Source organism: Apodemus sylvaticus, chromosome 11, assembly GCF_947179515.1.
Source record: "Apodemus sylvaticus chromosome 11, mApoSyl1.1, whole genome shotgun sequence".
In the NCBI taxonomy this organism is placed as follows: Eukaryota; Metazoa; Chordata; class Mammalia; order Rodentia; family Muridae; genus Apodemus; species Apodemus sylvaticus.
In genome coordinates this window covers 8,978,438-9,039,385 of record NC_067482.1, presented here as the reverse complement: position 1 = coordinate 9,039,385, position 60,948 = coordinate 8,978,438, and the positions used below count along the sequence as shown (strand labels likewise).

The 60,948-nt window shown below is 44.8% G+C and overlaps 1 protein-coding gene and 1 non-coding gene across 3 annotated transcripts; both read left to right on the top strand.

Annotated features, from left to right (window-relative positions):
- The first annotated feature begins 975 nt into the window (after nucleotides 1-975).
- Nucleotides 976-56,730, top strand: Gpat3 (glycerol-3-phosphate acyltransferase 3). Of its 2 annotated transcripts, XM_052199365.1 has the most exons (13): nucleotides 976-1,096; nucleotides 1,390-1,682; nucleotides 14,643-14,709; nucleotides 41,619-41,889; nucleotides 42,852-42,926; nucleotides 43,505-43,594; nucleotides 44,237-44,330; nucleotides 48,370-48,485; nucleotides 49,218-49,273; nucleotides 49,876-49,961; nucleotides 50,602-50,730; nucleotides 50,963-51,042; nucleotides 55,295-56,730. In XM_052199365.1, the coding sequence occupies exons 2-13, from the start codon at nucleotides 1,542-1,544 to the stop codon at nucleotides 55,404-55,406; spliced, it is 1,317 nt and encodes a 438-aa protein (XP_052055325.1). In that variant the 5' UTR covers nucleotides 976-1,096; nucleotides 1,390-1,541; the 3' UTR covers nucleotides 55,407-56,730. The 2 variants fall into 2 exon arrangements, with proteins under 2 accessions (XP_052055325.1, XP_052055326.1); XM_052199366.1 differs by lacking the exons at nucleotides 976-1,096; nucleotides 1,390-1,682 and having other exon boundaries at nucleotides 14,506-14,709; nucleotides 41,717-41,889.
- LOC127696938 (small nucleolar RNA U13) lies at nucleotides 12,019-12,120 on the top strand. Its single transcript, XR_007980372.1, has one exon. It is a non-coding gene; the product is annotated as a small nucleolar RNA U13 (small nucleolar RNA).
- Nucleotides 56,731-60,948: the final 4,218 nt, after the last annotated feature.

Sequence of the window (60,948 nt, the reverse complement as noted above, 5' to 3'; positions counted from 1 at the left end):
AAGAGTTTGGTCCTTCTAAGAATTAAGAGCCGATCCGATCCGATCCGGTGACGGTTTGGCTCCTCGCCAGTCGCTTTGCATCGTGCTGCTCTTGCTATCTTTTCTCACGCTTATTAAAGTTAAAACTGGTTGACCTGCAGTGGAATACACGCGCAGGATTTTCTCTTCTTTGTATTCGGAAGGGCTAGCACCGCAGCGGCGTGGGACGTGGACCCCTGAGAAACTCGTGCCAGTTGGGTGAAGGTTAGCATTTGCGCAGCCTTTCCTGCAGTCTGTGCTTTGTGCAGGCGGATGCAAGAGGCGCTTAGACTGGAATCTCCTCTGGGGAGGGGAGTGACAAGCAGCCTCTAGGGTGTCCCGCCCTCCTCTCCCCCCCCACCGCCCGCTCACCGGTCCGCCTGCCCTTATAAAGAAAGGACTTTAAAGGATCTACCTAGGGCTAGGATCTAGCCCTAGTCTGACTGTTGGGACTCAAAACAGCCCAGACCCATCTCTTAATTCTCCAGTCTCAGATTCCCGAGTGTAAGTGCTGGAATCCCAGTCTTCTGCCACACCACAGCTTCGGTTTTCTGGGTCTATTCTGTGCCAGGGAGGTGGTGGCAGAGTAGCTAAGGAGACTTGTGGAGAGAGGGAGTGGGCAAGCTTTCTCTTTCCTTGACTGCAGCTGGCTAGGGTAAGGAAGGAGGTGAGGGAGAGCCAGGAGCGGCGGTGACTGCTCACTCCTGTTCTGTAGTTTCCGCCTCCCGAAAGCCCTTCCCAGGAGGTCGTGTAGCGCGCTCACAAACAAGATCTTCCGCAGCGTCTTGGAGACGTCAGCGGTCCGTTTCGTGGGTGAAGATGGAAAGTCTGCTACCGAAGGAACCTTTGCTGGCAGTGCGGAGGGCGGGGCGGGGCAGAGGGCGGCGGCGCCCGCGGGACACGGTCGTGTCGTGCCAGGGAGCTCCCTGTTGGGTGGCGAGGGGGGTGGGGCAAGGGCAGAGTGCAGAATAAGGGACCCGGGGGCCCGGCGCCCGAAAGCCACTGGCTACCCGCATAGCCCGCAGCCCACGCCGTGGTGCAGGGAGCCTGCAGGAATCCTCGCTGCCCGAGGGCCTCGGTGAGTCACCGCGGGGTTGTCGCAATCGCTACCCGGAGGAAATCATGCCCGGGGTGGGGCGCGTTCCTGGCTGCCTTCGTGCGCTCTGACTGCACTAGGGTGTCCCCTAGGTCACCCAGCTGGGTCTTCTCGCCAGAGACAACTCCGGTCTGCGCCTGCTGGCGTGGCTACAGCTCGGCTGGGCCTCCAGTAGAGAGTGAGCTTGTGGGGGCGACGGGGACCCAAGAGGGAGAAGCAAGGAGATCGCAGTAGTTCTGAGAGTTCTCGCCTCCCCTTTCCTCCTCGCTTCGCAGAGGGAAGGGAGCGAGGCGGGCGGCGCAGACTCCCCGGAGCCCGGCTCCGGGCTGGACGCTGTGTTTTCCGAGCTGCGGCTGGACTGCCTGGGAGTCCGACACCTAGCGCGCTCGGCTTTCCTGGGGACCTTTCCCAGAGGGCGTGCCGAGACATGGAGGGCGCAGACCTGGCGGTGAAGCTCCTGTCCACCTGGCTGACGCTGGTGGGCGGCCTCATCCTTTTGCCCTCAGCCTTCGGATTATCCTTGGGCATCTCGGAGCTCTACATGAAGATCCTGGTGAAAACCTTGGAGGTGAGTGTAATGGAAGGATGTGGAACCCTGGCTGCTCTGAGGACTTAGGGAGCTTGGAGTGGCAGGGATGAGCTTAGAACTGGGAAAACAATTTGGGCAAGGGGTCAGGGGCGGGGGTTGGGGACGGGAGACCCGAGAGAACATTTCAGCTTCTGGTCTGCTGTAGCTAGAAAGACAGCCTCTCTATTTGCCGGCAGAGCCAGGCTGATCTCAGCCTAGAACAGTAAGTCCACCTCACAAGAATCCCTCTACCTGGGTTTCGTCTTCACTACTATTTTTTACTTACTAGAATAAGTCTATGACAGCCGTTTGCTGTATCAGCAGGTTTATTACCCACTATGCCTCGCGGGCTGTCACTTCACTCTGAGTTTTTACAGCCCTAGTTTCAGAGGTCCATTTGTGACTCCGGAGGCATCCTGTTCCACTTGGTGCCCAAGATAAGAAACCAATGACCAGGTGGCAGAGAAGAATCTGATTTTATTTTAGTCACAGGGAATTTTATCTAGTTAAGTGCACTGGAGTACCATCACAAAGGTTTCTTATTGGCCTCAGCTTGATCCGGAGTTTGTTTGCAGAGTCCATGGGCGAAGGCTTTAGATCCAACTGAGAGGGGACTTCAGCTTAAGCGTATGCAGGTCTTTAGTAAAATTTAGAAGGCTTCCAGGTCAGGTGGCAAGTGGTGTGAGAATCAGAGTTCAAAGGTTTGCTTTAATTAAACGTGACAAACAGTGGTCCCAATGCAGAGGACCTGTAGGTTGCACAGGTTTGTATAGATTTGGTACCTAAATCTTATCCCTGTTTCTCAGTGTCTGATCTAGCAAGGTCATCCAATCTCTGTACCTTACTGTATTCGTCCTCAACACTCAACATAGGAGTAACAATGCCTATTTGCATATAGATTTTGTTTAGGTTTTGAGACAGGATCTCGGAGCCCTAGCTGGCTATGATGTTATTGACCATCCACCTCCTGAGTTCTGGTGTTTTAGAGTGGGTGGGACCGTCAGACTTAGCTTTCAACACAGGTTTTAGGAGTGAAAACACATCAGTGCATTGAGCCCATAGAAGGGCGCTCATGTGTGGTGGATGCTCTGAGACTTTCAATTAAATGAATAGTACGATTGCTCAGAGTCTGCCGCCTTCGGTTTCTCCAGCTTCTCTTTCACCATCTGCAGCTGGGCATCTGGGCATTCTTCTTCTTCTTCTTCTTCTTCTTCTTCTTCTTCTTCTTCTTCTTCTTCTTCTTCTTCTTCTTCTTCTTCGGTTTTTTGGATTTAGTTTTTTTTTTTTTTTCTTCTTTGAGACAGGGTTTCTCTGTGTAGCCCTGGCTGTCCTAGAACTCACTCTGTAGACCAGGCTGGGCTTGAACTCAGAGATCCTCCTGCCTCTGCCTCCCAAGTGCTGGGATTACAGGCATGCGCCACCACCGCCTGGCTTTTTTTTTTTTTTTTTTTTCTGTCCCCTCTTAGCACAGGAGTGAGTGGCTCCTAGATGCAGAACTCTACCCCTGCTGCTTGCTGTCGCTCTCCGCTAGGTTCTTGCTAGACTCTCGCTTTGCTGGCCACCTCTTTGCTGAGTCCTCGAAACTGTGAGATTCTTTATCTCCAGTCTGCCCCACTCTTTTCCAAACGACATCTCACAAATTTGGCTCAGACTGGCCGTGAACTTTGGCCCTTGCTACCTCAGGCTCCCCAAGGCCTGAGTGGCGGGTGCCACTGTGCCAGCTGGCCCTCAAGGCTTTAAGGTTCGTATTCGTTGTTGTTGTTGTTGTTGCCATTACACAGTGTAGTCACACTATGCTGTGGATTTTAGTTTCTTCCCTAGGTTGGACGTTCCTCAGAATGCTAACCCCACATACAGCAGATGGCCCTCCTCAGCCCTCCCTCCTGAAATGACTGAGCAGGTTTCCTGGGCAGCAGTGTCCTTTGGATACCCAGATAAGGGGAATCACAGGCGCACACTGGCTTCCAGGTGCTTATTACTGCCTCTGGCTTTAATCTCCAAAGGAGGGCGTCACCACCCAGCTGTTCTCAGCTGTCAGATTACTGTGTTTGATGAGATGATTACGGGTCCAGGTTCTGACTTTTGAGTTTGTTTGTCAGGGCCCTAAGAGTTTTCCATCCAGGGCAGAAAGCAACTTCAGAGAGGTTCTCTATTTCTTTCCACATGTGCACTGAGTTTAAACCCAAGTAACACACACGACACCCTCATACCACACCTTGCCACAACAATCACACCATAACCCCCCACCACAGGCCAAACACACACACACACACACACCCCACAACCTGCCACCACATGCCAAACCACAATACACACATACATATACACCACCACACTCACACCACAATCTGCCAACACATGCCAAACACACACACACATACATACATACATACATACATATACACCATTGTCCATTGTGTTTACTTTTAAAATTTTTATTGTTAGCAGGTGGTGTTTTAAATGACTATACTCAAATTCTGAAGGTTGACTTTGGTTTGGGTGCCTGTTGAATAGCTCACTGTGGTGCTTCTTAGACTGCCTGGTGGCTCACTGACACCATCACAAGTGTAATCCTAGCACACCAGGGAAGCTGAGACAGGAGGACTGCTTCCAACTTGAGCATGTCCTAGGCTATAGAGTGAGACCTTGTCTTCCTCTCTCTTTTGGTTTTTTTTGAGACAGGGTTTCTCTGTGTAGCCCTGGCTGTCCTGGAACTCACTCTGTAGACCAGGCTGGCCTCGAACTCAGAAATCCACCTGCCTCTGCTTCCCAAATGCTGGGATTAAAAGTCGTGTGCCACCACTGCCCAGCAAGACCTCGTCTTAAAAAAAAAATTATAAAGCTTGTGAAGGGCCGGAGAGATGGCTCAGTGGTTAAGAGCACTGGCTGCTCTTCCAGAGGACCTGAGTTCAATTCCCAGGAACCACATGGTGGCTCACAACCATCTGTGATGGGATCCGATGTCCTCTTCTGGTGTGTCTCAAGACAGCTACAATATCTAAATCTATATATCTTAAAAATCTTGTAAGCCATCTTGATGACTCATAAGAATTCATAAAAATTGTCACTGTTGGGGCTGGAGAGATGGGCCAGTGGCAAAGGACATTGGCTGCTCTCCCAGAGGACCTGGGTTCCATTCCCAGCACCCATGTGTCTGCCACTCCAGTTTACGGGGATTCCAGTGCTCTCTTCTGGTCTCCTCAGGCACTGTACCTATGTGGCAAACAGACGGACATGCAGGCATAAGTAAATAAACTTAAAACAATTAAAATGAAAGTATTATTATTATTATTGTTATTATTATTATTTGGAAAATTATTTGTTATGTATTCTATTTAATAACATGGATTTTATGTTGATACATATAGATATATATGCCATCAAAGTAGAAAGGAGTATCTGGGGAAGGGAAGGAACTAGTAGTGGGGGGGGATGGGGAGGGGCAGGCATGTGGTAATGATGGTCAAAGTGCATGATACATGTGGAGGAAAATAGCCTTGTGAAAACCATCGCTGTACAATGAATAAATGCTGACAAGTTTTAAGTAAGTTATTAACAGGCAAGAACAGAACAAATTCTTCTGATCTGCTAAAGCATATATGCTAAACCCTTTAAACACCTACATGGAGTTAGAGATATTTCTAGTTCCTTTTGTCTGACATAGTGATCACGCCTATAATCTCAGCACCTAAAAGGCCAAAACAAGGCCAGGTTGAGCTACAGAGTAAGTTCCAATTTCAACGTGGGGAAAGAAATCAGGAGACTGGTGAAATGGCAGTTGTCACCAAACCTGATAGCCTGAGTTTCACCCCTGGCACCCACATGGGGGCCGTGGTGGGTGCTGAGAAGGGGAAGACACGATTTACCATGGCAAGTTGTCTGCTGACCTCCACACGCCTGGTGAAGTGTAGATTAAGTGGGGCAAAATCTTGTTGTGTGATATTACGACAGTGACAAGTAGCATCCAGTTCACTTTAAGGATTCCTAATTTGAAACATTGTTACTTTCATTTATCGTGTGTGTCTTTGCATATGTGCTTGCACAGTTATTTTTTTGAGCATCTACTACATGCTGCCTTCTCTGTTGCTGGGTGTCCCTCCATGTGAATACATGTCTACATGGCTCTGGTATGACGAACTATTTGAAGACAATGCTTAGAGTATTGGATAGAGTAAGTTCTGGGAGTCTTTAAATCGGTAATTTCTAAGGAGTAGATAAGAACCTGCTCAGTAGTAGGTATGCCAGAGACTAGTTAGTCTTAGGGGGATAATTTGTTTGGGATACAAACTGAAAAGTAAACCTTCAGACTGAGGATGTATATGATAAATGTGTGTGTTAGAATCTCTAGCTTGTGTGTGTGTGTGTGTGTGTGTGTGTGTGTGTCTGTGTGTGCGTGCTCATGGTTTTCATGTTTATCCAACAGGAGCAGAGATAGGTTAAATACTGTAAGGTGCCCTCTGCTTTCAACCCTCCAAGTTGCAAGGTTCCAGATTGAGTTGAGAGGAGGGAGGGGGAGGGATTGCTTTCCTAAGATCTGAGGTTTAGGATTAGAAAGCAACAAGGAACAGAAGGAGAATATCAAATTACTGACAGGAAAAAGGTGAGAGGGCTGTGGACACAGCTCAGCAGAATTCCAGTGGGGCCCAGCCCTGGGTTCTTTTACCAACCCTGGAAGAAAAGGATTTGTGAGATGCGAATTGTTTCTGATAATGTGGGCACTGCAAGGATTAACTCCCTCCCTCCTCTCTGGTGTTTCTGGCTCTGCGGGCCCTGGGTGGTCACTTCATCACAGCCTTGGGTTCTGTGTGTGTCATAGACTGGGGTGTGGTCTATTGGATCATTCTGAGGCTTGCATTAGGACAGAAAATGAAGGCGCTTGACACACAGCTGGTGCTGAGGTTTGGTAGTTTAAGTTGGGACCAAGATTTACCTTGTTCACTTCATCGGGCGAGCGCACACTCAGCGGATTCTCTCCTCTCTTTACTCTCTTCCATCCACCAAAGAGTTCTCCATCTTTTGAAAGAGACATGCCCATAATTCCCAGGAGGCTCTTTCCAAGTGTGTCTAACTCTCTGATGGAAATAGAGTCAGTGTGCTAGAAGGCCCGGGCTGTTTATAATGAGCAATGACTATAAAGAAAAGCTGGCTTTTCATTTAGCCTAATTCCCCAGGGGCCGCCATTATTATTGATTTAGAGTTAGTAGCACGCAGCTGTCGCAAGTAGAATCGGGCTTTCTTTTCTTTTCTTTTCTTTTCTCTTTTCTCTTCTTTTCTCTTCTTTTGTCTTCTTTTGTCTTCTTTTCTCTTTTCTCTTCTTTTGTCTTCTTTTGTCTTCTTTTGTCTTTTCTCTTTTCTCTTCTGTTCTCTTCTCTTCTCTTTTTCTTTTCTCTTCTCTTCTCTTTTCTTTTTCTTTTTCTTTTCCTTCTCCTTTTTCTTTTCTTTTCCTTTTTTCCTTTCCTTTTCTTTTTCTTTTCTTTTTCTTTTTCTTTTTCTTTTTCTTTTCCTTTTCCTTTTTCTTTTCCTTTTCCTTTTCCTTTTCTTTTCTTTTTCTTTTCCTTTTCCTTTTCCTTTTCCTCCTTCTTCTTTTTCTTTTTCTTTTTCTTTTTCTTTCTTTTTCTTTTTCTTTTTCTTTTTCTTTTTCTTGCCCTGGCTGTCCTGGAACTCACTCTGTAGACCAGGCTGGCCCCGAACTCAAAAAATCCACCTGCCTCTGCCTCCCAGAGTACTGGGTTACAGGCGTGTGCCACCACGCCCGGCCGAATTGGGTTTTCAGTTTGAATCTGGGGCCAGGATTTTCAGTCTGTCAAAGTGATACACTCTGCTAAGATGCTCTCATTTGGCTACAGATAATCCTTGTCATTTGAATTTTTAGCTGATTTTATTCATTTTTCTGTTATCTCTTTCCCTGTCTTTAGTCAGTCCTTGAGTCTTTATGGCATAAAATTTAGAAGTTATAATTGTCTAGGGTGGAAACCTTATAATTTAAAATCAGACTTGAGGGCTGGAGATGTAACCCAGTTGGTACAATGTTCTCTAGGACTTTGGGTTTGGTTCCCAACGAACAGGTTATGAATTGGAGAGGGAGTAGTGGGGACATGGAAAGTGGGAAATGATAGGGGTAAAAATAATATTAAAATGGTAATGTATGAAATTATCCAAAAAAAAAAAAAAGGAAAAAAAGAAAAATGTAAAACCTTACATCTACGTAACCTGGAAACCACGAGCTCTTCGCTGCTCTGAATGTGGCTTGAGACAGACTTTAGCTCGTTTGCTCCTTTCAGGCTTTGGAAAGCAAGTGTGGAGAAGTGTGGCAGGTCTGTGCTTTTTAGCTCCCCCTGGGGCTCGATGCCAGGTATGGGTGTAGCAATGGCATCGGTTGTTTAAGCTGCTTCTGCTCTTCAGGGTCCTTTTGTCTGCAGAGTCTTGAGGCAGAAGCATTCGGAGATCATCCTAAGGAGACGCAGAGGCCCTAGAAGAACTACACTGTCTCTGTTCTGGGGTCACCCACGGGGGTGGAGAAGGTGCATGGCCACAGACAAATATCGACCTGTTGGGCGATGCACTGATGGTCCGGGAAACTGTTTCTTCTTGGTACCTAAGCCAAGTGTGAGGTGTGTGGAGGAAGGAATGATCTCTCAGAAATACTTTGTATCCCACCATCTGGTGGGCACCCACACTTCCTCTCCTTTAATGCCTCCCGAACCTCATGCTCCACATCCCTACACTGGGCTTGAATCTTAAGAACTTGCACAAGCCAGGCTCTACCGCGTGAGCTGTCTCCCCAGTCCTCAGCTTACTTTGTATTTTGAGATATGGTCTCAGTACATTGTACAGGCTGGCCTTTGGATCACTACAGTTAGTGATTACAGTTAGTGCAGAGAGGCCTTGAATTATGACCCTCCTGCTGCTGCCTCCCAAGCAGCTGGACTTACCTGCGTCATGGGCCTTGCCTGGCTCCCTAATCTTTACTGTCACCTTTGGTATTGACCCTCCTTAGAGAGGTGATGAAGTAGATTCCCCGAGAACTTAAAGTCTCAGCTGGAAGTAGGAAGGCAAATTCTCCAACACTAGGCTGGCTGCAATGCTCCTCTGCTCTGAGTGCTCAATAAGCACTGGAAAGCAGGTGTCCACGCAGAGTCCCAAGCAGGTATCTATACAGAGTCCCAAGCAAGGTGTCTATACAGAGTCCCAAGCAGGTATCTATACAGAGTCCCAAGCAGGTATCTATACACAGTCCCAAGCAAGGTGTCTATACACAGTCCCAAGCAAGGTGTCTATACACAGTCCCAAGCAAGGTGTCTGTCTATACACAGTCCCAAGCAGGTGTCCACACAGAGTCCCAAGCAGGTATCTATACACAGTCCCAAGCAAGGTGTCTATACAGAGTCCCAAGCAGGTGTCTATATACAGTCTCAAGCAGGTGTCTATACACAGTCCCAAGCAGGTATCTATACACAGTCCCAAGCAAGGTGTCTATACAGAGTCCCAAGCAGGTGTCTATATACAGTCTCAAGCAGGTGTCTATACACAGTCCCAAGCAGGTGTGTCTACACAGAGTCCCAAGCAGGTGTCTACACAGAGTCCCATGCTGTTTTCTACTACAGATTGCCACTGGTATTGAAGCTTCTTCAACCCTGAGACTTGCTTATCTTGAGCAGTCTTTGTGGGCCAGACCCTGGGCACTCTAAAATGGGGAAATCTCATGCATTTTCAAATGTTCTTTGTGATCGGTCTTGCTGTTTGAGGGATGTGATTTCTATTTGAAGAATGTCACTGTGTATGACAAAATATCACAGGCCGAGCAGGCTAAAGAGCAGAGACTTGCTTTTTCAAGTTCTGGAGTTTGGAAATCTCAGGCCAGGGAGTCCGTGGATCTGGTTTCGATTCTCACTGTGTCGTCACAATCTTCACACACGTCCCTGATAATTTCTTTCTTTTTCTTTCTTGTGTGCACACACTTGTGTGCACACACATCCTTGTGTGTGAATGTGGGTACCTTTGTGACATGCATGTAGAGGACAGTCTTGGATGTCAGTCCATTTCTTATGTTTGAAACCGTGGCTTTTCTGATGTATGCGTGAAGGTGGCCAGCCAGTGAACCTCTGTGGATTCTCCTGTTTCTGCATCCCATCTGTCCTATAGGAGAGCTGGGATTACAGATGTTACAACACATCTGGCTTTGTGTGGGTTCTTGGGATTTGAAATCAGACCTTGCCATGCTTGCACAGCAAATGCTTTTACCCACTGAACCATCCTCCCAGCACCATTCTTTGGTATTTCTTTGAGTGTCCACGTTTCTTAGAAGACCACTTATCAGATACGATTAGGGCTCACTTTAAATGCCTCATTTTAAAAGATCTTACCTCCAGATATAAATTTTCCATTCTCAACATGTGAATTCTGGAGCACATGTACATACCAAACTCTTACTTGCTCAAACTGTTGATGTCTTCCGTCAAGTGTACGGAATGATTGTTTTAGTCTAAGTTGCCTTTGTATGAACTATGAGATTAGTGGTGAGTTCTAAGGATAATAATGATTGACTGTTTAGCACAAATTTATTTTATTCCATCTCTGGTTTCCTTACACATGATAACAGGTGCAGAGCTTTAGGGGAAAACTATGGAAACTAACCTTTGCCTCAGCTGAGAAAAGATGGCGGTTCAACACCTCCTCCCTCGAGCAAGAGTAGAGAGGATGCAGCCAGATGAAGAGTGAGTCTCCTGTCAGAGACGGCTGCTGCAGGACAGGACTCCATTCTTAGGTGCTCTAAGTTAGGTGCAGGCCCCTGCTTGGTTTGACTCTTGCATACATTCCTGATGGAGTCACTCCCTGACCTTGATGGTGTAATATAGACTATTTGTCTCTCTGTCCATTGTTCTCTTATTTATTTGAAAAAATAAAGTGTTCGGTTTCTCTGTTAAACACACACATCTGAGCCTTTCAGGTCTTTTTTTGTAGATTAATAAATGTGCCTTTTTGTCCCTTCCTGGTGCTTATGTCTAATTATATCTAATTATAAATATCACAGTGCATTTATCTCTTATTTTCCCTTCTCCCTTTCCTTTCAGATCAGTCAGTGTAGACATTAGTATCTAGGCCGGTTGGTGGTGACCGAGCACACCTTTACTCTCAGTGCCAGGGAGGCAGAAGTGGCTCAAGGCCAGTCCTGTAGTTCCAGGACAGTCAGAGTTACACAGAGAAACTATCTGGAAAAAAAAAAAAGACATTAATACCTGAATTGTGATCTTAGATGCCATTTTAATTGCTTTTAATGATAAATTCATATATGCATGTATTTGCATTCTTTATCATTTATATGTATGTATATATAACTATACCTACCAGTTCTATCATCTATGCTTATATTTATGTATATGTGAATGCATGTATTATCTATGTATCTATCATCTATCTTACCATCTATTATCTATTTATATCTATCTGCATGCATGTATGTATACTTGTATCTATCTATCATCTATCTGTCTATCTATCTATTATCCATTTGTCTATCATCTATGTGTTGCTAAGGATTGAACTCGGGGCCTTGAATGTGCTAGGCAAGCATCCTATCACCAAGCTGTATTTCCAACCCTTAATTGCTACATTTAGAACTCAACTTGACCAACTTAAAGGGGCAGGGTGCAATATCTATAGATTCTTTAATGCTGTGCTGAAAAATATTCCACTTGCACCTTTTAAGGCCTGATGTCAAATGGTAAACAATATTAGAAGTGCATAAGAAATGTGTGAAGAGTGTGGGCTGTAGCTCAGGTGACAGTGCTTGCCTTGAGTTCATGAAGCACTGGATTCAGTCACCAGGATTTCATAAACCAGGTGTTTGTAATCCTAGTAGTGTGGGGCTGGGAGGGTGGGGGAACCGTTGGGGGATGGGGTAGGAAGGTCTGGTGTCCAATGCTGAGGGTCTGGGGCAGTCAGCAGTCAGTGCTTGCCTGGAAGGCTGCAGGCTCTGAGTTCAGTTCCTGTTTTGTTTTGTTGTTTTAAAGTTCAAGGTTGGGGCTGGAGAGATGGCTCAGTGGTTAAGAGCACTGACTGCTCTTCTGAAGGTCCTGAGTTCAATTTCCAGCAACCACATGGTGGCTCACAACCATCTGTAGTGCGATCTGATGCCCTCTTCTAGTGTGTCTGAAGACAGCTACAGTGTACTTACATATAATAAATAAATAAATTAAATAAATTAAAGTTTAAGGTTATCCTTGGTACTTACAGTCGAGACCAGCCTTGGGCTGTAGTAGACCCTGCCTTAAAAGCAAGCAAACACCAAACTCTAAACCAAAAACCAAACAAATGCATGGGAAACCTATGAGGATTAATTTTTTTTTGACGTTTCTAGTGTGATGACTGGTATTCCTGTCACTGTGTGGCATGTGCCCCACACACCTTGTAATCACACCGGCACAGGACCCATCTGATAGGAACTTGGTGGATTCTGTGACTTTTGTGAAATAAATGAGATTGAGAGGTCATCAAAACAATCTTCAGCACAGAGGTCAGCATGCAGAAGAATGCCAATTGATCCATTCTTATCTCCAAGTACTAAGCTCAACTCCAAGTGGATCAAGGACCTCCACATAAAGCCAAACACACTGAGACTAATAGAAAAGAAACTGGGGAAGACCCTTGAGGACATGGGCACAGGGGGAAAGTTCCTGAACAGAACACCAATAGCTTATGCTCTAAGATCAATAATTGACAAATGGGACCTCATAAAATTACAAAGTTTTTGTAAGGCAAAGGCTACTGTCAAAAGGACAAAATGGCAACCAACAAATTGGGAAAAGATCTTCACCAACCCTATATCCGGCAGAGAGCTAATATCCAATATATAAAAAGAACTCAAGAAGGTAGACTCCAGAAAACCAAAGAACCCTATTAAAAAATGGGATACAGAGCTAAACAAAGACTTTTCACCTGAAGAACTTCTGGGTGGCTGAGAAGCACCTTAAGAAATGTTCAACATCATTAGTCATTGGGGAAATGCAAATCAAAACAACCCTAAGATTTCACCTCACACCAGTCAGAATAGTTAAGATTAAAAACTCAGGAGACAGCAGGCGTTGGCGAGGATGTGGAGAAAGAGGAACACTCCTCCACTGCTGGTGAGGTTGCAAGCTAGTACAGCCACTCTGGAAATCAGTCTAGCGGTTCCTCAAAATTGGGCATGACACTTTCAGAGGACCCTGTTATACCACTCCTGGGCATATACCCAGAGGATTCTCCAGCATGTAATAAGGATACATGCTCCACTATGTTCATAGCAGCCCTATTTATAATAGCCAGAAGCTGGAAAGAACCCAGATGTCCCTCAACGGAGGAATGGATACAAAAAATGTGGTATATATACACAATGGAGTACTATTCAACCATTAGAAACAACGGATTCATGAAATTCTTAGACAAATATCCTAAGTGAGGTAACCCAGTCTCAAAAGAACACTCATGGTATGCACTCACTGATAAGTGGATATTAGCCTAGAAACATGGAATACCCAAGACACAATCCACATATCAAATGATGTCCAAGAAGAAGGAAGGAGAGGCCCCTGGTTCTGGAAAGGCTCAGTGCAGCAGTATAGGGGAATACCAGGACAGGGAAGTGAGAAGGGGTGGATGGGGGAACAGGGGAAGGGAAGAGGGCTTATGGGACTTTCGGGGAGGGGGATCCAGGAAAGGGGAAATCATTTGAAATGTAAATAAAGAATATATGGGGGGGGGGGAGGAGAAGAAGTGCATTCGGAGCAGGTAGGCACCTGTCCTTCCTGGCCCTTCCCTTCCCCGATGCCCTCCCCTCACATTTTCTCTACATTTTAATAGGTGAAAGACAAAGCACAAAGGTTTTGTGTGTGTGATTCTTAACTGATTTTTTTTGCAGTGCTGGGAAACCCAGCACTTTAGCAGTTGAACCCAGGTCTTTATAAGTGCAAAGCAAGCATTGTTACTTGAGCTACAACTCACCCTCCTCACACATTTCTTATGCATTTCTAGTATTATCTACCATTTGTCATCACACCATAAAAGGTGCAAGTAGATTTTCTTTATTATTGTTGCTTCTGTCGTCGTCGTCGTCGTATTTTTCTTTTTGGTCATCATCATATTTTTGGTTTTTCAAGTCAGGGTTTCTCCGTGTAGCCCCAGCTCCCCAGGTACTTACTCTTTGACCAGGCAGGCCTCCAACTCACAGAGATCTGCTTGTCTCTGCCTCCAAGTACTAAGATTATAGGCGTGTGACACCACTACTGACTTCAAGTAGATCTATTTCAATGCAGCATTTAAGGAATCTATGGCGTTCCCCTGTTCCCCTTTATGTGGTTTGGTTGGTTGGGTTTGGTTTCAGTTTGATTGGCCTTTCCCACCCTAGACATTGTTGAAGCCATAATCTAATCTGCAGTTCTCTTGCGTGGCATGATTCACAGCTCTCCTGAGAAGTAAGTTTTACTGAGCATACAACGTCAGTGTGACAGCTGGAGGGGCATACAAAGGACCAGTGTTAGTCTCACTGGGCAAGAGTAAGACGACCACAAATTTTGAGTTTGATCATGTGACCTAGCCTACATGTGATCGAGCACATCCCGTTCAGTTGGTGCAACCAAGCTTGTTTACGGAAGGAACACCGGGCTCCGTATTTTACTTGACAGTAGCCCCCAGCTTTTCAGGGAGTCCTCTGTCCCTGGGGGGGGGGGGTTGCAGGATTTTATCTATGCTTAAGTGGGGCTTACAGGTTAGAGATGTGTTTGTTTTATAGATCTCTTAAGCACAGTAATTAAAACTTAAAACCCAGCTTTAGCTCTCCACCAGCAATAGTTAGTATACACCCGAGATTTCCTGACGTCTCTTCTTAAGTCAGACAGTGCCCCAAGTTCACGGCTGCCTAAGTATGTTTCAGGGTTTACACGTATCTGGAAGAGCTTTAATGAGTGCTTCTTTTGTTTTGAACAGTGGGCCACATTACGAATTGAGAAAGGAGCCCCTAAGGAGTCTGTCCTTAAAAACTCGGCGTCTGTGGGTAAGTCTTCCCTTCCTTACTAGTTATTGTTCATACACTCAGACTTTACCATTTAGAGCAGCTCAATTTGAAGTTGGTATATGCAGAGAGCGATGTCTTCTGTAGGCCTCTGGTTATTCATAATTTTGTCTATAATATAGCAGCTGCCTGGGTTCAGATAGGGTTATTTATTATCAGGAGGGTTGGGCAGTACGTGTTAGCTCCTGTGTGTTCTCCCACGTATTATTTTATTTCCAAGGACTGCATTTCAAGAGGGTATTCAACAGGTTTAAAGGTGTCAGGGATTAAAAGGGTTACAGGCAGTTAGTGTGTACTTTGCTAAGAGTACTCCTGCCAGATAACATGCGACTCTGCTCACTTACATATGTCTACTCTGATGGTGCTGTTCAATCTCCCACAGTGCCAATGAACTCACTGCTTGCTTCTTTGGTTTTGTATATGCTTGTTTTGTGGGGGGTGCAGTTTTGTTGTCTCTGTTACATTTTCCAGTTGCTGTAGATTATATAGCTATCTTAATTAGTCACAGTTAGAATGGGATGTTTTATACATACATTATTATTGTTTGATCTTTCTAAGCTTTACATTGGAAATTTTGTTAACTTGAAAATGGCAGTTATTACTTTAATAATAATAACATATTATTATTATTATTATTATTTTATTATTATTTTGGTGTTTCTGGGACAGTGTTTCTCTGTGTAGTCCTGGCTGTCCTAGAACTCTCTTTGTAGACCAGGCTGGCCTTGAACTCAGTGACTGGCCTGCCTCTACCTCCCAAATGCTAGGATTAAAGGTATGTGCCACCACCTGGCATGATAATTATTTTTTCATTTTAGTTTTTTGACCTGTCCTGTGGATTTTTTTTGCATGTATGTTTTGATGGTATCAGTGAAGCAAAACTCTTTGTTTTACTTTGATCATTTACATCTTAATTTTGAGACTGAATAATTTGATCAGAAGGATCAGGTAGGAGTGGTTTGTCAATAAGGCAGGGTGGTAGGGGTGGGGTTGAGGGGGCAGGGCTTCTGTTCTTTCTATTCAGGTACAATATCAGGGTGTAACACTCAGCTCTGGGAAGGTCCCTGCTTGGATGATGGAGCCCAAGTGGTAGGTGAGGAAGAGGAAACCTTTGTGAGACAAAAGCCTTGACTCAGGGGTACTGTCACAGGGCTGTCTTGTCTTAATCTCTTCCCAGGGCAGCACCCCGATGACCCAGGGACTCATAAAAGTCCACTGTACTTCAGTGCTGCCACACCGAGGAGGACCAGCCCTCTAACATGTGAACCATGTTTAATGTTTACACTTAAACCATAGCAGAGACTTACCCACGTCCTGGAAGTTAGAAATTAGAAGTTGACATTCTGTCAGGTTTCGTTTTAACTTCTAACCAGGGGTTCCTGGAGTATGTTCTTTTGATATGTTTTACTGTGGAACTCTAATTGATAATACTGCACAAGAAACAAAAAGACAGGCTGGAGAGATGGTTCAGTGAGTCAGACCAAATAGGTGACCGGAATTCAGTTCCTAGTACTCAGGTTGGATGGTTTACCACCACCTGTAACTCCAGCTCAAGGACAAGCTGATGCCTCTGGCCTCACTTGTGTGCACTTACCACATACTGACACAGAATGAAAAATAATTCAGAGAAATAATAAGGGAGTTAAACTGTGCGGTGGTGGTGGATGGCCAGGGCTACACAGAGAAACCTGGTCTTGAAAAACCAAAAACCAACCAACCAACCAACCAACCAAAAACCCTACAACTCTTGGCTGGGAAAGAAATGTATCTTACTGGTAGAGTATAGACTTCATGTCTATGAAACTCCAAGTCAAATCTCCCGCACCCCAAATTCCCAATAGCAACAAAAGCAGATTCTCCAGGGAAAAACATATGGAGGCATTATATACTGTCCCTTCCTCTGGAAGGGTACCGTTGTATGGTGACAAAGGTCTGGGAAAGTCCCACAATAAAGAAATATGTTAGCTGGGCATGGCGGATGTCTGTAATCTCAGACTCTGGAGGCGGAGGTGGGGAATGACATGTCTGGTGGCAACCTGGGCTACATAGCAGACCCAAGGCTAGCTTGAACTATGTTAGTAAGACCTTGTTTAAAAATGTTAGAAAAATAGAGGGAGGGAGGGAGGTAAGGAGGGAAGAAAGGGGAGAGAGACAGAGAGACAGAGAGAGTCAGAGAGACAGAGAGAGACAGAGACTGTCTTTAATTAAATGCTTTTCTGAGGTTACTTGATGCAGTCTTCCCTTTACCCATGTAACACAGGACACTGCTTAATTCCCTGTAGAAGTGAGTTAAAAACCAGTCCTTGATTATTTATGTCTCTAAAGAAACGATTTTAGTTGGAGTGAGGATTCTGATAATCATTTCAGACACTAGATTCACAGCAAGTCAAATTTTATAGCCGTGACCAAGCAATAAGGAAGAAAGAAATAGATCACTAGATCAATCAAAAGGCTAAACTTCTCAGTGTTTTCAAAAAGTCCGGTGGTGGTCCTGCACCTGTCCTCTGTCCTCTCCGATGGAGCGTTTGATCCAGCCGTGCTGTCTGTAACTGGGGGTGAGGCGGGTTCCCAGGGCTGAGATGGCTGTCTCTAAGGTACAGAGTTCTGTGTTCCCCTCCACTGTGCTGCCCACCTGTGACGGCCTTCAGCTCACCACCAAGGTTAACAAGGAGAAGTTTAAAGGACACTTTATCATGTGTAGCACACCCTCCCACTGCACTTAGTAAGCCTTCCTGAGCACAATGGAAGTGTCTCCTTCTTTCCTTCCTTCTTTCCTTCCTTTGTTCCTTCCCTCCCTCCCTCTCTTGCTTCCTTGCTTTCTTCCCTTTCCTTCCATCCTTCCTTCGTTCCTTCCCTCCTACTTTGTATGTTCCTGCCTGTTTCCCTCCTCCCTCCCTTCCTCCCTCCCTCCCTCCCTCCCTCCCTCCCTTCCTTCCTTCCTTCCTTCCTTCCTTCCTTCCTTCCTTCCTTCCTTCCTTCCTTCCTTCCCCTCCCTCCTTCCCTCCCTTCCTCCCTTCCTCCCTCCCTTCCTTCCTTCCTTCCTTCCTTCCTTCCTTCCTTCCTTCCTTCCCCTCCCTCCTTCCCTCCCTTCCTCCCTCCCTCCCTTCCTTCCTTCCTTCCTTCCTTCCTTCCTTCCTTCCTTCCTTCCTTCCTTCCTTCCCCTCCCTCCTTCCCTCCCTTCCTCCCTCCCTCCCTCCTTCCCTCCCTCCCTCCCTCCTTCCTTCCTTCCTTCCTTCCTTCCTTCCTTCCTTCCTTCCTTCCTTCCTTCCCTCCTTCCTGTTTTGCCCCCCTAGCTGTTGGAGGTATTTACCATCCATGTATAGTTTCTGATTTGGGCCTGGCTGGTGTTGGGCCAGTTATACATACACAGGAGATGGGAACAAGTGGTATGGAAGGTCTGCTGGGTCTCCCCCCTCTCTTTGTCTTGATGAGTACAACTATATCCTTCACATTTCAGCATCATAGAGTATAAAAATTAAGTTTATTCACCAGATGTACTTGTTATCTCCAAGGCTTACTGGTGACTAAGTCGATCCTTTCTGGTCTTTCTGAATGCTGGCTAACTGGCTCAGCTCTGCTGTTCTGGTTTCAGTTCCCCTCCAAGCTGACTGAACCAATCCAGCCTCTCTTGGCTTCTCCCTGACTTGCTCTCTGTGGCCTCAAGCTAACTCTGACAATCTGTTCTAATCGCATGGCTCCTTCTCATTCTCTGGCTTGTTTTGTCTTCACATGTAACCTGTTTTTGTATAACTATGCTTTTAAATCTGTCACCATCTCCACCTCCTCCTCCTCCTCCCCCCTTAAGTCTCCTCTATGCTGTTTGTTCTCCAGAGAGTTGGGCTATCCTATCTCTAACTCATTCTGTCAAATCTTTCTCTGATTTATCAGTTTGTCTGCCCCTCAATTAGATGTCACTGTTTGGGAGTAAAAGTGTGTACTAAAGGTGAGTCTGTATTCCAGCCAGAGGGATTACAGTTGAGTCTATTCTGGCTGGATCACACAGACCTAGAAGGCCTTTGGATGTTGTTGGTCCCTTGCCAGAACAGTCCCGTTGCCGGATTAAAATTCCTCTTCAATAGAATGACTTAGAATTGGCCTGGGCAGTGGTTCCAGACGCCACACCTACTTTATACAGGAGCCTAAGCTGTCACTCATTTTGAATATCTTACTTTTGTTTCCCGTTAGAGTTTTTTTCTAAATATAATAAAAATGTAGAAAAATCGAGGCCCTCTGATGTAGTATTAAAACTGGCTGAGTGGTCAGGTACTGTGTTAGAAGAAATGTATCATCTGAAGGGTTGAATTTGAGGATTGTGGAAACCGGCTGCTGTTGGGAGCTGTGGCTCTTACTTGGTAGAGGACTTGCCTGGCACCCATGAAGCCCAGACTTTGATCCCCAGCACCACACTAAAGGAAGTGGGGTACTACAGTGTACTCCAATTGTTAACAATTGTTAACAATTGAGCCCAAGCACTCAGAATGGTAGAGGCAGAAGGAAGAGATGTTCAAGGTAATCCTTGACTAGAGTTTGAGGCCAGCCTGGGCTACATTAGACCCCCAAAGAAAAGAGTGGGAGAAAATGTGTTCCAATGTAGGGTAAGGAGAGCACCTATGAAATTTGTGATATTTAAATCAGAATGGGGGCTGGAGAGATGGCTCAGCAGTTAAGAGGCTCTGCTTTTCCAGAGGTCCTGAGGTCAATTCCCAGCACCCACATGGTGGCTCACGACCATCTGTAATGGAGTCTGATGTCCTCTTCTGGTGTGTCTGAGAAGAATGACAGTGGACTCACATAAAATAAGTAAATAAATAAATCTTAAAAACATTTTTAATCAGAATGGCTGTCCTTTAGCTTGTGGGATCAGAATAAACCCTTCAAAGGTATCGAACATCTGTGATAGCTTGGCATGCCATCCTAAGTTCACTAAAATGTGGTGTCTGTCTGGAGCTGTCATCCACTAGGCCACTGTGACAGGTGTTAAGACAGGTGAATAAGCCAAAGACTTCGGAAGAGCAGCCTTGTCTGCATGAATCCGCATTAATCCTTGGCTGCGGGTTGTGTACCTCTGTCCCACTTCTGACTCTGCTTAGGAAACCTGCACTTATGGGGGTGTGTCCCTGTTGATCCATCCTGGGTTGGAGTCATTGGGGAAATGGTGTCACAATCCGAGACAGACAGTAGAAGGTGACGAAACACTCAGGGCTCCCGTATGCTTCGCTGGCGCAATCTTCCGTCTGTGGAGCATCAGGTCTGTACTAAAGCCAACAGAAGCGCAAGGCAATGTGTAGCCAGCCAGCTCAGGCAAGGGTCACGGGCAGTGCCACAGGCTGGCCTGGGTGGCTTGACATTTGACAGGCCTCTGAGTTACACAGAGGTGCTGATCAGCTAGGCAGGGAGGATAGCCGTCTTCTGTGCACTCACAGATTCTCTCTGTGTTTGTTTACTTCATGAAACACACATTTCATAACACTTCAGGTCTCCACACTGGCAAAGCGCCTTTCATATTATATTTCTTCTCTGCTGTTGTTATATAAGCCATCTGCAAGTGAACCTAGGAAAATATTATCTTCATGGAGAAGTGATTCTTTTTCCATCTTTAGCCATATTTGTTCTCTTAGGCTAACCATAGAAGATGGTGTCCTTGATTGGGCTCAGAAATGCTCACAGGATCTTCCTCAGTCCTTTGTTTCTTCCTTGTTAACTTGTAGGTGAGGGTTAACCCCTTCAGGTCCTGTTACACTGGCATTCAGTTGCTGGGAATGTATGGATCACATGTATTCCACAACACGCTGAGGAGGAAGGGCAAGACAGAAGAATGCCCACAGCTCCTGTTGTCCTTCATCACTGTGGCCACAGGCCTCTGGGATGTGCTCTGACTGAGATCTTAGGAACTTTCATTTTAACTTGTTTTAAATAGTACAAGACTTTTAAGACATTGGCAATCTTCTTTTTCTTTGTCGTCTTCTTCTTCTTCTTCTTCTTGTTCTTCTTCTTCTTCTTCTTCTTCTTATTATTATTATTATTATTATTATTCTTATTATTATTATTATTATTATATAAAGATGGGGTCTCTCTGTATATCCCTGAATGACTGGACCTCTCTATGTAGACCAGGCTGGCTCCAGAGATCCACTTGTCTCTGCCTTCTGAGTTTTGGGGTTAAAGGTGTGCGCCACCTCACCTGGCAGCCCAGAAAAGCAGCAGGCTTCACTCTGGGGACTTGATTGGCTCCAGTACAGGTTAGGCTTGAATTGGCCATTTTGCATAAGTGTAAATTCTTGTGAAGATTTTAGTGGCAGCAGGTGAGTTATATTAAGTGTCTTGTGCACTAGGACACTAGAATGGTTCCCAGCCCAGAGTCAGCTGGTGTGAGGGAAGGGCAGTGATCTGAGAGTGAGTCACATGGGCAAGTGCTGTGCTGAGCTGGGCAGTCATCTGGCCCCGCCCCTGAACCTGCTTCTCGCCTTCCTTGACTCTGTTCACTTCAAGGAATGCATGTGACCTCACAGCTCCACCTGGCACGCCACAGGAAGATTTGGGGTTACCTAGCCTGTTCTTAGCTTAGCTCGCACCTTAAATACACAGCCTCCACTGATCTAAGCCCTCAGCGAGAACAAAGTTCTCAGGTGAATCTAATGTGGTACAGAGAGTGGTTCAGAGAACGCAGGTTGGCTAGCAGTTCCTTCTTATTTGCCTTCTGGAATTCTTTCCTTTTTTTTCTTTTAAAGATTTATTTTATTTATTTTATGTATATGAGTACACTGTAGCTGTACAAATGGTTGTGAGCCTTCATGTGGTTGCTGGGAATTGAATTTAGGATCTCTGCTCGCTCTGGTCAGCCCTGCTCACTCTGGTTAACCTTGCTCTCTCAGTCCCTGTTTGCTCCAGCCAAAGATTTATCACACACACACACACACACACACACACACACACACACACACACACACACACACACACATGTAAGTACACTGTAGCTGTCTTCAGACACACCAGAAGAGGGTGTCAGAGCCTATTACAGATGGTTGTGAGCCACTATGTGCTTGCTGGAATTTGAACCCAGGACCTCCTGAAGAGCAGTCAGTGCTCTTAACCACTGAGCCATCTCTTCAGTTTCTGGAATTCTTTCTAGGACATATTTGACTGACCATCTTGACTGTAAACATTGGTTATGTTACATTAATAGTCTATTAAGTTCACAGAGAATGTGGGATAATATTTTGGCAACAGAATATTAACAAATTTAAACAAGTTTCATTTGGGGAAAGTTATTAAGTCATTTTTAATAGTCTGTTCTTTTCTTTCCCCGCCGCTGCCGAGGTCCTAATGATCATGTTTCATGTTGTTTCAGGTTGTTAGACTAGTGCTGAACCATTGTGTTGTACCTTAGCTCAATAGCCTGTGGAGTATAATGTATTTAATGGAGTTATATTATTGATAGACTACTGACATTGTGTAGCTGTTGTATAGAACAAACCAACGCAGTCAGGTTTTGGAAGATGTGTTTGTCACATCTTGCAAATGTGACAAAAATAGTTGAGATAATCAACTTAAAGGACAAAGTTTGTTCTGCCTAACGGTGTCAGATCGTGTTGTTTGAGATCATGGTTGCACAGCCTTTTGCTTTAGATCTGCAGTACACAGTATGTTATTGCGGGAACCATGTAATAAGGGGCCTGGGGGAGGTTTGTTCCTGTTGCACAGGAAGCAAAGAGGGGAGAGATGGGGAGGGGCTAGTATTTCAGTGTTTCTTCCTAGGGCTTAACTCTAGTGGTCAAATTTCTGTCTATTAGGCCCTGTCTCCTAAAGATTCCACCAACTCCCAATAATATGGTAAGCTGATGACCAAGACAATAAGAAATGATCCTTTGGGGTCTTAGTCAATCATAGCAGGAGATAGGTTGACGGTTTTATTGTTTTAATCATGGCCACATGTCTACTTGTTTTTGTTCATGTTTTCCTCTTGGGCAGGTGTTGCTTATGGTAATGACTGGTCCCTAGCCACACAAAAGTAATAAAATACCATTGTGGCCTTCTGTTTGTTTCCTTGTTTTGGGTTTCTGGTTTATTGAGATAAGGTCTCACTGTATAGCCTTGGTTGGCCTGGAACTCGATACGGAGACCACTCGGATCTTAAACTCACAGACATCCATCTGCCTCTGCGGGTCCCCCCACCCTCCACAGGGCATTAAATCGCAGCACTTGGGAGGCAGAGACAGGAGGATCTCTCTGAGTTTCAGGCCAGCCTGGGCTACAGAGTGAGCTTCAGGTCGGCAAGGGATCCACAGTGGGACCTGTCTCTGGCTCATATATTCTTTCTACCCCTCCTTTCTCAGTCTAGAGGCAGGAACTGGAGCAGTAGACTGCGCGTGGCTAGGACGTTAGGATGGCTACTGCCTGCTTGCTCTTCTATTAAAAACTCAGGACTACTTGCCCAGAGATGGTGCTTCTCACGGCAGGCAGGGCCCTCTCACATCAACCATTAATCCGTGGTAGAATGTTTGCTTAGCATGTGAGAAAACTTGAGGGATTCTTTTTTTCCCCTGAGACAGAACTTTTTTTGTGTTCCCTGGCCCGGGATTAAAGTTGTACGCTACCATGCCCAGCATGATAAACCTTGAGTTTAAATATAAGCAATTTACACACACACACACACACACACACACACACACACACGAATCCTACTGTTCTTGTTCCTCTGGTCAGCACCTACTTCTCACCCACCTGGTTGAGGTGACTCTAAACATCTTCTGCCTTTGTCGCTGTCACCTAACAAGAAATGTTCATTCCCTCCCCCACCTCTAGGTTTTTAAACCCTTTTAACCTGCTGTGTGTGTGGGGGGCCCTTAGCCATGTTGTCAGCCCTCCTGGCTCCTCTTTGTTCTGCCTGGCTTAGCTCAGGACCGGCTGCAGCCAGCCCTAACCCGGGGACCTTTTCTACCCACCTCTGCTGGGGGGTGGGGAGGTCGCATTACCAGCCCACTCCTGAGACCCTTGGATCCCCTCCCCGGGTAAAAGATGCATACAGCTTTTTTTTTTTTAAATATTTTTATTTTCTATATTCTTTGTTTACATTCCAAATGATTTCCCCTTTCTCGGATCCCCCCCTCCCCATATGTCCCATAAACCTTCTTCTCTCCATTTATTCTCCAATCACCTCCCTCCTTTTTCTCTGTCCTTATATTTCCTTCCAATGCTAGATCAATCCTTTCCAGGATCAGGACCCTCTCCATACTTCTTCATGGGAGTCATTTGTTATGCGATTTGTGCCTTGGGTATTCAGGGCTTCTGGGCTAATTAATATCCACTTATCAGAGACTGCATTCCATGTGTATTCTTTTGTGATTGGGTTACCTCACTTAGGATGATATTTTCCAGATCAAACCATTTGCCTAAAAATTTTGTGAATTCATTGTTTCTAATTGCTGAGTAGTATTCCATTGTGTAAATATACCACATTTTCTGTATCCATTCCTCCTTTGAGGGGCATCTGGGTTCTTTCCAGCTTCTGGTTATTATAAATAAGGCTGCTATGAACATAATGGAGCATGTGTCTTTATTGCATGCCGGGGAATCCTTTGGGTATATGCCCAGGAGGGGTATAGCAGGGTCCTCTGGAAGTCTCATGTCCAGTTTTCTGAGGAACCGTCAGACTGATTTCCAAAGTGGTTGTACCATCTTACAGCCCCACCAGCAGTGGAGGAGTGTTCCTCTTTCTCCACATCCTTGCCAACACCTGCTGTCTCCTGAGTTTTTGACCTTAGCCATTCTGACTGGCATACAGCTTTTAACTCGCCTATTAAGCACACTTGCTGGGCACAGATCCCTCCCTCCTGGAAAGGCGTGCCCTTAACCATTTGTTATCTCCGCTTCTCCTCCTGCCCTCATCTTAGTGGTTTGTCCCACCTAGTCCATGCCAGACATCTTTGGCAACCTGCCTTTAGCGGAGGCTGAAGGCCCTAGCTCTCCCGAGGCCTAGCATGATTGCAGTGTCCTTCCTCCTCCAAAACATGGCAGAAGAAAGCCTCTTCTTTCCTTCCCTGTGACTCCTTTTCCTCTTAGGACCCAGAAGTCCCACCTGTACCTTCTGCCCAGCAATTGGCTCCTGATTTTTTTTTAATCTACAAATCAAGAACCAATTAGGGAACTAGACCTTAGTATCAGAACCTCCCCTTACACCCCACCTCCACCCTTCTCTGATGTTAGTATCCAATCTTGAGAACCCCTGACAATCGCATCCAACGGAATGGATGGTGGCATAGCTTCAGGGTGGGGCTGATGACCTTTGACCCAACTTTAGGGGATAGGGACTGTGATAGTTAAACCGAGACCAGGGCAACTTAGAGAAAGAAGATTCTATTTGGGCCTTACTGTTTCAGAGCGATAAGAATCTGTCAAGGCAGGGAGGCACGGCAGAACGTGTCAGGCACGCAGGAGCCTGAGATCATGTCTGGAACAGCAAGCGTGAAGCAGAGAGTGAACTGGAATCAGGGTATAAAGCTTTAAACGCTCAGCCCAGCCCCAGGGACATGTGTCTTCCATCAGAGTGCTGCGTTATAAGCTTTCCTGAACAGTGCCGCCAACTGGGAACTGACGGTTCAGATGCCTGAGTTTATGGGGGACCGTTCTCATTCAAACTCCTACCAAAACTAATGGCTACAGTTATCACGCATAGCTAATATCTAATTAATTATGCCTATCTAATGAGGCCTCCACAAATCTCCAACGAACAGGGTTTACAGGACTCCCTGGAGGCATATCCTATTCCAGACTTGCCCATGCTTGAGGCCCTTCTGAACCTTGCCCTATGTGTTTCTTCCTCTGGCCGTTCATGTGCATCCTTTAAACTGTACCTCTAGTAACAGGCACTCACAGGTAGGGCATTATCTTGGTTCCCTGGTCATTCCTGCAGATGGCTGAACCCTGAGAAGGGATTGATTTTGGCTATCCCTAGTATAGCCTCTTCGTTAGAAGTGTCAGAGGCTTCAGAATTGATGTGGTCACCTGAAGTGGTTTTGTGAGACTCAACTCATAACCACTTATATCTGATTTGACTCCATACCTTCAATTCCAGCACTTGGGAGGTAGAGGCAGACAGATTTCTGAGTTCCAAGCCAGCTTGGTCTACACCGAATTCCAGGACAGTCAGGGCTACAGAAAGAGCCTGTTTCAAAAAGACATTTAGCGTTAGGCTCTCAGGTGAGTTTGAGGCCATCTTGGTCAACACAGTGAGGTCCAGGCTAGCCAGAACTCAGACCCTGTTTCTCTCTCTCTCTCAAAAAAATGTTTTGTTTTTTTTTTTTTCATTTGGCAGTTGAGGAATGCTACAGATGTGCTAGACCATAAAGTCCATTTTTTTTTTTTTTATTGATTTGCTGGGTCATTCTGCAAGGGACCTTTACAGATGTTTCCATGTTGTGGAATTTCTTGTCTAATTGAGTTAATGTATCAATCAACACATTTGGTGTGGGCTGTCAGCCAGCGTTATTGAATGAGTTGTTAAATTGGAATTTAATCCAAATGCTTTTTGGTTTCGCTGTGGTGTTGACAACTGATTATAACCCACCCCTTTCTTTCATGCTTCAAAACACGGGGCTAATTCCATAAATAATGCTCATATTTGGGTTAAAGAACTCCTCCTTTTATGGTCACCATTGGTGGTTTTATAAATATCCTTCATAGAACATATGATGACTAAAACGGAAAGAGACTTTTCTCGGCTACTGTTTTCAATAAGAGTAGATTTCTACTACTTCTATCTTAGCATAAGTTTTAGTATATTTTGGCTTATATAATAGAATGTGATAGTTTGAATGGTTTAGAAGCAATAGACATTTATTTTTCTTATTTCCAGAGGTATTTCAGTTCATGGGTCATAGACAAGAACTTTATTGCTATGCCCTTAAGCGGCAGAAGGGGTAAGGGAGTTTTCTGAGGTCTTTAATTATTTTTATATTACTATTAGTGTGTGCGTGTGTTGTGTGCGTTGCATGCGTGTGTGTGCGTGCATGTGCCCGCACGTGTGGCTACATGTGAAGATAGAGGTCAATGTTAAGCAACTTCCTCAGTTGTCTCCAACCTAGTTTTTGAGACAGGGCCACTCACTGAAGCAGCCACCATCCAGTGTGACTAGCTAGTGGGCCCAGGAATCTTTGCTGGGATCGGAGTCCTTGACTGTCCAGCTCTGGGATCTGAACTGAGTCTCAGGCTTGCCATCCCCCAGATCCCTGAGGGACATTCCCAAGGATGTCTCATGACTTAATCAACTCCCAAATGACCCATCTTTTCATACTTTCATAGTGGGGATTAGAGTCCAATGTGTGGAGTTTATGTGTACATAACCATTTATTCTATAACAGTAGTTTTATATTGGTCTTGAAAACCAAAGGACACCAACAGAAAATGGCTATCATAAAAAATGTGTGTATGTGTGACCTGTGTGTGTGTGTGTGATATGATATGTGTATGATGTGTGTGTAAGATATATGTATATGATGTGTATGGTGTGTGTGTGATACATGTGTGTGGTGTGTGATGTGATATATGTATGTGATGTGTGTGTACATGGTATCTGTATGATGTGTGTGATATGTGTGTGCGTGATATGTTTGTTTGATATATGTGTATGTGGTTGGTTGTTCTTGACAGATGTACAGACTGTGTTAAAATTGGCCTATAGAAGCTACATTATTGGAATTAAGCATTTGAGTCTTTTCATCTCAAGGGACAAAGCCAACATACACCCCCATTCACCATCACCCTGGAGACACCCTAGTTGATGAGATTGGTCACTACACCACAATGTCCTCAGCACTTATAGTCTAGCAGACAGGTTCTGTTAGCTAATGTGGAGCTGGCTCTCCTGGTGGAGTCCTTGTTCTACCTTGTAGATGATGTCACCAACTCGTAGCTTACCTGGGTTTTGGCACATACTTGGTTTCATTGCTGGAGGTTATATTGATGAGCTTGACATAGTTGAAAGTACAATGTAGTTTATTGCATGCTCTTAAAATTAACCACGTTTTTAAACAATACAGGGAACCACAGAATTTGAAGTCATCTTGGGACCTGGGAGTGCAGCTACGTGGTAAAACACGTGCTTAACATGCAAAGACCCTGGGTTCCTTACTTACTATAGCATGTGCTTAACATGCAAAGGCACTGGGTTTCTCACTATAAAAGGCCCTGGATTCTAAACTTACTAAAAATAGTTAAAATAAATCTGGATGATTTTGATAAGTGAGCCATTGGACTGGGGACATCATTTTACCTACTTTACTCAAGGATGATCATACAGGGGACACTGGAGTCCCCTCTCCAGGTTTTTAGTCTTATTGATAAATTAATTTAAGAATGGACTCAAGGGCTGGAGAGATGGCAGTTAATAGCACTGGTTGTTCTTGCAGAAGACCTTGGTTCTATTCCGAGCACCCACAAGGTGGCTCTCAATCATGGTAATTTTAGGTCTGTGGGATCTTCTGGTCTCCAAGGGCACCATTTGATTCTCTTCCCTAAAGCATTAGGGCTCTCTAGTCACCTGTGTGTGTGTGTGTGTGTGTGTGTGTGTGTGTGTGTGTGTATGTGTGTGTGTGTGTGTGTATTGGGGGGGGAGAAGAGTAGATTTAAATGGGAACTGGACAACAATTTTAGAGTTGAAAAGAAAAACACCACAGAGCAGCAGGCAGACAAGCTGTTAAGTCTCAGTAGTTGCTTAGAGGAGGAGAATGGAGACAAAAGGAAAAATAGCCAGGCTGTTCAAGCCATGATGCACGTCAGACAAGCAGCCACAGAGCAGGGAGGCACAGGCAACTTTATAAAAAGAGAAAGGAAGACAAAGTCTCATAAAGAAAACATACTTGGGTTCTGGTCAGCATCTGGAAGAAAGATGGAAAAAAAGAAGTGGAGGAGGAAGAGGAAGAGGAGGCTGAAGAAGGAAGAGGAGGAAGAGGAGGAGGAAAAGAAAAAGAAGAAGGAAGAAGAAGAAGAAAAAGAAGAGGAAGAAAGAAGAAGAAAAAAAGGAAGAAAAAGAAGAGGAAGAAAGAAGAAGAAAAAAAGGAGAAAAAGAAGAGGAGGAAGGAAGAAGAGGAAAAAAGAAGAAAAAGAAGAAGAAGAAAGAAGAAGAAGAAGAGGAAGGAAGAAGAAGGTGGAGGAGGAGGAAGAAGGAGGAGGAGGAAGAAGGAGGAGGAGGAAGAAGAAGTAGAAGAAGTAGAAGTAGTAGAAGTAGAAGTAGTAGTTGTCTCTGTCCGAGTCAAGACTCAGAAGCAGCTTATGGCTGTGTGATTTGTAGGGATTGGATTTCAGGGAAGAAAAAGATAGGATCTCACTCATTAAATGGGGAATTTATCCCACCTGTCTCTTTAGCATGGTTTAAGATAAGCCTGCCTTCCTAGGTATGATTCCCTTGCCCAGGTGACTGAGCTGGCTCAGCTGCAATGTTAGGTGAGCATCCAGGACAGGCATTCTAGTCTCTTGACCTCCCAACCGCCAATGAGTTTACTGATGCTCTAGCAATGACGCTTGATTACATAATAAAGGCTTGCTACAAAATGTCAGAGGAAGAAAAATAGCTACTGGTGAAAAACAAGGCAAAGCTAGAACCTAGAAACATGCAGATGGCATGCAATGACAGGCTACTTGAGCCTCCAGAGCCTGGAGGTTCAGATGTGCAGTAATAGGCTGCTTCAGCCATCCCTACTGAGAAGCATTGCTGCCACGTGTCAGTCTCCTCGTACCTAGTAATCGTTGGCTGCACTGTGGGTGTGTGTGTTTACATAACTTAGCTTCTATGTGGGGTGGTGTTTACCTAAGTATTAATGAGAACCAGGCAATGTGTCATTAAATTCCAGAAATGTATACATAAAATTAATTTGAGAATAATAGTTCTTAAGTACTTCATTTCACACACACACACACACACACACACACACACACAGCAAAACAGAAATGAACAGGACCTGAGATGGCTGTTTATCAAATCCAGGAGAAAAGGAGAGATCCACTAGTGGGCGGAGCTTAGTGGAACTTTGTTTTAGAGTAGGTGGGACTTAGTCACTAATGGGTGCGGATTACACCTTAAAGTTGTATAACTATTTAGCTATTAGGGGAAGCAAACTTTACATTTCTTCAAGATGAAATGGTGGCTTAAGTCAAAATCAAATCATTAAATTGTATGTAGGGAAATCTCCTTATTGGTTAAAAATGATCAGAACACCAGACCAGGTTAGTACATTAGACAGCTGAGAATTGTGACCTTTGCTAAATAAAGAAACTTTGTATTTTAAAAAAGAATCTGGGCTGGGGAGATGGCTCACTACTCGTCGAGTGTGTATTGCTTTCAAAGAGGAACTGTTTGGTTCTTAGCACTCACATCCGGCACTGCACAACCACCTGCTCCTTCCTCCAGCCTCAAGGAATCAATCTGATGACTTGGCCCTACAAGCACTTGGACTCCTGTGCATATGCCTACCTACATCACAATTATGTTAAACTTTGTTTTGAAATTGTGTGTGGATATGTGCACACGAGTGCAGGTGCTCTCATAGGCCAGAAGAGGGCAGCAGAGTCCCCAGAGCTGGAGTTAAGCAGTTGTGAGTTACACCTGCATGGGCACTGGGGTCTGAACTCTGATCTTCTAGAAGCACAGCAAGCACCCTTTACCACTGAGCCATCTTTCCAGTCCAGGAACATTTATAGTTCCTGGTTGACTTGGTTGGAATAAATTCTCTATGAAAAATTTAAGATTCTCCCCCCCCCCCCCTCACTTTTCCTGAGACAGGGTTTCTCTGTGTAGCCTTGGCTGTCCTGGAAGTCACTCTGTAGACCAGGCTGGCCTTGAACTCAGAAATCTGCCTGCCTCTGCCTCCCAAGTGCTGGGATTAAAGTCTTGTACCACCACTGCATGGCAAAATTTAAGATTCTTGTGTGGGCTGTGTTTATCTCTGCAATGATTGGGTTTCGTGAAGGAGGTGGGTCACTTGTTCCTTAAGTCTAGGAAGCCACAAAGATATTCAGTTCTTTTTCCTTTTCTCTAAGAGACTTGTGGCATTTCACACCTCTCTTTTTCTCTCTGAAGCTCTTGGTTAAACTCACTCCATCCCCCCTCCCCCAACAAATAAAGCAAGAAGAGGAGTCAGTGTCAAAGCAGGTGTGCCCAGAGAAGGTAGGGCACCTGAGGTGTGCTTCTGTGATCAGAGAGGTGCTCTTCAGCTCAGGAAAGGAGTGCCCAATGGTTTGGGGCCTAAAGAGAAACCTTTGCTTGCGTTACAGTGGGAAGAAGCCCGCGATGTGTGGATGGTCTGGTGAAGGGTGAACCTCAGTCTGGGTCCTTCCCGTTTGTTTGTGTGGAAATCTCAGAGCAGTGGGAGAGAGGGCCACTCGCTCTCCTAGGTCAGATGCAGGGTTCCCCAGCATGTCTCCCTCAAAGTTCTGTTTACTCCAGAACTTAGAATAGCTATGGGGAATATTGACCACCTGGACTATTCCATTTTCAAAAGACAGCCCCTCTAGGAGCAGAGTGAACACACCCCTTACATCTGTGATTCCTCAGAGACAGTAGTGACCAATATCAGGAGGAGAGAGTAGGGTGTAAGGCCTCTGGGACGAGGTGACTGCTCCTGAGCTCCTGAGCTCCTGGTGCCCGCAGCATGGACCGGCTCGCTTCACCTGGGGAAGGAGGCAGCCTGCAGCATCAGGATGCAGGGGGTGACAGTGACACCCTCTGGCCCTTCCATATTTCAGTCTATTGAACAACATACTGTGTAGTGATGACATCACAGAGGAACGGGACTATGGCTTTTATAAAAAAGTTAACTTACTTTGGGGACAATGCAATATGTGTAGTAAATGAAATTACTTTCAAGTCATGGCGATGACGGTACCCCTGTTACAGCCCGTGATGCTCTCTTGGGTTTGGAGGAACACATGGAACTTAAGACCTTGCATAGGCTGCACTCACATACCTCTGAGGTACAGTTTCAGTTTTCTCTTGGATTGTAGAGTTGTGGAGAGAGAGAGAGGAGAGAGAGAGAGATGCTAAGAGATAAGTTGAGGGCTGGAGAGATGGCTCAACAGTTAAGACCACCCACTGCTCTTCTGAGGGTCCTGAGTTCAAATCCCAGCAACCACATGGTGGCTCACAACCATCTGTAATGGGATCTGATGCCGTCTTCTGGAGTGTCTGAAGACAGCTACAGTGTACTCACATATAATAAATAAATTTAAAAAAATAAAAGAAATGAGGTGAGAATAGGTAAAGCAGACATGTTTTGGTTACTTGCTTGAATACATAAAGCAATTCAAGTTATGAATTATGGTGGTGTATGCCTTTCATCCCAGTAACTGGGAGGCAGAGGCAGGCAGATCTCTGCGAGTTCAAAGCCAGCCTAACCTACACAGGAAACCTGGTTTCAACAAACCCAGCGCAAGATTAAAGCTTTTGCAAGGCATTCCAATGGAATGCGGTGTGACTTCCGTCATGTCTTTAGGGCCCTTCCTCTCTCTGCATCTGCCTTGACATTGGCATGGTTGGTTCTGCTTGATTGAGCTCACTTCCTCATTTCTGCCGACTAACGCGTTGTCATCAGCCTGTGTGATGGAGTTTGTATATCTAAATCAGTGTGTGCTTTTGTAATCTTGCTTACGCTGACCAAGCCCACGGGATCTTAGTGTCATGGTGTGGTGCTGGCAGGCGGTCGGATCATAGATTACCCAGCTTTCCATGCAACAAACTCACATCTGTTACCTCCTTCAATCCAGCTCAATATAAGGTTTGAAGTTTTGAAATCATATTTCGATTAATAAGATTTTTTAAAAAAGATTTATTTATTTTATGTGAGTACACTGTCGCTGTCTTCAGACACACCAGAAGAGGGAGTCTGATCTCATCACAGATGGTTGTGAGCCACCATGTGGCTACTGAGAACTGAACTCAGGACCTCTGGAAGAGCAGTCAGTGCTCTTAATCACTGAGCCATCTCGCCAGCCCCTGGCATTTTTTTTTTTTTTTTTTTAGACAGGGTCTTACTCTATAGTGTGGGCTCACTTGTAATTCCCAATGTAGACTATATTGGCCTTGGAGTCACAGAGACCCACCTGCCTCTGCCTCCCTACGACTTGGTCTTTTGTTGTTGTTGTTGTTGCTTATATAATTGGTTAAGACCACATCCTGTCCCATAATAATAAGGGCAGTTCCTGACCTCAGAGTGAACACAGATTTGGTGGTGTGCTGGTGTGATAACTCTTACTGGCCTGAGGGAAAGGGAATCAGGTAGGAGAGGCTGAGCAAAGGCAGGAGAGGAGCAGCCCGGGGACGGGAAGGTGCTCAGGAACTGACCCTATTTGGATGGTGCAGGACGGGGGGCCAGAGTTGGGGAAGAAGGAGTTTGGAGTTGGGTGTTCTGGTTTGTGTTGTTTCCTGGATGGATTTGAATTGATGCTCAGGCATCAGTTCCTCAGATCTCGTGACTGAAAGTGTCATAGAAGCAGGATCAGATGAGGAGAGCGTGGGGCAGGTAGAGGTACGGTCGGGCTGGAGCCATTCCTGAAGGTGTAGGGACTTGAATCTGAGCGGTGAGAAGCCTTGGGCAGGAAGGCAGCACGGCAGATCCACCTCTGGGAGCACCACAGGGGAAGTTGAAGGGGGGAGTCCCCCTTCCTCTCCCCTCTTCCACTCTTTCTCTCTTCCTCTCCTCCTTCCTTTCCTTCCTCCTCTCCTTCCCTCTTCCTTCCTTCTCTCTTCCCTCCCTCTTTCCTTCCCTCCTCCCTCCCTCCTTCCTTTCCTCCTTTCTCCCATCTTCCCTCCTCCCCTTCTTCCTCCTTCCTTCCCTTCTTCCTCTCCTCCTTCCTCCCTTGTTCCCTCGCTCTTCCCTCCCTTCCTCCCTCCTCCTCCCCCTTGCCTTCTTCCTTTCCTTTTTCCCTTCCTTCCTCCTGCCCTCTCCCTCATTTTCCACATCTCCCTCCTGTTGGAAACTGAACCTTTGCCTCCTTCCTGCCGGCTGGACCAGCACTCAGTTACTGGAGAGGCGCACAGGGCTGGGCAGTGCTCTGGGAATCAGTGGATGAAGCCCAGTCAGGACAGGAGATGAACAGGCTGTGCGCTTCTCTCCCACTCGCTCTCCTGCCCGCGGATTCTCTTTTGCGTATGTTTTTTCCTCTCAAGAATAATAGATGCTTATCGGCTTGCCTAGACGTGAAGATACTGAGGTGTCCGTTTGTTTGTGTTTATATCTGAAACCAGCTATTGCTAGTGGCTTTTACAGCTCCCACACTGATCGGGCATTCGTGGTTAAGATTTAAGATTTGGGTAATTTAAGATTTGAGAAGTTGTGCCTTTACTGCATTCTTCCCAGCCCGGGCTCCGGGTGTGCTCTCCCTCCATCCAGCCAGTGCTCCAGCCCGTGCTCCAGCCTGGGCCCAGGGTGTGCTCTCCTGTCCTGTCTTGGAGCCTAGTTACAGGTTTCCTTTTATCATATGAAGCAGTTTTTTTAAAAAAAACATTTTTTTTGTGTGTGTGTGGTATATTCCTTTACACAAACACTGATAGTTTGTTTATTTGTGGTTCTAGTGATTGGCATTTGAGTTATTTTTAGTTTTTCACCATTAGGAACAGAGCCGCTGAGAACATTGTTGTACAGAAATTCTGGCAAATCTTTAGGCCATAGGATAATCAACTACCTGCTCAGCTTTATGAGAAAGTGCCTTTCTCAGTGATTCTGAGATGCTCGCACAGACTCACTAGCGCACTTATCACGAAGTTGGTGCATGTGTTTCCTATGTCTTTTTTTTCTAGGGCTTCCATGTGGAAGTATTTGTGTTTTGATTTGAGACAGAATCTCAATCTTTCTGCCTGAGCCTCCACTGTGGAGATTTTAGGTGCCAGCCACCCACAGTACTTGGAGTGTGAAACTACTTTTAAAACTCAAATTAATTGTAAATTAAGCATATAAACTTTATGCTTTATGGAAGTTTAGAATTTACACATAGGTATAATCAAGTCCCCGACTGGAGAGATGACTCAGCAGTTCCGGGGAGTACTTAACTGCTTGGTCAGAGGACAGAGTTCAGTTCCCAGCACCCACATCACCCAGCTCACAACTGTGATCCCAGCTTTAGGGGTCTGGGCATCTTTTGGCCACCACAGTCTCCCATATTCTCATGGCCTAGCATGCACAGAACACTGGGTTCAGTTCCCAGCACTGCATAAGCCAGCAAAGGTGGCCCATGTCTGTGATCTCAGGTGTGAGGCTGGAGGTCAGAGGATCCGGAGGAGGTCATCCTCAGATGAATAGAGACTTCATTCAAGGTCAGCCTGGGATACGAGATGCTCTCACAAACAAAAATCAAATGACCACAATCAGAGCACTAATTCCATTATTATACTTAACTAAATTTATAACATTAAACATTAAAACAGATTTTAAAAAAGGATTTATTTATTTATTATATGTAAGTACACTGTAGCTGTCTTCAGACACCGCAGAAGAGGACATCAGCTCTCATTACGGATGGTTGTGAGTCACCATGTGGTTGTTGGGATTTGAACTCGGGACCTTTCAGAAGAGCAGTCGGTGCTCTTAGCTGCTAAAAAATACCTAGGAAAGAGTGAAGTGATTACTAGGAACTCTAAGAGGCACCGTGAAGCATGCAGAGCCAGGTGCCTAACTAACCAAGCCCTGAGGGTGAGACTTGACTGGTGGCCCTGGGGACACTTTGGGTGTGGTGAGTGATGGGAAAAGGTGGACCTGGGGCCTGCTGTGTGCCTGTGTAGCTGGTGCAGTGAGTCACACAGCAAGGTCCACGAGAGTTGACTTCGAGGAGAATGATAAGATCAATGTGTCTCCACAGATAAGTCGCTGGATATCGATTGAGCCACTCCCTCTGCGTTCAGTATTTCTGTTCTTTAATCCCAGCGGGACTTCCTCCCCCCTTCAACTCTAACATACAGCTGTGCATTGTAATTGTTTTCTCTCTGTGTGTTTGAAATCAGGCGGAGAGCATATCCGTGGGTCAGAAGGAAGGTGGGTTTTTGAAGGGAGGGACCTGTCCTCACACCACAAGCAGGAGGATCCCTTCATACCAGGAAAAGGGCTTTGGGATTGGTAGTTGGTTTCGGGGTTGGTAAACTCCTCTCTGCCCCACTTGCTCAATAACGGAGGCTGAAATAGAAGAACAGCATATGTAGGAAAGGTCTGGAATTACAAACACACAGTATATTGTATTTCCAAAGATATTTACTTTTCATCTAGATCAGCGGTTCTCAACCTTCCAAATACTACAACCTTTAATACAGTTCTTCATGCCGGTTGGTGGTGGTGCACACCTATAATCCCAGCACTCTGGGAGGCAGAGGCAGGCGGATTTGTGAGTTCGAGGCCAGCCTGGTCTACAGAGTGAGTTCCAGGACAACCAGGGCTACACAGAGAAACCCTGTCTCGAAAAACCAAAGGGGAAAAAAAAAAAAAAAACAGTTCTTCATGTGGTGACTCCAACTGTAAAATTATTTTCATTGCTACTTCATAATTGTAAGTTTTCTACTGTTAAAAACTGAAATGTAAAATCTGTGTTTTCAGTGGTCTTAGGCGAAGCCTGTTAAAGAATCTTTTGATCACCAAGGGGTTAAAACTCACAGGCTGAGAAACACTGACCTTGATTAAGAAATGACATTACCAGTTCCCAGAAGGTTCGAATGCTATCCCCTTCCATTGGAGAATATACATTCGACAGATCCATACCAGATTTACTTTTAAATATTTCCACAAAAACAATGTTAGGATAGGAGATTACCTACTTTTAGAATTCTTTTCGAGACAGGGTCTTGAGACCTGGCCTTACCTCAAGAGCAGCTGAGCATGCTGTTAAACCCCACCCACCCCGCCCACCTGCGCCTGCACTTCCACTCTTCAAACATTTACGTTAAATTACAGTTTTAACTTGATGTGTATTCAGGCTCTGCCTGTATGCATGTTGGCGTACCACTTATTCCCGGTACCCAAGGAGGGAAGAAGGCAGTATCGGTCCTTCCAAGCCTGGAGCTACAGTGTGAACCACCGAGTGGGTGCTAGTTATTGATGCCCCTCCTGCGGAAGAATGGCCACCTCCCCGGTCTGCTTAGGCTTTTCTGTGATGTTTGGGATCAAACCCACAGCTCTTCAAATGCTAGGCCCCCGCTGGACTGACTGAGCTGGCTTTCTGGTCAACCAAGGTTTCAGTGAGAGAGCCTTTGGGATAATGGACTTCCGACCTGCGTGATGTTAGTAGGTTAAGGGTCTACTTCTGTGTTAGTCACCTTTGGGGTGGCAGAAGGCCTGATTTTCTTAATGGGTGGCTTAGAAAGTTCTCTTTATAGCTGGGGGACAGAACGCTAGTGTGATTTATAACTGGGCTGGTATTCCAAAAGTTCACTCAGCTAATTTAGAGTTAATTATGGTTAAGATGGTTTTAGCTTCTGCCTCCATTTCTACAGGCCTTTCACACGTGGCGTTATTTATGTAGCGATGGCTTGTTGAAGGCAGGAGGCCATGGGCAGCTTGTGTAATCAATCTCTTGCACTAGACACAGAGCTGGCTCTAATTTTCTTTTCATCCAAGCAAGGCCTCTGTTGGCTCAGCCGGAGCATTTGGTATAAGGACAGAGTTCAAATATTCATGACTATTTTCTGATACTGAGTTGTAAAATTAAAGGAAAGATTTCCCAGAATCAATCTGTGATAATTTAAGGAGTGCGAGAATCTCAAATATCAGGATTAATCTGTTAAAAATACGCTTTAAAAATTATTATTTTATGTGTATGAGAGTTTTACCTGGGTGTATATATCCGTGTACCGTGTGTATGTATGCCTAGCTCCCTGGGAGGCCCTGAGAGTGTCAGATCCCCTGGAAGGGGTTATGTAGAGATGCTTGTAAGATGCCTGTGGGTGCTGGAAATGAAACCTGGATCTTCTAGCAGAGCAGCCAGTGTACGCAGCCATGGAGCCATCTCTCCGCGGACTCCTGGTTTTCTTAATGATAGTGTAAGAATTAATTTTATGGGGTGTGCATGAGTGGTAAATTTTGGTCTCCTTCTAGAATACTTTTTTAGTGCTCAAAGAAATATCTCTATTTTTCTAACTTCTAATTTGTCTGGCACGCAGTTGATTGTGTAAATTGATTACATTAGGTTTTTTTTCAGTTAGAAGTTTATAATTTGGCAGATTGGATGCATATGTTTGATCTACAGTAGTTACCATATCTCAGGAAGGAAGAGAGATGACTTGAGTAGTACCACCTTTTTAACACCTACTTGACAATAGAATTCACCTTCAGACATTGTGTGACTATTGAAGTTATATCTTAGGTAGTACCTGCTAGCTCACAATACAAACGTCTTTATTTTCCTATTGTGATTACACACACACACACACACACACACACACATTTATTGTTCCTGGCCAACAAATAAAACAACATCCTGAGAGATGTAGGAAGCTTATGTATTTAAGGCTGCTAAAAGATTTGACATGTTAATGTGATGTAGGAGCTTGGATTAAGTCTGGGATCAGGAAAAAATTGGTTTAAAGGATCTTCTTGGGACATTGTGAAAATCCGAATCAGGAAGATTAGGCACTAACCTGGCATTAGTGCTGGGCTCTTTGATTGTGATGTGTTTGTTCTGATTAAGTATCCTGGAGAAATGTCTTTTGGGAGCTAAAGAACCTGTTGCGTACAACTCCTTATAGATGGGCCAGAAAGAGTTATTATTGATTGATTGATTGATTGATTGATTGAGACAGGGTCTCTCTGTGTAGCCCTGGCTGTCCTGGAACTCACTCTGTAGACCAGGCTGGCCTCAAACTCAGGGATTACAGGCGTGTGCCACCACTGCCCTGCTAGAGTTATTTCTATACACAGAGCTAGAGCAGCAAGCTAACATGGCAGAGGAAGGTGTTTAGAGTGTCTGGATGGGAAGGCCCATCTGCACAGCCTTTCTATGAATTGCATGCTTTGTAACAGATCTTCTCTGAGTGGAATCCCTGACATACTCTGGACGTTTGGTTCTCCTCCACAGTGCTGAGTCGTTTCCCAGTACAGTTATGCTAACTGTATTCCTGCTGGTTCCGGTTCTGGGCCCACTTGGTTCTACCCTCTGGTGGTGGAGTTGAGCCCTCTCTAGGTGAAGCTGAGTGCCTCTCAGAGCGTTCAGTCAGAGGCTACTTAAGTTCTTCCCATGTTTTCAGCCTTTTCTCTTACTGGGCTTTGAAGTTCATTTTCCTGCTGGTTTTATTTTATACGTCTTGGTTTAGCCTGCCAATCCATTCTTTGTTGATTTTGTGCCATCACAGCTGTTCACATACTTTTGCTCAACTAAAAATATAGGATTGTGTTACACTTCATTGGAGCCGGCAGGGTACAAACTGGGTCCTGGGGTGGAGTAAATCCTGGGTGTCAGGTGTGTGGGTCTGGAGAGCTGGGCAGGGCCCTTATCCTTTAGCTCAGTTACATCACCAAGTTGTGTTGGCTCAATTTTGGCCTTTCTGAGAAAGGATATTTTAGGAGGTGTTTCTACTGTCCCTGGTGTATTTCATTCAGAAATACTGAATAGCTTGTACTTTCTTCCCCTTGTAGCTGTTTAAGAAATCTATATATTGAAGTTTCATTATATATAAATAATGAAACTGTTGCACCACCAGGGGTTGGCCAGTACATCGATAGAGTACTCTTCCTGAGTGGCATTGCAGAGTCCATGGAGCAAGAGGCTGACTTGGTAGGGACACTGCTTTGAACCATCCACCAATTAAAAGCTTAAAAGCAAGAAAGAGTTGACCTACCTTAAAAAAAAAAAAAAGACAGGACTGGAGAGATGGATCAGTGGTTAAGAACACTGAATGCTCTTCCAAAGGTCCCGAGTTCAAATGCCAGCAACCACAGGGTGGCTCACAACCATCTGTAATGAGATCTGGTGACTTCTTCTGGTGCATCTGAAGACAGCTACAATGTACTTGTTTTATCTTGTTATATCTAACCATAAAATTGTTATATCTAACTTATTCTATCTAACAATAAAATAAATCTTTAAGCAGGGGAGAGCGGGGTCGACTGTAGTGAGCAGAGGTCCTGAATTCAAATTCCCAGCAACCACATGATGGCTCATAACCATTAGTACAGCTACAGTGTACTCAAATAAATAAATAAATCTATCTTAACAAAACCAAAAAACCAAAAAAAGACAACCCAATACTCATTCAAGAGCTTGCTTTATTCTAATTATTTTGATTAACTTTATTGTTATAATTAAGTTATTAGGTAAAACAATTAGGCAAAGCCACATACATATTCTCTTCCTCCCTCCCTCTCTCCCTCTCTCACCCCCCTCCCCTCCCCTCCCCTCCCCTCCCCTCCCTTTCTTGGAGCTGATAACACTCTTAAATACAACCTGGGTTTCAATTTCAAGCCATTCTTCCTTCGCCTCCTGGCTGTGTCCAGAACCCAGAGCAGCCGGGGTTAACCTGCCCGGGGCTATGTAGGAAGGACAGACATGTGGGCAGACATACGGAAAGCTTGGCCTGATGGAGGGAAGCTCAGGGTTGGTTATTCTGTGCAGCGCAGGGAGGAGGTAGTTAGTGTTGGTTGGCAGTGGGGCTCTGCAGGCAGTCTCAGGATGCCGCCATCCATCCGCTGAGAGGAAGTGATTGCTGGTGGCAGAGAAAGGCTTTGCCATCCTTGGAGCCTCACAGCAGGAAGGCTTTGCCAACATCAGCAGGTCTGTGGACATAGCTGTGGCCATGCCAGCAATGCACGCGCACGCGCGCACACACACACACACACACACACGACTCATACACATGCACGCGTGTACACACACACACACACACACATACACACGACTCCCTGGGCTCTGCACAGTCTCCCAGTGCATCCTGCTACCATTCCTTCAGAAAATCAAAAGGAAAAAGAAACATCCCAAAGAAACATCCTAGTCTCCCCATCCTAGTCTTACCAAATTTCTGGTAAATTTGGCTTTGAAAACTTCAATTAGTCTCAGTAGAGAAGAAAATCTAATGCCATCGCCCAAAGAGAACCATGTTTTCTTCCTCGTGTTTTTTTCCTACATAGATATATTTCATCGCATTATATGTTTAAGCTCTTGTCTCTGTTCACTTGATACTAGAGCCTCACTAACAGTGGCATTGTGCATCACTGTTTGGATAGAGTGCTGCAGTAAATGTCTTCCCTACATCTTGTAGGAAACATGCTAAGGGTGGGAATACAGAGTCCTCAGTAGGACTTTTAAAACCAGCTGCAAGCGCGTTCCATTTTACATAAGGGAGACAGGAGAGTGCTGGTACCATTTCAGTCCCTAGACTCTCTCACTGACACAAAAGTATCTATTTAACAGAGTATCTATTAAAGTATCTATTTGTCCACACAGTTGTACCTATCAATCCAGTTGTGCTTTGCTTATCTTTCTGAAACAGCTTGTGGTTTGCTTTGAGACAGGGTCTCATGTAGTTCTGGCTTGCCTAGAATTCACTTTGTAGACCAGGCTAGCCTCAAACCCGTACAGATTTCTGTTTCCTGAGTGCCTGTATAAAAGCCATGCACTGCCATACCTGGCTGTATTTTTCTTATTAAGTAACTTTAGGGAGCACCGAGGATGGAACTGAGGGCCTTATACATGCTAGTGACATTCTGTCACTGAACACATACTCCAGCCTCTTATTAAGTAATTTTTATGAGGTCACTGGGTCGAGGCTGTCGGAGGAGATGCCATGACTTCATCTGTCCCCACTGTGACTGCTGCTCTAACATCTCCCGTCACTCGCTAAGCGTGTTTTCTGTATCCTGTGTAGTTAATGTCGCCCCTTCGGTCAATTGTTCTGCGCTCCTCTGGCATTTTCTCATGTCCTGATGCTTTCTTTCAAGGTATCATCCAAAGAGATGAGTCACCCATGGAGAAAGGGCTCTCTGGTCTTCGAGGAAGGGACTTCGAGCTCTCTGATGTGTTTTATTTCTCCAAGAAGGGATTGGAAGCCATTGTGGAGGATGAGGTGACCCAGAGGTTCTCCTCTGAAGAGCTAGTATCATGGAACCTACTCACGAGAACCAATGTCAACTTCCATTACATCAGTCCGAGGCTCACCATAGTGTGGGTGCTGGGCGTCCTGGTACGCTACTGCTTCCTGCTACCTCTGAGGTAAGTCACCTGCCTGCTTCGAGGGTGCATTCAGTGTAGATTTCCTTCTCACCATGCATTTAACGGCTGCTTAAGAGTGTTGTGGGATGGATACCACCTCTTGCCAGTTAGGAAACACCACCACATCATGTGTTGGTATAGCAATGTGTTAACTATCTACATCTTTTACATTGTTTTTTCTTCCAAATGAAGATGTGCATTCAAAACTCTGTGTGTGTGTGTGTGTGTGTGTGAGAGAGAGAGAGAGAGAGAGAGAGAGAGAGAGAGAGAGAGAGAGAGAGAGGGAGAGAGGGAAAAAGGAAGAGAGAGGGAAGGAGAGAGACAGAGGGAGGGAGGGAGGGAGGGAGGGAGGTGGGGCATAGGTAGAAAGAGGTTGGGGGGAGAATGACTGTGTGTACATTCCCTCGTGTCCTAGCACCACTGTGGCTTAGACTGTCTTTTGGGAATTGCTGAAGCTGTGATAAACAGTGACATTCTGGACTGCATGTACACTGCTGTTAGAACCTTAACCCAGTGCTGCCAAAGCCTGAAGATGCACAGGTTATCCACTGACATTTGGGAAGGAAATACTAGAGGCTTTAATTTCTTTTGTTTATTTGGTGCCCTTTTTAAGATAGGTTCTTGAAACCCAGGATGGCCTTGAACTTGCTATGTAGGCCAGAATGATTTTGAACGCCCAGTTCTCCTGCCTTTGTCTCCCAAGTGCTGTGATTACCAGTGTGTGTCTCCACAGAATAGTTATAAGAACCTGATATCTTTTTATCTTCCTCTCAGAACGTATCATAGAACAATCTGTAGAATCATGTCAGAACTGATAGATTCACTAACCCTTTTCATTGCTGCCGTGCACCATAATGCTCTACAAATTGCAGTGTCACTGTTACGAGCCTATGAGTGACTTCTTCAGGCTACAGTCCTGCTATTTGGTGAATGTTTGCAGTAGCCTTTCTTTTCTCTTTCAGGGTTACCCTGGCTTTCATTGGGATCAGCTTGCTGATTATAGGAACTACACTGGTTGGCCAGCTCCCAGACAGCAGGTGACGGACCTGTCTCCTTCTATCCAGCCATAAGTAGGACTGTCTTCTTTCCCTAGCTGTGTCCACAAAGTTAGCAATTGTAGACTTCTCATTAATTTTATGGTCTAAAGTGATTTTTGAGAATTCTTACTTCATCTTCATAGCTTTTATTTGATTTTTCATCATACTTTAGTTCAAACTGGACATTTTTTTTCCAAAGGAGTAATGAAGGGATAAAAGAAAGTGGAGTGAGGGACCCAGAGGGAGGGAGAAAGCCTCAGACCTGGAGGGAGGGAGGGAAGGAGGGAGGGAGGGAGGGAGAGAGACAGACAGACAGAGACAGAGACAGAGAGAGACTCAGTCACAGGCAGCCTTAGAACCTCAGCTGCCCTTGGCTGGAACTTTCTTATAGTCTAGCAGGGTGGACGCTACTTCCTCTAGAATTTGATCTAATTCTCCTGGCACCCTTTGGGCCTTTAATAGCAAATGCATCACTGCGCCTGCAAGCATCAAGCTGCTGCTCAGTGTAGCAGAGCGCAGGATGCCGTTCCTGAGGAGTACCGAGAACAAATAATAAAAATGGCTTCTTTTTCCTTCAGTCTCAAAAACTGGCTGAGCGAACTGGTGCACCTGACCTGCTGCAGGATCTGTGTTCGGTCCCTGTCTGGCACCATCCATTATCATAACAAGTGAGTGTCTGGTGCCTGGCTGCCCTGCTTCAGACAGATACTGCCGGGGTGACAAGGACTGTGAGGAGGTGGGGAGGCAGCATGCGGGATCTGAGCGCTTATTCTGTGTTCCCCATTGCCTTTTGAGGTGCCTCAGACATAACCAAGCCTTGTGCTTTCAGAAGGAGTATAATAATTAACACTGAGTAGTGTTCACAGACAGCTGTGCTGAGTGGGGTACGTGCGCTTCTCTCATCCGTGATTCCTGGGGTGTGGGCACCCATATCGTATTGGATAGATGAATAGTGGATGCTCTGCATCTGGTTGCTAAGGGTGGTTCAAAGTCAGGCTTTGAGTTGGATCTGTCTGTTTTGAAGAGGATGCTGGTGGCAGGAGCCTTTTGGAGACTTGGCCATGCTTAGTCTCCCTGTTTCTAAAATTCTCTCCCTGGTTCCTAAGATAAAATACTTAATTCTGTTCATAAAATACAAGTCGCTAGGCAAAGTCATCTGCTAAATTAAAATGAATGTGATTGTTTTTGAAATTTTTTTAATCTTAATGTTATTAAATAATGTTGTCATCATTGCGCAAGTCTGTGCAAGCTGTTCTGTAAACTATCAAGTGTTTCCTGAGGTGTAGTGCTTACTGTTGTTTTAATTGCAGACAGTACAGACCCCAGAAGGGAGGCATCTGTGTTGCCAATCACACCTCTCCCATCGATGTCTTAATCTTGGCAACGGATGGATGTTATGCCATGGTAAGAGCAGCCTGTTAGTGTTTCATGTATGTGTGCGTGCTTGATTGCAAACTAGGAAGTCTGTCATAGCATGCAGGTTGGCCATGAGGAACCAACAATGCAAAGAGAATTGCTGTGATAGCCGAGGAGCAACTCACTGAAATGCTAGTCTCCTCTGGCAGAGCGTTGTAAAGTTGATTTCATCTTGCTCTGAACATCCAAGCCAGTGTTTACTTATACTGTAAAAATTAAAGTCATCCTCTTCAGAGATCCCTGCCAACCAATTAGTTTTCTCTTCAGAAAGATAAGTGCAATTAAAAAAAGAACCCGTTTCTTTAATGATGATCTAGCAAGGAAGCCAGAGTGTGTGTTTGCCACAGTTCTCAGATTTGTCTATAGTCTCCAAAGAAGAGAAAGGAAAGAGCAGAAAATTTAACAGCAACCACAGAGTCCACGGCAAAACCACATCCCCAAGTGCCCTGTGCCGGGTGTGAAGAGAAACCACATTCCGATGCTTCCCCTCTATCTTGTTTTCTGTTGCTCTGACAGGTTTGCTTTGGCATTTCCTCGGCTGGGCAAAGGAAGCTCATATGCCAACTAGAGCTCCCTTTTCTGCTCACCGGTTAAGTGCATTCCTTAGGTGGTGCATGGGACGGGATGGCTGGGTGCAGGTCCCGGGATCTCCTCCTAGTCTCGCTGGTGTGGGTTGTAGGTTATGGGTTGGGCTGTGAGGACGGTATGCCCACTGGTCAGTTTTCCAGATTGGCCGTGGTGGTGTGGGATGATTTTCTGGGAGAGCCTTGGCAGGCTTTTAGGTTAGGTGTGTGCCGTGAGTCAGTGGGACCGCCAGTGTATATACTGGCTTTCACTATCCATGGGTTGTGTCTTAGTTAGGGTTTCCATTGCTGTGAACAGACATCATAACCAAGGCAACTCTCATAAGGACAGCATTTAACTGGGGCTGGCTTACAGGTTTAGAGCTTCAGTCCATTATCATCAAGGTGGGAACATGGCAGCATCCAGGCAGGCATGGTACAGGAGGAGCTGAGAGTTCTATATCTTCATCTGAAGGCTGCTAGGAGACTGGCTTCCAGGCAGCTAGGATGAGAGTCTTAATGCCCACGCACACAGCGATACACTTCTTCTAACAAGGCCGCATCTCTTAATGGTGCCACTCCCTAGGTCAAGCATATCCCATCCACCACAGTTTGTATGGCCAACAAGGCCTTTTTAAAAATTACCACTCACTGGTACATGTTTGATATGTCTAAAATTGTAAGTTCCGTGGCTGCAGGCAGATGTGACCCAGTGGTAGAATATTTGCCCAGCACATGTGAAGCCCTGGGATCTATCCCCAGTACTGTCAGAAAAGAAAAAAAATAAAACTGTCTAAAATAAATGTGCAGGCTGGACATGGTGGCATATTCTTATAATCCTAGCACTCGGGAGAGAGAGAGAGGCAGGAGGATAGCTGTAAGTTTGAAGTCAGCCTGGACTACATATCCTGTTCCAGGCCACTGAGGGCTACACAGTAAAACCCTAACACACATGCTCATTTCCCCATCAAGGTAAATAAGTATGTGAAATAAAGTTTTCAGAACACATAACTTTCAGACAAATACGTTTTAATATATGTACTTGAACCCAATGGATTTTTTTTTTTGTCAACTTTAAAAAAAAAGTGATGGGAATTGGTTCTTTGTCCTTTTATAGGTTAGCAATCAATTGATAGTTATATACTTTGAAAAATTAAAACTGTAAAACAGCATACATATGTGTCATAAAACCACAATTATGTATATAATTTTGGTATTTAGGTATCCCCCCATCCACTGCAATCGCCACCCATGGCAGCCCTCAGGAGAACCTCAGCCCAGGCCAGGACACAATGTATCAATCTTTGATACATGCTGACTTGTGCTTCCCATCCACTGCATTTGATTTTCTCCGTGACACAGTTAAGTCAGGCCTGAGATTTCATTGCAGATGGGAGGCAGATATCTAGGCAGCAGATCTGTCTCGTGCTAAACTGCAGATGGGGTCATTTGTAGGGACCAGAATTTATTAGTTCATGACAGGCTGAAGAGTCTTGTGTGAAGACCTGTAGTGAGGAGCTGACTGTCATGTCTTTATATATCAGAAGGATTGGAATTGTAAGAGGAGGGTCTGCTCCCAAGAGCCCTCTCCCTTTGTAAAGATATTTATATTTTATGTGTGTGAATGTCTTGACCGTAGGCATGTCTGTGTGTCATGTGCTTGCAACTCCCTAGCAGGCCAGAAGAAGGCTGTAGTGAGAATTCTGTATTTTCAGCTTCTTCAGAAACCACAGAGATATTATAAGAATAATTTTTTGTTTTAATCTCAGCTATGGGGGTCAGCCTTGCAGCAGTTGACTATGATTTGTCTCATGCTCTAGTAGAGGTGTGGTTTTGCCAGCTGCAGATAGTTTCTGTGATTGTGTGACATTTGGGATTCTGGGAATTTTCAGAGGGTCTATAAATGCTAGGTCCCTGAGAAGTGGGGTTGGTGGGTTGGTTGCAGTTTGTTAGTAATCTTTTTCAAAGAGAAAACAAATTAGATTCATAGATCTCTGTCTCTCTTCTATCCTCATTTCTCTCTCACCTAGTGATAGTGGGTGAAGTGGGGGTGGGGTGGGATAAAGAGTGGGAAGAAGCAGCAAAAGCTTGCAACGAAGGCACTGGATTTTCTATGACTAGACAGCAGTTACAGTTTATCCTCTAAAACCTCTACAAGAGCAGCAAGTGCTCTTAACTGCTGAGCCATCTCTCTAGCTTCAGTAAGTGTCCATTTATAGAGGCTTTGATTTGTTCATTTGAGCAGAGCTGTCATCCAGACCTTTCACATTAATTATGTCCTTTCTCCAACACTGTTATATTGGGAACTGAGTTTCTGGTGCAGGAGTTCTGGGGAACATGTTCAAACCACAGCAACTGGTTAATTATGAGCTGTGTTTCTGAGACCACACCCCGTTTCTTCTGTTCTCTGGCCCACAAAGAATTGATTATAATACACTTGAAACTGATGATCTCAGACTGTTGTTGGTCTCTTCCTTTGTAGGTTCCCAAGGTTGGGTTGTAATCAATTATTTCTTCTTGAAAGGCTAAAAGAGTAAAAATGTATTACGTTTCTTCTAGCCCAAAAGACAACACACTCAATCTGTTCTTTCGTCTTTGTTGTTTAACACTGTATTCTGGAAGTCAGCACTCCTTATCTGTCCTAGGGGGTCAGCTTCGTCCTCTGGACAGTTGCACAATATTCTGTTGTAGATGTGCATGTGTATACCTGTGTGCGCACAGACATTCATATGCACACATTCACATGTACACATATACACACATATACATACACATGCACACACATATGCATACACACACACACACACACACACATACACTCTACTGAGATTGACACTATTGTTTACCCATCTGTCTTTATCCATTTAGACACTTAAGCAGTTTTCAAGATTTTACAACAATAAACAATATTATAGCTCATAATTTTTTGATAATGTATTTTCATTTTACCAATGCCGTATTTCCAGGGAGAATTCCTAGAAGAGAAGTGATTGAAATGAAGGATAATTAAATATGTAATCTTGAGAGCTGTTAAATGTCTTCCTCATTTCTTTCCCTAGCAAGGTGTGAGAGTGCCCGTCCCAAAGCCTTGAATCAGGGTGTGCAGTCAAGTGCTTAATCCTTGTTATTTGGGTGCATTTCAAAAGCATAGTTCACTGTAGCTCTAACTTTTATTTCCTCAATCTTGATGAAGTTGAGGGATCTCTGCTCTTCAGAGTTCCCGGACAGTCAGCGGAGCAAAATGAGTTGAACTTACAGTGTGCTGTTAAAGAGCATATTTGACTCTTGTTTGGCTTTGCCAATCCTTTGATTAGTTTTAGGACTTAGCCATCAACAGAAGGCATACAGTCTTGCTTTGAGCAGAGACTAGGAATGTATTGATCCCCTTTCCTTCCCTCAGACAGACCCCTAACCTTTTTTGGTGGCCAGGCCTTTATGCCTCTCTGTTTCTCCTGATTGTCTAGGTCGGACAGGTTCACGGTGGATTGATGGGGATCATTCAGCGAGCCATGGTTAAGGCTTGTCCTCATGTCTGGTTTGAGCGCTCAGAAATAAAGGACAGACATCTTGTGACTAAGAGGTAAACGGCCAGGTTTTTTGGCCTTTGTTGGAAAAGCTGATTGACTTGGGTCTTTTGGCCAAAAGTATGGGGTGGGAGGCAGATTATTAAAGTGGAAACAAAGTCATGCAAACTTAACGTTTGCAGCTGGATTTGTCTGCAGTTAATAGGAGTGACTGAAGAATTCTGTAGTCTGGGGCTAGAGCGATGGCTCAGCAGTTAAGAGCACTGATGGCTCTTCCAGAGGTCCTGAGTTCAATTCCCAGCAACCACATGGTGGCTCACAACCATCTGTAATGAGGGATCTGATGCCCTCATCTGGTGTGTATGGCCTTTCTTACTTAATGGCCATAATACAGACCAATTACTATGCTCAGAATTGCCCCCCCTTCATATAAGGAACTATCACCACATGCCTGTCCGGAGAAGATTTGGGCTTGGTAGTGCTTACCTGTAGTCCCAGAACTTGGAAAGTTGAAACAGGAAGGTCAGGAAGGTCATTCTTGACTACATAGAAAGTTTAAGGCTAGCCCGAGCTAATGAGACCTGGTTACAAACAAACAAAGTAGCTGAGGTTACCACTGCACCCAGAATTAGAGAAAATGAGAGCAAGCTGGTTTCCAGTCTCCATTTGCCTTTTATCTCTTATTTCTCTTCTTAGGGCTTTTTTTTCCTACTAGCAGGATATGAAGAACAAGGACTCTTATTTCTTTGCTTCCCAAGGTAGATTTATTCTTTATTTTTTTCTTACAGATTAAGAGAACACATCACTGATAAGAAAAAGTTACCCATTCTAATCTTCCCAGAAGGTAAGAACAGAGACTACTAGCAAGCTATAGCAGGCAGCTACAAGCCATCTGAGGAATGTTCTAGAACTGTCTCCTTATCTGAGAGGAGGGGATATTTTCTCATTTCCTGCTTTCTGATGAGTCACAGAACCTATTTGATTTTTAAAGTAATTTTTCCATAAAGGTATTAAATAGCATGGACTATGACTATTTAGCTGTGGAATGTACTGAAATCACCAATTGATAAGTTGATGATGGAGTTGTTGCTGAGCTTTTAATGGCAAAGAGAGAGTTTGTAGTTAACATTGCTCAAGTTTTTTTTATTGTTCTTTAAGCAGGGGTTGACTTGTAAAGCAGCATTAAAGTATATACAGCTTTGATCATATTTTAAATTATAGAAAAGTAATTCCTGGGCCAGTAGGTTGGGGAGTTTGCCCAAATTCAAGTTCTGGGACCCACAAGGTGGATGAAGATGATGGTTCTCTTACATTGTCCTCTGACCTCCAGATACACACACACACACACACACACACACACACACACACACAATGTAGCAATTTTTAAAGCAATTCCCTTTAAAATTTGTTTTTAAAAAGTGGCTCACTTCCTTTCCACTCTGCCAGGTACCTGCATCAACAATACTTCGGTCATGATGTTTAAAAAGGGAAGCTTTGAAATTGGAGGAACCATCTATCCAGTGGCAATAAAGGTAAAGCTAAAGTTTATTTTATTTTTATTTTAAAGGGGAGTGGCATTGGAGTGTTAACTTTATTTGATATTGTTACAAACTTAAAACTTGCAGGAATGAAGAACAATTGTGTATTTTGCTTCTTTGGCTCTTTGTACAGTATATTTTGTGCTCAATTTAGATAATTGACAATTGATAGATGCTAGATACTTGCATTGATAGGTGATAGATGCAGAGATGGTAGGTAGAGATTTAGATACAGAGATAGGTAGACAGATGCATAGATACAGAACGACATAGCTGGTAGGTAGATGGACAGACAGACAGCATGGCTATGTGGAGGTTGTGTAAGGAAACAATGGTGGGCTAATCTGATTGATCTCTGCTTTCGTTGACTTTCTAGTTAAGTGTGGAGTCACATATTTTGGAGTCATGAGAAGAGTTCTCTGTGTAGCACTCTGGGCTCTTTAGCAAAGCCATTGGCACTAATAGACATTATTGCGATTAGCTTAGTTCTTGTGAAAAATTCTGTCAAGTAAAGTGAATTCTCTTGGGGTCTGAGAGGCCCATTTGTCTCACCTCCTAAAAGACACTGATTTGGAAGAGAGACCAACATGGAATTCACAGCTGGAACATCTCATCTTTTCTTTTTTTTTCTCAGTATAACCCCCAGTTCGGTGATGCCTTCTGGAACAGTAGTAAATACAACATGGTGAGCTACTTGCTTCGCATAATGACCAGCTGGGCCATTGTCTGCGATGTGTGGTACATGCCTCCCATGACCAGAGAGGTAAGGCTTAGATGATGTGCAGTCTTTGATTCAGTCAGACGAAAGCAAGAAAGCCTTTGCCTAACGCCTTGGGTATCTCCATCCTTCCCATCATGCCTTTCTTCTTTCTTAGCAAATGGACTGTTTCTGAGTATTGTATTTAGTATTGTAAAATGAATAAAAACGATTATGAGACACTTTGAGGTGTTTAAAGGCTTCATAGTCAAGGTGTGCAACTTTCTCATTTAACCAGGAAGGAGAAGATGCGGTTCAATTTGCAAACAGGGTTAAATCCGCTATTGCTGTACAAGGAGGACTGACCGAACTTCCCTGGTAAGAGACCTCTCCAAAGCACTTGCGTTCAATGTAAAAAATACATATTTAACGTAATCATACTTAGCAAAAAGAATGTAACAATGACTAAAATAAGGTAGAAGCTTTTCTCTCCCACTTAAGTATGGAGTTCAGGCCAACATAAACTTAGTCTTTATTCCTATACCAAACTCAACATGTGCTCCTACTTTATGGCCTAAGATGGCAGCTCCATCTGCACCCAGTGTGCATAGCAAATGGCTGGCTGTGGGGATTGGATAAAGGGCACACCCATCTCCATAGGCACATACACTGGAAATTGTACAAGCCACTCAAACTTATATCTGTTTGCTGCTGCAAGTCATGGGGTGGCAGTGAGCCACAAAGGAAACTGGGTACTGCAGGGTAGCATTTGCTGGATGACAGTTGTTAGGTAAAATGAAGAAAGGAGAGGGAGTATGGATTTAGGGGCAGGGCTTGGGTTTGGGGCGGGGCCTGGGCTTAGGGGCAGGGCCAGCTGTGATTCATTCTCACTGTATTAGAAACTAGAACTTGAAGAGGGGAAGGAAGTGAGATTAATGGGTAACTACAGCTTCCATGTTTTGAAATTTTTAGTCTGAGGAAGATTAATGTAGGTGTCTTGTATTAGTCAGCGTGGGCTATCATAGCACAATACTAGCGTCCTCACAAACGTTGTTTCCTTCAAGTTTGAAGGCTAGAGCTTTGAGATTAAGATGCTGCGTGGTCAGTGCTCACATGACCTTTTCTTTGTTCAAGCGTGGAGACAGCAAGTTCCCTAGTATCACCTGTTTAATGGTGCTGACCTCACCACAAAGGCCCCACCCCTTTGACCTCTTCAACCCTAAAAGTCCTCACTGTCTAATATTGCCCCGCTGGGGGTTTGGCTTCACCTCATAAATTAGTGAGGTTAGAAATGTGGGGAGCGAGACGGTGAGCAGTGAGGCTCACTGTACCACCTCGTGGGAGGAGCGCAGTTCTTATACAGTGTCCAGGAGCTGCCACCAAACAGTCCGTAGTTCAAGCCCAGCAAGTGCAATACAAGCTCTGGGAGCTCTGGATGTTTTGAAACACTTCCTGTGGTGAGTTCAGTTGAGATCATTGGATTGTGTTCTCCAATTTGGTTTCTCTGTCATGAGCAACCAAGAACATCCTCTGCTTGGGGGCTTGGGATTATTTGGGGACTACATCTTCAAAGATGAGCTGGCTAGAATTTTATATTCTTTTATCCAACAGTAGGGCATAGCACTAGAATATATTTTGCCCATTTACCTATCTTGAAGCCAGTTAATTTATACCACCCCAGCGTTTTTCTGGCAATAAAAAAATTTTTTTTGACAAGTCACTATCTTTTAGAGCAAAAGGCCAATTTTAGAAGTTATTATGCTAATTAGCTATAATTTAGAAATTGATGAGAGATGAAAGTAGCTGGAAGTTTGTAGGTTAGATGCCAGATGACTCCTGAGAGTATGAATTCTTGACTGAGAGCAGTCGATTTGCTGTAAGCTGCAGGCTAAGAGGAACATCTTACATTGTGCAATGTATTCTACAAGTGTTAAGCTGTAACACTAACATCACAGCACTCCACTTAAACTGTAACACTGTAACATTACAACACAACACTCCACGTTAAACTGTAACACCGTAACATTACAACACAACACTCCGGACTTCCCTGAAGCTAAACGTGTCTTAGTGATTCTTCAGGTCCATGTGTGGGTTGAAGCCGCCTTCCTCTTCCCTCTTCTCTTTAAAACCTCTTTTTTCCCCAACACTTCCTCTTATCTGGCATGCTAGCCATGTTGTCGATCTGAAGCTATTATGAAAAGCACGTGGCGGCTCTGTGGCTGGCTCGGATGTACTGACAGAAGTGCACATTTGGAGAGCGACAGTGGAGGGAGTCAGCCTCAGGCTAGACTCTTCATCAGCTTTACTTAGCATCTCTGTCAACACTGATCTTCACCTCCAATCCTAGTATTGAGAGACAGGCCCAGGAGAATTCCTATGAGTTCCAGGCCTACCTGGGGTACATAGTGAATTTTAGGCTAGCCTTGGCTACAGAGTAAGAACTGGTCTCACAAAATCAAAACAAACCTTTTTAATTTTTCTCTTTTTACTGTATCATAAGCTGTTCTTATAAATAAGATTACTTGGAACTACCTGGCCTGTTTTTCCAAAGGAAAGAGCCATCCTGCCTTTCTGGTTGTATTATTAATTCAGCTGCTGAGTATGAGTGAACCCATCTAGACTGATTTCTTTGCAGGTGAATAAGAACTGCTGTGACATTTTGGGAGGAGAGTATTATTATTATTATTATCATCATCATTACTATTACTTTTTTTTGAGACAGTGTTTCTCCATGTAGCCTTGACTGTCCTGGAACTTGACCTGTAGACCAGGCTGGCCTCAAACTCAGATCTTCCTACTCTGCACCCCAAGAGCTGGGAGTAAAGATGTGCGCCCCCACCCCTGGCTTTTTGCTGTATGATCCTTTTACGCTGGTTATTAGGTAGCTACACCTTTGGAAAACAACTGAGATTTGTTATTACTCACGTGGGGCCTTTGATAGCGCTTTGAAGCCTTAGAGGTAAGAGATGATAGTTGCGCTGCTTCACGGGGTGGCTGGGGAGAAGAACCGTCCAGGAGTGAGTGACTCCAGGAGCCTGAAGAACGGACGCTGTCTACAGCAGCGGTTTGCTTTGGGCCTTTCTTTCTCACTGTTCAACATTTATGTAAATGCTAAGAATAGTTAGAGGCAGCTCGTTTGGAGGGAAAAAAGGTTTATGTGCACAATTCTAAGGACCCGGCCACAGCCGATAGTTTTATTTCATGGAAACTTCCCATAACCGATCCCTGTAAACATCTGTGGACTGCAGGCTGTGCTTTAGGCGTGACTCTCGAGCCTGAACATTGCACTGGCTCCAGGTGTCTGTGAAGGTCGAGTTCTGTCCCCGTGGCATTCGGTTCACTGTGTGACCCATGATCATCAGCACGGTCAGAACTTGCCTAACTGGGCTAAAGTTCAGTAGTCACAATAGAAAGTAAGCAAGTTCTCATCAGCACCCCCTCCATTCCCCCTCCCGAGTTAAAATCTAGCACAGTGGTTCTCAACCTTCCCCATGTTGTGACCCTTTAATTAATTGTGGTGACCCACACTATAGAATTATTTCAATTGCTATTTCACTACTGTAATTTTGCTACTGTTAATGAGTCATAATGTAAATACGTTTGGAGACGGTTGTCCGAAGGGTTGCGACCCATAGGTTGAGAACCTCTGATCTAGTATGGTTTTGTTTTGTTTTTTTTCACTGTAGGGTGAGCAACCCTTGGTAGTCCAGCCTCCTCCCAGGTCTTCTGGTTTGCCTTTCCTTTTGTCCAAAGAAGGAAAGGTGAGGTGGTGGGTGGAGTGAGGGTGGGGGTGGGGGAAGCAGCGCTCTGGTAACCCAGACAGATGTGCAGTTCATGGCCCTGGAGGGAGTTCTAAGACTCAGGGCTCTGAGTGGAGGAAAGAAAGCCGTTTCCAACTGCACTAGCCTCTACTACAGCTGTAAGAGGAGGAAAGCCAGTGGGTTATCCTGCACTAGCTTCTGGGCAAATGCAGCTATGGTTTTGTTGTTCATTTTATCTTAAATCTCTTTTGGAGGGTAAATGTATAAATATGTTTTGAATAAAAATAAAGTTCTTAAACATAGGATTATACTTGAATAATGACTAAATCACTGATTTTTTGACAAGTTTATCTGTGTTTATAACCCACGCACTAATATACACTTTCATCATCTCTTTGCACAGCGTTTACCAGCAAGCCACCCACAAATAAAAGAAAAAACAATGTTTGGTTATCCCAAAGGGGGGACAAAAGAAAAACTATGGAAACATGTTGGCTTTAATAATCTTGTTTCTGTTTAGATATTGAATATAGCAGCTCTAAGTTTTGAAACAAAACAGAATGGGCCCTAGGGAGATAGCTCAGTGCTAGCGCACCTGCTTAGCGTGCCCAGGGACCTGGCTTTGATTCCCAGAACCTGAAAAATTCTACTTCTTCAGGTGAGAAATGGCATGCAGGTGTACTGCATCAGAGTGTGTGTTCTTTGCTCAAAGGGACATACACTTGCTTATTTGTAGAGCAGAGACCAGAGTTTGTCCTCTCTGCTTATAGTGAGTGTCCTGGTACCATGAGACATGAGTTATCAATGTGGCCCTGTTTCTTCATTGGCAAAGATTATCTTTCTTATGTGTACCTTTCTGTCCACAGGGATGGAGGGCTGAAGAGAGCGAAGGTGAAGGACACCTTTAAGGAAGAACAACAGAAGAATTACAGCAAGATGATTGTGGGCAACGGATCTCCCAACCTGGCGCTGGACTGATGTACCGTGGATAAACGTGGCTTCCCAGAACTGGCTTTCAAAAAGCAAAAATAATATTGTTTTGTTGTGTTGGCTTTTTGCTTGTTTGTTTATTGTTAATATTTTTCTACGTGGTGATTGTCTCCGTCTTCATGCCAGAGGCTGAACCTACAGTTGTCTTTTTTGACATTTTTTTTTTTTTTTTTTTTTTTTACTGTGTTGGCTCAATGAATTGTAAGGTCAATTCTTGAGTGGAAACACAGGCTTGTAAAATGACAATTGTTGATTGAATGAAATCTTTGTATGGAGAAAAAGTGCTTCTAGGGTATGTTTGGAATTTGTTAATAGGATAATTCTCAATAATGAAACTCTAATTTAATTTCCCTTTCTTTAATCTTTATTATTATTTTTTAAAGACAGGGTCTTATTTATTTAGCCCGGACTGGCTTCAAATTCACTATGTAGCCAAGACTGGTCAAGAACTGACTATCCTGGCTCTACTTCCCAAGGGCTAGGATTACAGGCATGTGCTAGCACACTTAGGTGTTGACTTCAGTACTATATATAGTAAATGGTGAAGTCATCATACCGTACTGCATTCCTATTACAGTCGCATTCTGCTATCAGGTTGAAAGGAAAATGGAGGATTATTTTTAGGGAAAGGACAAATTTGTGGTCACTTGATCTGAAAGCAATGGAATGGAGATTATTTTCCGCAAGTCTCAGAGGACCAATTGCTGATTGGTCAGATTCTTTTAAGAACGTGTAGGAGCGGTGTTGATTGGTCAGATTCTTTAAAGAACCGTGAGGAGTGGTGATGATTGGTCAGATTCATTTAAGAACCGAGAGGAGCGGTGTTTGTTCCCACAACGCATTTCATCCAGCCAGAGTGGAGAAAGAAAGCACTGTTAGCTTTTCTTGTTTGTATGCTGAAGATTTCTTTTGTCTTATGATTGTTATTTTGTTTGTTTTGTTTTGTTTTTGTAACAAAATGAAATTTTCCAAGGGAAGGAGCCTTTAAGAAAAGAATCACACTCTCTGCAGGCTGCAAAAGTGAGCTGGGGAGCCTGTCTCCTGTCCGCCCCACCCCCAACCTCTCTGCAGCGGTTTAGCCCCAAACTCCCAGCCTTGTCAGCAGAAAACTAAATGGTATAACTACCTTTTGGAAACTGAGCCTTAACCTTTTTAAAAGGGGAAACAAGCCTTCTCCGAGTCCAATAGCATGAGCTACATCTGATAGTGATCTACTACTGCTGTGAGCTCTTGAGGCTATTAGCTGAGAGCAAGCCTGTGTAGAAAGTGAACGGTCTTATTGACTCTGAATAAATTTTATATTTTTAAACGAGTGTCGCATTCTTCTTCCTCTCCCCCTTCTTCCTGTAACCAGCAAGCGCCTTTGTTTCAGTGGACGATGTTTTGTGTTGACCTGGACACAAACCTGAGTCATCAGAGAGGTGGGAGCCTCACTTGAGAAAATGCCTCCATAAGGTGGGACTGTGTAGGCCAGCCTGTGGGGCATTTTCTTAATGAGTAATTGATTAGGGAGGGCCCAGTCCTTCATGGGTGGTGCCACCCCCCGGGCTGGTGATCCTGGGTTCTATATGAAAGGAGGCTGAGCAAGACACGGGAGCAAGCCAGTGAGCAGCGCCCTCTACAGTCCGCATGAGGTCCTGTTTCCAGGTTTGTACCCTCGCTGCTATTGATGATGAACTGTTCTATGGAACTGGGAGTGAAGTAAACCCTTTCCGTCCATGTTGCTTTTGGTCCCATTGCTTAATCACAGCATTAATTACTGCTACCACTACTGACTAAGATGTAGCAGAACATACACCAGCAGTCTGTATTTTACCACGGTCTGTGGTCTGGCTGTTTGAAGTTCGCCCCTTGAACTCCACTGTATACCAAGTCCCAGGCTTGGGGTGCCTTGCAGGTAAGCTCAGGCAATTGACTGGATAGGCAGGCCTGGCACACAGCCAGAGCTGCTCGAGATGGGCCAGATCCCAAAGGAAACCGCACACGGCTTTCCCTCACGACCTTCTGTCCTTCCCCTCCTCCCTCTGCCTCTCGGTTTCATCTTCCTAAAGCTGGATCAAGTGATCCTGACAGAGATCCGCGTCCAACTGTGCTAAAGTGACTCTTTGTTTGATCTGTTTGTTTGTTCTATTTTCTTTTTCCCCAGAAAGAGACATTTTGTCTGTTTGTTTTTTACTTTTGTATTCACTGAGGCTTGAATTACCAAATCCACCCCATGTTTCGGTCCTCAGAAGAGTTCCTGTGTTTGGACCCAGACACGGTCTGTGTTTCATGGAGTGTATGAGAACAACAGTGCTGGCATTCATGCCAGTCACCGCGATGCTGCCTCTGCCGGGACTTTTTCTGCAGGCTTTGATCTATATTAGTTTCTGAGTTCTTGCAGGACGGCACTGCTGCTGAGAGCGTGATTTTGGAAAGCTAACGCTGCTCAGATTTGGATGGTGCATCCCAGAACTCTCCTCTTGTCACAGGTGTAATTTTGAGGCAGAGCCTCTCTAAGCCTAGCTGGGAGTTTACTGTACAAACCAGGCTGGCTTGCTTCTGCCTCCTGAGTGTTGGGTTAAAGGTATAAACTACCATGTCTGGTACTAATATTATTTTGATGATTTATTTTTGAGACAGGGTTTCATGTAGTCCAGGGTGACCTCAAACTTGCTATGTAGCCATGGCTGGCTTTGAACTTCTTATCCTACTTGTGCCTCCCAATCTCTTAGTGTTGGGATTCCAGGCTTGCACCACCATACCTATTTATTTTTATTGTTATTAATCACTATTACTACTGCTACTATAATCATATGTAGTCCTGGGGATTCAGTCCAGGGCACCATGCATGCTATATAAGTATGTGCTCTATCAATTGAGCCACACCCCTAGCTCTAATATTGTGTTATATACACTTTATAAATGCTGCATTCTGTGGTGTAATCCCAGCACTCAGACAGGAGGATCAGAGGTTCAAGGTTAGGGGCAGAAGAGATGGCTCAACGTCACCTATCTGACAGCTCATTGGAGATCTGCTCCAAGGGATCTGATGCCCCTGGCACCCCCACTCAGGTGCATATACCCACATGTAGCTATGCAGACATAATTGAAAGTAATAGAAAACAAGTTCAGGGCCATCTTTGGCTACAAAGTAAGCTTGAAGCCTGTCTGGGCACGGGAGACCCTTTAGAAGAACTACCACTGCCGTTCTTACTGATTTCAGAGCTTCACTGTGCTGTGCGTGCCTGTAATCCCAGCACTTGGAAGGCCAAGTTTGCTGTGAATTTGAGGCTGGCAGCTACACAATATGTTCTAGGCCAACTTTGATTGTCGTGTGAGATTTCATCTCAAACACACACCCTCATGCAGAGAGTGAGGTTGGCAAAGGGTGAGTCAGTGCCGTTTTTCTGTATCTTCAGTAATTGATGAGGTATCAAGGGCTTCCTAGAGAATTTCCATCAGATTTGACCTTGCACCTAAGCCTCCTGTAGATTTGATGTCTGAGCCTTTTTTTTCATTCCAGCATTTTGTCCTGACTGTGTTTATACAAGGCAGGTTTGAGGCATGCTCAGAGACTGACCTAGCATGGCATACACCCTGGGCTTGGATGAGAAGCCCTGTGTGGAGCAGTGACTACTAGGAAGTAGTGGGGCTGACAGCCTGCAGAAAGCCATCTTCAGGAAGGTTCCTATGTGGTTAGATGGTTTCAGGGTTAGTCAAACAATCCTGGTGACTGTCATTTCTTTAGCGTGGGTGTACTGGCTGGATTTGTGTGTCAACTTGACAAAGGCTGGAATTATCACAGAGAAAGGAGCCTTTGTTGGAGAAGTGCCTCCATGAGATCCAGCTGTAAGACATTTTCTCAACTAGTGATCAAGGAGGGAGGGCTCCTTGTGGGTAGTGCCATCCCTGGGCTGGTGGTCATGGGTTCTAAGAAAGTAGGCTGAGCAAGCCAGGGGAAGCAAGCCAGTAAATAACATCCCTCCATGGCCTCTGCATCAGCTCCTGCTTCCTGACCTGCTTGAGTTCCAGTCCTGACTTCCTTTGGTGATGAACAGCAGTGTGGAAGTGTAAGCTGAATAAACCCTTTCCTCCCCAACTTGCTTCTTGGTCATGATGTTTGTGCAGGAATAGAAACCCTAACTAAGACAGTGGGTGTGGGCATTGGGGGGGCATTTAGGGTATTCTATAGACATCTGGAAATTGAAGACAGAAGTTGGCTTCATGTGAGAACAGCTGTCTTCAGTTGCTGGATGAAGCCTCTGGTGATTGGGCCAGGTACTGATCTATGAGTATAGCAGGGTATCATTAGGGATCATTTCACTGACTTTCCCCCCAACCCAGTCTTATTTGTTTCTATCCTGGGTCTCTAGCTACCCAGACTTTGGGTCCAGGTCAGGTGTGGGCTCCCTCTCAAGGTGCTGGCTTCAAGTTGGACCAATAATTGGTTGGTCATTGCCACAAGCTCTGAGCCACTATCGCCCCAGCACATCTTGCAGGCAGGACAAAATGTTGGTTGAAGGTTTATGTGGCTATGTTGGTGTCCCAGTCCCACAACTTGAAGCCTTGCCTGGTTATAGAAGATGACTGGTTCAGGTTCTGTATCCTCCATTACTAGCACCCTGACTAGGGCTGGAGAGATGGCTCAGTGGATAAGAACACTGCCTACTCTTCTGAAGGTCCTGAGTTCAAATCCCAGCAACCATGTGGTGGCTTACAACCATCAGTACAGCTACAGTGTACTCATATACATAAAATCAATAAGTAAATCTGTTTTTAAAGAGTCTGGCCTAAGATCACCCTCATAGATTCCTTCTCTAGGTTTCCACATCTCCCCCAAATACCTTCCAGTTCTCTTCAATTTTCCCAGAACCATCTCCCAACTGACCACTCCTGTTCCCATCCCCCCCCCCACCTGAATTCTATTTTCTCTTCCCAGGGTGGTCTGAGTGCCCCTCTTGAGTGTGTTTAGAATTTTCATATCAACTATTTTTGGGTTTTTATTTTCTCTTCCTAGACTGTTAGGTAGGGATTAGCAGAATGCAGCCCCTGGGGTAAGTCTTACTTGAAGCGGACATTTCTGGTTTCTTTGTGTTGTATTCTGTAGCTGCCTGCAGCTACTACGAACTGGGTTGCTGGAACAGAAGCTGAGGGGTAGATGTGGAAATGGCGAAAAGAATGAGGCCAGGACAATACTTTAATTGAGGTCAGATCTTTTAACAGTTTGGGCAAGCCCCTTCCCCCAGACTTCCAGGGAAGTCTTCTGGTGGTCCTTGGCTCTACTGCTTAGGCAGCTGGGTGGGTCACCTGCTTAATTCAGAAATCCATAGATCTGGAGGAACAATGAACTTCACCTTCACTCTGAGCTTCTCCACCCTATGTGGAGCAGGATCATGAACAGCACAGGAATCCCTGCTCAACAAAGGCTGGGAGAGGAAGTTCACCTTGATCAATGTCAAGTACACTCAGAGCACTCCACCCTAGGGTAAAAATTCCTGCTTTAACCTACTTCCCTATTATGCCCTAACATCAGATTCCTGCCCGAAGC

Bases quoted from the DNA above. Each gene is read 5' to 3' on its own strand.
- Gpat3 (XM_052199365.1), top strand. From the start codon at position 1,542: ATGGAGGGCGCAGACCTGGCGGTGAAGCTCCTGTCCACCTGGCTGACG. The intron at 14,710-41,618 runs GTAAGTCTTCCC...CTTTCTTTCAAG, and splicing joins TAAAAACTCGGCGTCTGTGG to GTATCATCCAAAGAGATGAG. The intron at 50,731-50,962 runs GTAAGGCTTAGA...TCATTTAACCAG, and splicing joins TGCCTCCCATGACCAGAGAG to GAAGGAGAAGATGCGGTTCA.